This window comes from Esox lucius, chromosome 11, assembly GCF_011004845.1.
Source record: "Esox lucius isolate fEsoLuc1 chromosome 11, fEsoLuc1.pri, whole genome shotgun sequence".
NCBI lineage: Eukaryota > Metazoa > Chordata > Actinopteri > Esociformes > Esocidae > Esox > Esox lucius.
The window spans coordinates 386,997-459,085 of record NC_047579.1 but is presented as its reverse complement, the minus strand read 5'-3'; the positions used below and the strand labels follow the sequence as shown (position 1 = coordinate 459,085).

General features: G+C 41.7%; 1 protein-coding gene across 3 annotated transcripts; it reads right to left on the bottom strand.

Annotated features, from left to right (window-relative positions):
• Window positions 1–38,754: 38,754 nt before the first annotated feature.
• On the bottom strand, window positions 38,755–65,125 carry LOC105007996 (phospholipase A and acyltransferase 3). 3 transcript variants are annotated; one of them, XM_034295031.1, is made up of 5 exons: window positions 64,921–65,125; window positions 58,168–58,276; window positions 43,626–43,762; window positions 43,221–43,352; window positions 38,755–40,105 (listed from the first exon to the last, which is right to left on the bottom strand). In XM_034295031.1, exons 1-5 carry the CDS (start codon window positions 64,933–64,935, stop codon window positions 39,992–39,994), a joined length of 507 nt encoding a protein of 168 aa, XP_034150922.1. In that variant the 5' UTR covers window positions 64,936–65,125; the 3' UTR covers window positions 38,755–39,991. The 3 variants fall into 3 exon arrangements, with proteins under 3 accessions (XP_034150922.1, XP_028979172.2, XP_034150923.1); XM_029123339.2 differs by having other exon boundaries at window positions 38,755–40,096; XM_034295032.1 differs by having other exon boundaries at window positions 58,201–58,276.
• Between the last annotated feature and the right edge of the window lie 6,964 nt (window positions 65,126–72,089).

Sequence of the window (72,089 nt, the reverse complement as noted above, 5' to 3'; positions counted from 1 at the left end):
ATCAATCAATCAATCAAAATGTATTTATAAAGCGCTTTTTACAACAGCAGTTGTCACAAAGTGCTTTACAGAGACACCCGGCCTTAAACCCCAAGGAGCAAACAACAGCAGTGTTGAACTTCAGTGGCTAGGAAAAACTCCCTAAGAAGGTCGAATTTTAGGAAGAAACCTAGAGAGGACCCAGGCTCAGAGAGGTGACCAGTCCTCTTCTGGCTGTGCCGGGTGAGATATTAAGAGTCCAATTGGAATAATAAATACATTTCTCTTGGCTAAATCCAGAGTATATTCGATTTTAGACTAGGTCAGAAGTATGACCAGGTGGACAAGGACAGGAACAGCAACGGTCCCCCCAAACCAGGTAATCCGCAGGTGTGGACCAGGACCTCATCTCCTTCTAAAATTTAAAATTGGAGGAAACTGAGAAAAGTTAGTAGTACATCCCTCATGTCCCCCAGCACAATAATATAGCAGCGTAACACCTTGGAAACTGAGACGGGGGGGTCCGGTGACACTGTGGCCCTACCCGGGGGAGGCCCCGGACAGGGCCCAACAGGCAGGAAATCAATCCAACCACATTGCCAGGCATCAACCAAAGGGACACCCACCAACCGCAACCCCCCTGAATGAGGGCCGAGTATTGCTAGCAGCGTACAGCCAACTGCACAAGTGCGCAATAGAGAGTCAACAACAAGCCAGTGACTCTTCCCCCGAAGGGCATTGGAGGGAGGGCATCCCAGTGGCGACGAGAGCCCACCTGGCAAGACAGCAAGGGTGGACAGTATCAAGCCTATACTGGTCACCTTCACGCCCCCGGGCCAGGCTACACCTAATTATAAACCGTGCTGTAGAGATGAGTTTTTAGTAGACACTTGAAAGTTTGCACTGAGTTTGCATTTCTAACCTTAATTGGCAGATCATTCCACAGGAGTGGAGCTCTATGAGAAAAGGCCCTGCCGCCAACTGTTTGTTTAGAAATTCTAGGTACAATTAAAAGGCCTGCATCTTGCGATCTAAGGTTACGTGTAGGTATGTATGGCTGGATCATTTCAGCAAGGTAAGTAGGAGCAAGTCCATGTATTGATTTATAGGTTAAGAGTAAAACCTTAAAATAAGCAACTCTTGAGACATATTTTATATGTTCTTCAAAAGAGAGGTCAGGGTCAAGGGTAACGCCAAGGTTTTTTACAGTTTTTTGGGATACGACCATGCAGCCGTCGAGGTTCACAGTGAGATCGGCTAACAACGCTCTTTGTTTTTTGGGTCCTAAAAGGAGCATTTCTGTTTTATTTGAGTTTAAGAGCAAGAAATTCTCTGTCATCCACTTCCTAATATCTGAAACGCATGCTTCCAAAATAGCTAATTTAGGGGCTTCTCCATGCTTCATTGAAATATATAACTGTGTGTCATCAGCATAACAGTGAAAGTTAATATTGTGATTTCGGATTACATCGCCCAGAGGGAGCATGTATAGTGAGAAAAGTAATGGGCCCAGAACCGAGCCTTGAGGAACTCCAAAGCATACCTTTGACTTGTCAGAGGATATGCCATCCACACTAACGAACTGATATCTTTCAGATAAATAAGATTTAAACCAGGCTAGAACATGTCCACGTAGCCCAATATTGGTTTCCAGTCTCTCTAAGAGAAGGGAGTGATCAATAGTGTCAAAAGCTGCACTAAGATCAAGAAGCAACAGGACGGATGCGGAACCTTTGTCTGAGGCCATTAGAAGGTCATTTGTTTACCTTCACGAGTGCAGTTCTCAGTACTATGATGAGATCTAAAACCAGACTGGAATATTTCATAAATGTTTTTTGTCTTTAGGAAGGCATTCAGTTGTTGGGAAACACATTTTTCTAAGATTTTTGAGAGGAACGGGAGGTTCGATATTGGCCTATAATTGTTTAATATGTCGGGATCTAGATTAGATTTTTTTAGAAGAGGCTTAATTTCCGCAATTTTTAATGAGTTTGGTACGCATCCGGAGGAAAGGGAGCAATTTATTATGTTCAGCATTGGCTGACCTAGCACAGGAAATAACTCCTTAAGTAATTTTGTAGGAATCGGGTCTAACTGAGAGTTTGTGGGTTTAGAACTCATTACAAATTTTGTAAATGTGTCGAGCGATACAGTATCAAAAAACTCAAGTGTCCCCATTAACACCTGATCAGGGATGTTCCAGAAATTTTTTGGACAACTGAGATTTTTAGGACCATAACTATTTAAGGATTCAGTTATTTGTTTTCTAATGGTGACGATCTTTTCATCAAAGTAGTTCATGTATTCATTACAACTAAAGTGAAGACCCACTTCACTTGCTAAGCTTTGCTTTTTTGTTAACTTTGCAACTGTATCAAGAGAAATTTTGGATTGTTTTTGTTCGCCTCAATCAGGTTGGAGAAATAAGCTGATCGAGCAGACGTGAGTGATTTCGGTATTGTACTGTACTGTCTATCCAGGCTAGTCTAAATACTTCCAACTTGGTGGAGCGCCACTTTCGCTCCAATTTTCTGGAGGCTTGCTTAAGTGCTCTAGTATTGTCGGTGTACCAAGGAGCAAGTTTCTTATTGCGTATTTCTTTAGTTTTTAGTGGTGCAACTATGTCTAATGTATTTCGCAGTATTGAGTTTAGATCCTCGATTTGATCGTTTACAGATTTATTTACTCTGTCATTTATGAGTGAACTAGTAAGAATATCAAGGAATTTTTTTGTATCCGAGAATTTATAGTACGGCTTTTGAAACTCATTGTTTGGGGGGCAAGTGGATTTCTTGTTTTAACGGTAAATGTAATAAGACAGTGATCCGATAATCCAGGATTTTGGGGGTAAATTATTAGATCTACAATATCTATTTCTCGTGACAGGACTAAATCTAAGGTATGATTGTGGCAATGTGTTGGACCTGAGACATGTTGGATGAAACCCATTGAGTCGATTATGGCTTGAAAGGCTTTTTGAAGAGGATCATTGGGGTTTTCCATATGGATATTGAAATCGCCAAAAATTAGAATACTATCTGCCATGACTACAAGGTTAGACAAGAATTCTGGAAACTCATTGAGGAACAATGTGTATGGCCCGGGGGGCCTATAAATAGTAGCTATGTAAAATGATTTATCGGCCTGGTTAACTTTCATGAGTAAAACTTCGAAAGAATGAAACTCTGTGATATGTTTGAGAGTAAGTTTATATTTACTGTCATAAATATTAGCGACACCCCCTCCTTTTCTGGACGCACGAGGGATATGATCACTAGTATAGCCAGGAGGAGAGGCCTCATTTAAGGCAGTGAATTCATTAGGCTTTAGCCACGTTTCACATAAACCAATAGCATCTAGTTTATGATCAGAGATTAAATCATTTACCGCAACTGCCTTTGGAGCAAGAGATCTAATATTTAGGAGTCCCATTTTGAGATGCGAAATAATACAATTATTTTAATTTTTTACCGAGGTGGAGGAAGGCTTTATCTTAATAAGGTTGTTTTTGTTAGCACTACCTTGTTTAACTTCATTGCCTCAAACGGATGAAACAGGTCTTGATGGAACGGTCTATGCTTGCATGGTGGCTGGCCAGTATCCACTCCTTACAAAGTAATTGACTTCTGGATCCCAATGCTTATTGCAAAGATTGCATGTCAGCACAGAAACATTCAGATCATACCTGAGAGCAGATAAAATACATAAAAGAAACTCCAGTATTGTCTAGTATCAATAAATTGAATGCATTCCTACCATTTATGCAAACTAGTATGATCGACCTCCCAGCAGAGACTACAACATGGTCACAGGAGCATATCCTTGGAGGAAAGGAAGTTGGCAGGAAACACACTACAGGGACAAATCAGAATCAGGATGTCACTTTGATGACATCTTTTAGAAAATTTGGAAATTTGGCAATCAATTGAGATACCAACCCTGTTCACAGATGCTATATTTGCCTTCATGGAAGGTGACTGACTCGCCTGGAGCAAATATCCATTTAGAATGGTTTGCCTGTTGTGCAGTGCTTGCTGCTTATGCACCGAACGATCACATTTTGCACAGAACCAGTCTAAAGGCGTACATTCCCTACAACAGATGACTGCCTCTTACTCCAGCTGGACAATGATGGCTGTTGACTATTGTCACAGCCTTCTGCATCGAGGTTCTCAGAGTCCTGCAAGATATCCTGAAGCCTCTTGTTGTGGACATTTCTATGCACAATGTATTCTCTCTGAGTAAAGGACTGAGTCCCACTGTTAAGATAGGTACAGGAATGTGGGGGATCTGGTATTGCATAGGGGACATCTATTGTCTGTCCAGATGCAGATCAATGGGTTTTAGGACAAGATAGGAGAAGATACAACAGGGGGCAGTAAGGTCAGTTGGCCCCTTTGGGTAAACACTACAGAAAACATTATGGCAGGAAGGATAAGGTGGGGGAAGATAGCATTTGACGTGTGTGATAGAACAAAGGGAAAGGTGTTTGATTGACATGAAACAGATGGCAGCATCTTACCACACCCCTTTTTCCTATGTGATATATACGGTTGAATGAGCTACATTAGTTAGAGGCTCCTCAGACGATTATGTTTGCGTAAGCGGTTGACGCGTCTCTCATAATAGTCTCTGTGCATAATAATTAATAAAACGGTTATGATGTACAAAGAGAACTTTGTCTCTGTGTCCCTTACTCCGAGTGTCGATACATGGAATTACCATCACAATTTGGGGGCTCGTCCTCGGTTACTGATCCTGTGGTCTCCTACTTTTTGGGATTCCACAGTACAGGTACCCGGACTTAAATTTCAAACTCGGGAGGTAAGGACACCTTCATTTTGCGTTAGGGCGCGTGTATACTTGGGGTTAGGGCTCCTTTTTGCGTTAGGGCGCGAGTATACTTGGGGTTAGGGCTCCTTTTTGCGTTGGGGCACAAGTGTATGTGTTAGGGCACATTTAAATTCTGCAGACAAGGTTAGGGCCTTGAACATCTCACTTACGGGCCGACGGGTCTATCGACGATGTTAGGGCATGTTGATTGAGATGACAGCGTTAGGGCGCTGGTATTTGTGTTGGACACATTAGGTTTGGATGGTTATGGGATTTGTTAATAGAATAGAGTTTGTTTCACTGCGTTTGTTTTTTTTTTGCTGCTTTTGATGTTGGGTAAGCGTTGTGGTAAGTTTTCGGCGACGGTGTTTCTGTTTATGGTGTTTGGACATGTGGACAATTGTTCTTTGAGTGTTATTGGGTTTTTCGCAACTGGCTTTTTCGTTCGGTGATGGATGCACGGCCTGTCGGGCTGCTTGGAGGTGGATGGACGTGGTAACGTATGGGAGTTGCAGGTGGAAGGCGTAGGCTGCGGTGTGTAGACAGTGTGGAGTGATGGAAAGCTTTGGGAAAGTTTGTGTGGAGTTTATTGATCTGTGTTGTAGTTTTTTTTTTTGCTCAGGTTCGATGGCTCGATCCCCTCTGATCGCCCGTCACCCCCCCACTAGGCCTCCTTGGAGGTTTGCGTAGTCCCGACGTTTCCCTGCAACCGTAGCCAACCCCACTGGAGGCTATGCTCTATGGCCCTTTTCGTTGTTTGAGTCAAGAAAAGTTCCATAAGTGGGGAGTTGTACACACCAGGTGTACACACCCGTAATGGCGCTGTTCTATGGCGACACGCAGCAGCAGTTGTGCACGTCGTGTTTGTTTGTTTGTTTCTAACGATTGTGTGTGATTACTAATATAGTTCATTATTATTTAACTGCCTCGTTTGGAAAACAGAAAACAATGACTTACTTAAGACTGACCGGTTTTCTGCTTATTCTGACCCTCTTTGGTCACTTTATGCGGGTGCCCTGTTTGGAGTACCACCTCCGTTACAATCGGGGGTTCCTACTGTTACTCCAGGATACAGGAGGAGGAATCGTGGACCCAGCTGGAACCTTCCCGGCGGAGATCATCAGGCATGGTCCTTCCAATGGAGACCAGGGAATGAAGCCAACAAGGACGTGGAAAAGAGGCAGACGTGGCGGGGTCCGTCGGAGGCTCAAAAGACAGGGTCATCGGAGGATCCCTCTGCCCTCAATAATCCTCGCCAATGTACAATCCCTCCGGAGTAAGGTAGATGAACTCCAAGCAAATGCCAGATTTGTATCAGACTACAGGGATGCATGTCTTATTGCACTGACTGAGACGTGGCTTAAAGAGCAGGATCTACAACCCGACTTGGAAATCGATGGTTTTGGAGTACCGCTGCGACTTGATAGGGACCCGGCAGCAACAGGAAAATCACTTGGTGGTGGTCTGTGTTTGTATGTTAATAAGAGCTGGTGCAACACCGTTACGGTCAGAGAAACCGTATGCGCCCCTGACATTGAACTCATGTCTGTCTCTCTCCGTCCTTACTATTTGCAGAGAGAGTTTCCACAGATATTTGTCACACTCGTATACATCCACCCGAGGGCGAATGCTGATATTGCATCAAAGACAATTGTAAAAACTGTGCAACGGTTGCAAAGTATCGCCCCTGACGCGCCGAACTTTATAATGGGCGACTTTAATCATTGTAAGCTTGGTAAATCGTTGGGTACCTTTTCCCAATATGTCACCTGCCCTACAAGACATATGAAATGTTTAGATCTCTGTTATGGTACCGTTAAAGGAGCCTACAGATCATTTAGTAGAGCTCCCCTTGGTCTGTCTGACCATAACGTTGTTTATTTGGTTCCGGTCTACAAATCTGTCCTAAGGAGAACAAAACCCGAACGACGTTTGGTTCCGGTTTGGTCTGACGACGCTACACAGGAGCTAATAGACTGTTACTCATGCACAGATTGGGACTTATTTAAGGAAGAGTGTTCAGATTTGGATGAACTTGTTGAGACTGTTTCTGCTTACATAAGTTTCTGTGAAAATGAAACAATTCCTAAAAAGGCCATATCTATTTTTCCTAATAACAAACCATGGGTGTCAAAATCTGTTAAAAACATTATTAACCAGAGAAATATTAGCTTTATGCAGGGGGATGCCTTATTGTATAATGACCTGCAGAAGCAAGTTAAGAGGGAGCTTAAATTAGCTAAACTTAAATATAAGGACAAAGTCGAATCTCTTTTGAGCAGTGGCCAGTCTCGCCTCGCATGGAACGGTGTGAAATCTATGATGGGTTTACAAACTAATCATAGAAAAAACCTTTCCCTTGATGGCAAGACAGATTCTGAGCTCGCTGATGTATTAAAAATTTTTTATAACCGTTTTAATGTTTACAATTTTACTAAAGAATTATCTGTGTTTAGGGAACCATGCCCAGAACAAAACATGTCTATCACTATAGGTAAGGACAGGATTCACAAAATTCTTAGGGGGGTGAAGGAAAGGAAGAGCCCTGGACCAGACAATATTGGTGGCCGTCTTATTAAAAGCTGCGCTGAGCCATTATCGGATATACTTGCCTTTATATTCAATAAGTCACTGCAATTACATCGGGTCCCTCATCTCTGGAAAGAGTCAGTGATTGTGCCTGTGCTGAAAACCAAAGGACCCAAATCAATTGACGATTTTAGACCAGTGGCTCTTACATCGCTTATTATGAAATCTTTCGAAAAGATTATTAAACAGGAGATTGTAGCACTAACACAGTCTCAACTTGACCCTTTACAATTCGCCTATATGGCAGGTAGGGGAGTCGAGGATGCGACGGGCAGCCTGCTCAATACAGTTTTTAACCATTTGGAAGGGTCAAAGCAATTTGTGCGATTATTATTTATTGATTTCTCATCAGCCTTTAACTGTATTCAACCCCACCTTTTAGCTGATAGACTTTTAAAGAATCACAACATCAACCCAGGGCTAATAGCCTGGTTAGTAGATTTTTTAACCTCAAGATCTCAAAGGGTTAAAGTTAATGGTGCCTTTTCTGGCAATCTTCTATCTTCTACCGGCTCCCCCCAAGGATGTGTCCTCTCTCCTCTTCTTTTTGTTTTATACACTAATGAATGCCGCTCACAATATGATGGTAGACAGATCCTAAAATTTGCAGATGACTCAGTCATTGTGTCTCTTTTAAATGGAAGTGCGACTGACCATGGACCAATTGTGAACGATTTTAACGATTGGTGTAAGCGTTCCTTTTTAAATATTAATGTCTCTAAAACAAAATAATTAATTATTGATTTTAGGAAACAGAGCCCCCCTCTACCCCTCACTATCATTGATGGTAAACCGATTGAGATAGTTAAAGAATACAAGTACCTTGGCACAATAATTGACAGCAAGCTATGCTTTGAGTCACACACTGATGCTGTTTGCGCCAAAGCCCAGCAGCGTATGCATTTCTATCGTAGATTGAGGAATTTTAACACTGATCATACTTTGATGAGAATGTTTTACTCTTGTTTTATCGAGTCTGTCTTAACCTTTTGTTTTATCTGCTGGTTTGGTTCCTTGTCCACAAAAAATAAAAAAACGACTAGAGAGTATTGTGAGGACGTGTAGTAAAATTGCAGGCATTAACTTCTCACCCCTTTCTCACACTTATTCAAACCGAGTAGCGAAGAAGGCCCAAGCTATTGCAGCTGACCCTAGTCATCCTTTGTGCTGCCAGTTTAAGCTACTTCCCTCAGGCCGTAGGTACTCCATGCCCAGATGCAGGTCAAATAGATTTAGAAACTCTCTTATCCCGACTTCTATCTCGATTTTAAACAAATTGTCAGAACTGTTTTAAGATGTTTTTATTGTATTGTTTTCTAAATAGTGTGTTTTAGAGGCTTAGAGATTATGTGTGCTTCTATACTATGGTGTATGTGTGTTGTGTTTTTGTGTTTTTTTCTGCTGGCTGTACAAATAATTGCCCCTCGGGGACAATAAAGTATCCTTGACCTTGACCTTGACTTGATCTCCGGTGTTTGCGGCTGAGACCAAAGAAGACTACAGACCCGGGGTTGAGGAAGAAACTTTGCTAACCGCTACGTTTAAAGTTATGAAGCTACCACTGGACATTCGACTAGACATTGGATTTGGGAAGATGCCTGTGCGAATCAAGACAACGGCTCTACAGACGTATTGTTCCCTCAAGAATTGAGACAGTTTCGGTTTCTCTTTGGCCTCGCCATGAACGATCCAACGGGAACACGCAGGAACGCTGAACCGCCTGAGGGAGGGGTGCGGACGGTCAGACAGGGGACCAGAGGGAGCATCAACCGGTGAGATTGTTCCTTAATACAGTTTTCATATGCTTTAGTAAACAATGTGATTGGTTTTTGTAAGTCAGATTTGATGGTTTTGTGGAAGTTGATAGATGGATTTGAGTAAGTATGGTGACTAGAAGTTTTTTTTTTGAGTATTGCAGTCAGGGCGGCTGTAGTTAGAAACATGTCGTTGTTGTTCCGTGTCCTGACACCCATTCCCGTGCAGCAGTTGGACTGCGTGATGGAGTATAGCGTGCTCCTGTATATAATGGTTTTGGATGTTGAAGTGTGGTGTTTTGGTTAATAGCGACTGTAGTTAGGCCTGACAACCATTCCTATGCAGCTAACCTATTGCGTTGCGATTAGTGCTGGATTATAAGCGGTTGGACTGCTTGAACATCTGCAATTTAGGTTGGACTTAAATATGCAATTGAGATTGGATCTCATACTTTCAGTGCCTGTGAGGGAGTAGGGATTGCTCCTGTAAATTGCCGCAATTGTTGGTCAGCTTATGATTTGGTTTAGTGGTTATGCTACAAAAGTTGTGTATGCGCGCGCCACTTCTGTGTGTGGTTGTGGCCCGAGTCACGGTCATTTGTCATTATCTGTTTGTGGTCATCATCTAGTAAATGCATTTGTCCATTTTGGAAATCCCTGTGCACGGGGGTTCCGATTGGCTGCATTGTATGTTCCTTGGTGGGATATGTGTATTTGTTCAAGGTTGTTGTTACTTTGGAAGTTTTGAAATCGCAAGGTTTTGCTTTGTTTGGTGTCCACTGGGGTGTATGCGAAAGTACTGTCTTAAATTTAAGAAATGGGATAGATTGGTAATTGGTATAATGCTGCTTCTCTAATTTGGTCCACTATGGGAACGACAGTAGTCTCAAGATGGGGTCTCTGGAATCATGGACGATACTAGAAACTGAGGTGTGGTTTCATAATCATTGATTTTCTTAAATGTTTATTTCCTAAAATGTATCGTGCCTAACCATTAAATGAAGCTGGAACTTATCAAGGAAACCTGATCACCTTCCTCGGTAATAGCCAAGCTTATTTAATTGAATATTACATGTAGTTTGAGAAGCACTTGAATGTTATATAGCATGTTTTAATAGGCATTCGAAATAGCCTGTTTTGTTCTGTCATGCTTGACCATGTTTTAATAGGTATTCAAGAAATAACCTGTTTAGTTGTGCTTTGTCAAGTGTACGTATGTCATTTTGAGTCAAACGTATTTATTGCGTTGATGATAATGTTTAAAACCGTAAGGCCTCAAGGGGGGTCTGACTACGATGTAGGTAGGCCTTAAGGAAGGCTCACCATGTGGTAGCCGACTGTTGTGTGCTGAGCTGTTCGCTAGCACGAGTGGGTAGTCTGAAACCTAGTGATGAATTAGAATTTGGTACAGTGATTTTCTAATCTGGTAAAATAATCTCATGGTTGTCTTACAAAAAGTTATCGTATTGTGTTTTCGCTCTCCTTATATATTGTTTAAGTGGTAGAATGAAGAATCCACCTGGTGATAGACTTGAACGTTAAGGAGACACGCTGTGCTCCATGAGGGCCGCATATGAATCCAATATAGTCATGGCCTATGAAGAGGGTTACACAGCCAAAGCAAGTTTACTCCCCACAAAATTAGATGACCTATTTTTTAAATGCTAAATTGAGTTTGGTTAAATAATGGAGTTCTCTTAAGTGTTTTCTAACGATAACTGGGATAATACTTGTGTTTTTAAAACCAACGCATGATACTCGTTCATGGAATTTGAATTCTGGAATGGTACATTAGTGAACAAATAGGGTATTGATGTAAAGGTGTTTAAGGCTACATTGAATTTCCTTTGGATTACTTATTGTACCTTGATTATAGTGACGTCATAAATCTGTTCTCTGCCTGGATCGCCATTCTTAAGAGTTTCTTAATATCCACCATAATGTTGAGTTTTTGTATAGATAATGATAAGCACATTTTTACAAACTGCGAAAATATTAGATAGGTTGGACACTAAATCTTCAGTTAACGAACGATGTAGGTTAAATTGAGAGGATGGTCTGGGGACCATAAACGAACATTTGGCCTTGTTAATGGCTCACCATATATGTGTGGAGCTCAGAGCTTCAGGAAGGGTGGGCAGGTCCACTGGGATGGCTTCCGCCACCCTTAACATTATATCAAGGGTTAAATTCGAGTGTTCAGCCTGTTCTAACCCGTGGTAATTTTACCAACACAAGCATGTTCAGTTTTGGGATGATAAAACATTAAGTGAAAGCTGAATAAGTTTTCCTTTTGGTTGCTTTAAACAAGCTCTAAACTTGAAAGAAGATGCAGTGGATGTTATTGTCGATTTTACAAGTGAAAACTGATAAGGTATTGCCCCAGTGTGCTGTTAAGATGGGAAAAAAAGGGCAATTCATCCCCACCGGTCAAGTTTGTGAAGTGAGATGCCGAATCCGAGGCTGGCCAGGTGGAGGAACCATGCTATTTGAACCAACTTCAGAGAACCACTGTCCTGAGGGATTAGTACTGTTTCCGGCCTTGGTGGATGTTCCAAGTGGGTTCTCGAAAATCGCAAGGGTCCCTATCCAAAACCCAACGCAACACGACATCTACCTCCCAATGGGAACAAGTCTGGGCAGACTGCAAGAAATCGCGGAGGTGAGACCTTTCCATGCTGTTCCATGTAGTCAAAATTCTGCACGCCATTCTAGTAAACCCGAAGTATCCTCTGCTCAGATGGATCCTGCTCAGAAGAATGAAGGTAGACTTGAGAAATCGGATCGAGAAGCAAATGAAAAATGGCACCCACCCGTTGATTTGTCACATCTAGACGAGAATGAACAAGAAATAGTCAGAGACATGCTCTATGAAGAATCAGATGTTTTTGCAAAGGATGACGATGACATAGGCTGTATTCCAAGTCTGAGGTTAAAAATTCATTTGAAAGATGATACACCGGTTCAGAGGAGTTACAATGCTATACCCAAACCCTTATATAAAGAGGTAAAAGACTATGTGCAGAACCTCATGAACCGAGGCTGGGTGAAAAAGTCAAAGTCGCCATATTCATCCCCAGTGGTGTGTGTGCGAAAAAAAGACAATAGCTTGCGTCTCTGTGTAGATTTCAGAGAACTCAATCGAAAGACCATTGCTGATCGACATCCATTACCACGGATACAAGACCTTCTTGACAACCTCGGGGGATGCATTTGGTTCTCCATCGTTGACCAAGGTAGTGCATACCACCAAGGCTTTGTGGAGGAAAGCTCTCAACATGTCACAGCCTTTAGCACACCTTGGGGTTTATACGAGTGGATACGTCTCCCTTTTGGGTTAACCAATGCCCCAGCTGCATTCCAGAGGTGCATGGAAGGAGTTCTGGAAGGCCTGAGAGATGAGTGCTGTTCCCCATACCTAGATGACGTCCTCTGTTATTCCAAGTCATTCTCTGATCATGTGGCAGATCTGAGGCGAGTACTAGGTCGCATGAGAGAACATGGTATCAAACTGAGGCCTAAGAAATGTGAAATATATTGGACAAGTGAGGTATATTGGTCGTCTAGTTTCGGGCGATGGAGTTCAGATAGACCCAAAAGATATAGAGTCTGTTCAGAAGATGAAAGAATGGGAACCCAAAACTGTTGGAGAGGTCAGAGCTCTATTGGGTTTCCTCGGCTACTATCGGTCCTTCATACAGGATTTTGCCAGAATTGCAAGGCCCCTGTTTGAACTGGTTCAAGGTTTGGAGGAGCCCAGTGGAAGAGTTGCCATCTCCAGACCAGGAAAATATAAACCTCAGCGCAAAGGTAATGGGCACCTTCCGTCCAAAACACCAGTCCATTGGACTCCTGAACACAGCGCAGTAGTCTCCAGATTAGTTGAAATGTTGATTACCCCACCCATCCTCGCCTACCCGGATTTTGACTTACCTTTTGTTTTACATACGGATGCATCCAACGAAGGCCTCGGAGCAGTGCTCTACCAACAGCAGGAAGGTAAACTACGAGTCATAGGTTATGGGTCCAGGACACTCACACCTGCCGAGAAGAATTACCACCTACATTCGGGCAAACTGGAGTTCCTGGCTCTTAAGTGGGCCATATGTGACAAGTTTCGTGATTACTTGTATTATGCGCCCACGTTCACAGTATACACAGATAACAATCCCTTGACCTATGTCCTTAGTACCGCCAGACTCAACGCAGTTGGCCATCGGTGGATCGGGGAGTTGGCTGACTTCCATTTTGATATAAAATACCGACCTGGAAAGGCAAATGCAGATGCAGACACACTTTCCCGATACCCCATCCAGTTACATCAGTCCCTAGGCGAATACACAGAAACAATGGCTCCAGACATGGTCTTGGCTATTTGGCAGGGGAACAAAGCTGCAAGACATGAAGTTCCATTGGTGGCAGCCCTGCAGCTTAACTCACCTGATGACAGTGGGCCACCGAATGGTGTGTCAGTGGTCACACCGGAAGATATGCGAGCGGCTCAGCGAGAGGATGCGGCTATCCGCGAAGTAATCAACCTGAAAAGGGAAGGGTGGAATCCAAATGAGAAAGACAAAAGACGAATGGAACGAGAAACGAGAAGACTGGTTCATGAATGGAATAAACTTAAAATGGACAAAGGAATTTTATACCGGAACCATGGGCCACGGAAACAACTCATTCTCCCAAGTAAACTGAAAGCCATGGTGCTTAAGAACCTCCATGATGACATGGGACATGTTGGAGCTGACAAAGTCATCCAATTGGCTCGTGAACGATTCTATTGGCCATTCATGCAAAAAGATATTGAAGACTATGTCATCCGTAAGTGCGTCTGTATCAAACAGAAACGGCCCCATGTTCCAGAAAGAGCACCTATGGGCTCCATCACCAGCAGTGCTCCGTTTGAACTAGTTTCAGTCGACTATCTCCATCTTGAACCCAGTAAAGGAGGTTATGAATACATCCTTGTTTTAGTTGATCACTTTACGCGATTTGCACAAGCATATCCAACAAAAAATAAGTCTGGTAAAACGGCGGCTGAGAAGATTTTTCATGACTTCATACCTCGTTTTGGATTCCCTGAAAAGTTACACCATGATCAGGGCCGGGAATTTGAGAACAACTTATTTCAGCGACTCCAACAGCTGGCAGGAATATCCCATTCTCGAACTACCCCCTACCATCCGCAGGGAAATCCAGTTGAGAGAATGAATAGAACCTTGCTTCAGATGCTTCGCACGCTGAAGGAGGAAAGAAAGTCAGAGTGGAAAGACCATTTACCACACCTAGTTCATGCCTACAATTGTACACGACATGAAGCCACAGGCTATGCACCGTTCTTTCTCCTCTATGGAAGAGCCCCACGCTTGCCGATTGACCTCCTGTTTGACTTGAACCCAGAAAAGGAAAAGCAGACCAGACAAGCATTTGCAGAGAAATGGACAACCAAGATTCAAGAAGCATACAAAATTGCCTCTGAGAATAGCCAAAAGTCCTCAGCTAAGGGAAAAAAACGCTATGATAAAGGTGTTAAAGGTGCAACTCTCCAGCCTGGTGACCGAGTGCTAGTGAGGAACCTTTCAGAGAGAGGTGGCCCTGGCAAACTGCGTTCATACTGGGAAGAGAAGGTACATCGCGTCATAGCAAGAATGGGAGATGGACCGGTATACAAGGTTCAAGCGGAGGCCGGAGAGAAGGTGATCCGCGTACTACACCGAAATCTACTTTTACCTGTCAATGACTTACCTCTGGAACACGACAAAAGGACAACCTCTGTGAAACCACGACTTGAGAGACAAAGAAAAGACACTGACAAGACCGCAGACCATTGCTCTGACACAACTGATGATGAGGAAATCACATACAGCCTTCGGTACATACCTGTGTATGAGCCGAGAAATGTCAGACTGCCGCCAACTCCTCCTCAGCCCCAGAGTAATCTCAGTGCGGTAGCACCAGAGTTCAAATCAGCCAACCTGAGGATGGAAGCTGATCCAGTGGCTGCTCCACAACCGATACCAACCTCCCCGCTGTTTCATGCTGGTGTGATGGAGGACAGACAGGAACAAGTGGAGGTAGCAGAAGCTGACCAACAGGAACAAGGAGGACAGGAAGTTGACGCTCAGCCTAATGTTGAACCACTACCGCAGGACACGGAGGAACAGGCTGTGCGAAGGTCCCTCAGAGCAGCAAGACCTAGACAAATGCTTACCTATGAACATTTTGGACAGCCGTCTTATCAGTCATGGACACCTGGAGTCAAGGCAGTGTATTCCAATGTGCCCTATTACATTCCCCATCAGGACTTTACATACCCGTTATGCCCTGACACTCTCTTCTACTCTAGACCTTCTGTTTGACTTTGTTAGAATTGTAGATATATCGACTTAACTGCTAGACTGACGTACTTATCGGTAACATAGTCTTTACTTGTGACTGACAAACTTCAGACCCAACTAGAGCACTTTTACTAGACATCTGATGTTAACTTAGTACTAGATGTCCGGAGACATCTCTTAAAGTAGGGGAGATTGTGGAGGGTTAGAAAATGGCCCCTATTAAAAGGTAATCCTATTATCAGACACCCCCCTTATTTTTTGAACATAGTGTACTATTTTAACAATTGTCTTACCAGTTACAAAACTGTAGTTACTCCACCTGACCAATAGGTGCTGCTGTGGAGTTGCATTAGGGAGGCAACGGTCCTGAGCTCGCGCAGAAATAAATATGTGCTCAGACCGAATGCACTAAAAGTTGTGCTGCGTCTCTTCTGCTTCCACAGGTATGTAAAATACTCTCTAAAAGATGTTCGTTTTGGGTCAAAGTTGTGTGATTTGTATGAACTAGTTAGTTAGGATAATCTGCAAACAAATGTGTGAATGATGGACCTGCAACAGTTTTATTGAATGCGAAGGAAATGTGACTTTTTCCACCAAGCGAAAGCTAGCCATTCATGTTGCTAGTAGTTTGGAGTCATCTAGTTTGTATTTGAGTATTCGGTTTTCCTCATGAGTTAATGTATTGTATTCAGATATGTACTGTAATTTGTATAATATATTATAGGTTGTACCAGAAAGGTGTTAAAGTTTTAAGAAGCCACACTTTACAAGTTACTTTCCTCAGTACGGTTTTGGCGCGAAGTTGGTATTAGGCGCGCGAGTTTCAGATGTACCTTTTCATAGCTAATTTGAGTAGACACAGCTATGCCTGGAGGGAACAATTATTTTGTTACTGTATTAAGTATTGTCCAGTAAATACTAGAAATCAAAATGCTGTTAACAAAGGATGGACATGTAACATTTATACAATTACTCAGGACATGTAATCATATGACAAGGCATACACACAGTTATATTGAAAGGGATAATTACATCTGACTATTCTGCTTTCATCTGTATGGATTAGTTAGCCTAAGGTGAATATGTTATAGTGAATGACTGTTATGGTATGTGTATGGATGGTTGTCGGAATACGTCGGGAGTTTAAGAATTAATTGTATAACGAAATGTTTTAATGAACAATTGTAAATTGTTGATGATTTTGGCAGAAATAAATATGTGCTCAGACCGAATGCACTAAAAGTTGTGCTGCGTCTCTTCTGCTTCCACAGACTTAATTGCCTGTGTGGCACTTGCTACTGGCCCAGGTAAACCCCTAGGCCCGAGGCCGGTAACAATTGGGGGCTCGACCGGGATTAAGCTCCAGTTCCAGTCGTCTGAAGGTGTCAACCGCAGCAGTGTTATCTTGTATCCTGAACTTCAGGGAAGTCTGCCCTTGTGCGTCATCCAGAGAGTCAACGTTACAAGAACCCAGTTGAGATGGCTACCTTAGACGATCGGCGGTTGCTAATCTGGGACATACAAAAAAAACTGTTGGCACTGAATGTCAGTCAGCTCCAGTGTCTTGCAAGGACAGTTGAAGATGGATCGGAAACGGAGATGCCGGATTATTCCAACCTGAGGGAACCAGAACTGTATGACCTTGTCATCAACTTTGTCAAGAGTGACAAGCTTAAGAAGTTGGAAGATGAAGGCATGTCCCGCCTGCTTCTCCTCCATGATGCAATCGACGAACTGCTTCTCACTCCGGATGTCACCTCAGCTGTCGGTGGTAAGGATTCGTCGGACACGCGAGAGAGAGCAAACGAAAGGCAAGATAAAGATCAAGCTTCGGCCCAGTGTGAAGACACGGGCGTGAACACACTGATGTCCCCGTCGCTACGTGTCCACTCACTTGAGACACCAACCAAGAATATTGACATTCTCACCCCATCTAAGTCATTTGTTCCTACAGGAGAGTCAGCCTCTGGTTTACCCGATCAGGTAGTAAGACTATCCAAAGTGGCAGCCTTGCTACCACGCAGAGAGTTCAAATTGTATGGTGGCCAGATTTGTGATTCAGGTTCAGAGGTCTCGTACAGCAGTATATGTAAGCAAATTGAGGAAGGTTTGAAAGAAGGGTTTTCTGAGTCGGAGATTATTAGAACAGTGATTAAAGTGACAAAACCTGGTACTTTCAGAGATATGTTGTCCAACAAAGATGATCTTACTGTGGATGAGTTAAAACGTTTCCTGAAGTCACATATTAGAGATAAAAGTAGTCCAGAGCTCTTCCAGGAGCTGAGTAGTGCCAAGCAACAGGACAAAGAAAGTCCACAACAGTTTTTTGTATAGACTAATGGGGTTGAAACAACGTGTTCTGTTTGAATCCCAACGGGATGGGGCAGAATTTCACTATGACAAAAAGCTGGTTCAGGGTACATTTCTCCATAGTCTTTATCAAGGACTCAATGCTAAACATAGTTACATCAGAACAGATCTCAAGTCCTCTCTTGCCGATTTAAGCATTAAAGATGATTCCTTGTTAGAACAGATAACTAAATTGGCAAGTGAAGAGGCTGAAAGATTAAAAAGGATAGGTCCAATTCCTAAGCCCAGATCAGTGACTATTAGTTCAGCTCAACAAGAATATGGTGAGCAGACTGAACAGTTAAGACAGACTAAAGTTAATAGTGAGTTGCAGGCCAACCGCACAGCTATTATGGAATTGACTGCTCAAGTAGCCACATTGGCTAAACACCTGACACAGAGTATAAAATCTCCCCAAGCCGAAAGTTACAACAAGTCCTTACCTGCCAAATAAGGAAAGCCAGAAGATTGACTCGAAGGGCAGGTGCCGTGATTGTGTACAGACAGGGAAAGTAAGTTGCCCTCATTGCTTTAACTGTGGTCAGGAAGGTCACAGAGCCGTCGGTTGCCTGAAGAAAAAGGGCTCGGGAAACGGAGTGAGGTCACTGGAGAGGGACAGCCAGTGACCGAAGCCAGTGAAGTGTCTCATGTATTGGTTAATGGCATCAAAGCAAGGGATCTGGAAACCCCTGTCATTAAACCAAATCCAACCAAGAAACGCATTGCACAGCTCATTGGTGGACGATGTGTAGTCTCTTGTGCCATTAATGGGATCCCCATTAGCATGTTGTTTGATTCTGGGGCCCAAGTCACTATAGTGGACAGGGCATGGGTAGAGACTGCATTGCCAAATGTTCAAATCCAGCCCCTTGAGACCTTACTTTCAGACCACTCTCTTGAAGTCTCTGCAGCTAATGGCACCAATGTTCCATTCGACGGTTGGATTGATGTTGAATTAGAGATGCGTAGCACTGACTATGGACATCTAGCTATGCAAGTGCCCATGCTGGTGAGCCAAAACTCTGTGACATGTCCACTGTTAGGCTCCAATGTTATAGCTGAACTGATGAAAGAAAATGCTGACAAGTCTGGTGTTGATATTAATGCGTTACTTAATGTTTACATTTATGATTTCGAATCAAATTGTAGTAAGGGTGGAGACCTTGAGTCATCCAACATTGTTAATTGCTAGAACAAATTCGATGTCTTTGCATGAGATATGCATGGAAGTAGCGATTTTGGCTGACCGCCACTATTTTGAATGACGTAGACTTACATCTAAAATTGAGAAAATTCCCTTGAGTTTAGGAGGTAAATTGAGTCATGATGTTTGTTGGTCTCAAATTAGTTTGGCCGTTGCCTGTGTAAATGCAAATTTTGATATGCTAATTTGGGAGTTCCTTCACACGAGCGACCGTGTGTGTGGTACAGTTTTTATTTCCTTTTTTTCTTATTTTCGGTTGTTTTGGTTGGATATTCAGTTTGCGACGTTTACTGGATGTATGTTAGATTCCTCCCAACTATCGATTTTCTTTTTAATTTCGGTCCTGTAATGGTTCTGCTTTCAAGCTTGAAGTCATTTTCTGTCTTGAAAGCAGGGGGGGATTGTATGAAATGATTATCTAGAGTTCAAATGAAAAAGAGTTGAACTTAGAGTTCAAAGCAAATTAAATAGGTACTTAAAGAAGTTACGTGAATAATCTAGTTTGTCAAATTGGGTTTTTGAAATGTGTGTTTTATGCGAAATCTAACATGGTTATGGTTGAGTAGAATACATCTTACCATTTTGAAATGGTTTAGCTAAGCAATAACTAATTTGATGGGTGTGTTACTTTTCAGTTAGTTTAATATTTGATTAGAAGTAATCATATTAATCTCATGCATTATGGAATAAGTGGGTAAAAACGTGCAGGGAGCACATTTTGTTATTCCTTACATGTTTACAAAATGTTGCCATGTTTTAATTGATATTGAGAAAATAATTCTGCATCGAGTTATATTTCTGGTAAACAAGTTGAGAAGTCTTACATAGTCTAAATTGCATAAAGAGAGGTACAGACCCACTGTAGCACTCCACTCACTGACAGTTTGAGATGGATTTTAACTTGTTTGGACTCTTTAGAAGAGAAACAGACATTATCAAAATTGGGTATTCTGATTCTAATTTAAGTTCTGTCCTAGTAAGCAATCATTGGAAAGTTAATGGTTAACAGAGGTTTCTTTGAGGTGAATGAAGAGGAAAAAGGTTATTTTACTATTGTCAATGCCTGGGGTGTCTCAAGATAACAGTGTCCCTTATTGATAAGGTGACCATTCTTCAAGACCAGGGTCTGTTCTTAGGTCAGTAGACCACCCCCCACTCCAGGGAGAGCCCTGTGGTGGTAAAGGAGTAAAAAGGGGGGGTCATGATTTATGACAGGATTTCAGAGTGTCTTTGATGTGTTAGGATAATAAGAAGAGATTTGGAGAAGTTCACACTGAGTTTCATCTTGTAGAGAAATTAGGCTAAATAACAGTTATGTTAGCTGACCTTCAAGATGGTGTGAAATGTTTGATTTGAAATAAGGTATTTGGTCCTTTATGTGAAACAATGGGTGAATTTGATTGTAGTTCCGATACAACACAATCAGATGTAAATTATATAGGTGAACTGAGAATTGTTCATGAACTGCTCTTAGAGAGTGGTACTTCAATGCAAGCAAACTATATTAACTGATGAGTTTTTGGAACAGTAATGAGAAATGTGAAATTGTGTTCTTCTGTTCTTTGTGTTGGTTGTTAAACCAACTATAGAAAAGAGTGGAATTGTTATTTTGCTACACTAGCAGAACAGAAGCACCAGAGATGTTAATGTTTTAATGATACTGTTATTGATTTCAACTGTTCTAATCTATTTGGAGAGAAGAAGTAGAGAGATATTGGAAATATAGGGTTTGAGTGTTTGATAGTGTGTGGTTCTAATGTATCAGCGAGATGCAACAAGCTAACGTGATGGACATATGTGATGATGTACTGTGCGGTTGGAACTAATCTTCTCAAGGATAATTCACACATTCAGATACAGAACACTTGAAAGTGATTCGGCAAACAGAGGACTTGTTGGAGCCCTGAGAGAGACTGAGCTTGGCTTAAAAGGACAACTGTGAGGCGGCTGAGGTGAGATGGATCTCACAGACACACAGACAGACTGTCCTACAGCTGAGAGAGGAGTCGACTCTGGCTCGCTGCACGTCTAGGTGCCGCACGTCTACAGGATGCTGAGTTCCTGTGAGCTGGACTGACTCGAGTCCTGATGGTTCTGCAATGTGATTGAGAAGGCAACCTCCGACCGAGAGGATGGAGGCGTCGGAAAGATCTACTGCACAACATCATGCTACGCTGATTGGGTCCATACCAGGTACATCTCATCTGCTGTCCAGGTAGCTGAGAGAGGAACCTGGGGTCGACGACACGCTACACGAGGATTGCAGTGTTTGAAGGTTAGACACAGTGAATTGAAGTCACTGAGGGAAAGTGAATTTTCTGGTGCTAGTAACCAGTCACTTTCTACATGGCCTTTAGCTCTAGAACCTTTAGCTAAAACTGGTCATCTTGGGGTTCACAAAGGAGAACACACAGATTCTCCTGGCCTGGCTGATAAAACAGCTAGAATGGAGACAACCAGAGCTGTGTCTGCATTTGAGCTATGAAGGACAACACCTTGGAATATACATCTGACTTTTTCGTTCTGTTACACCGACCTGCCAAAGAAATGGAAGGACATCCAAATGGAACCATGGAGAGGACTTTTCAGTGAATTGAGCAGTTGGCATGAGAGGACTTTGTAACAGTGATGAATTGAAGGATGCATTCAGTGATAGGTGTTTATGAGGATTTTAACAAAAAGTTTTGCGGTACTATGTTATGATTCTGTATGATGACAATGTGTGATCTTGGTGTTTATACGAAAGGTAATGATCTAGAAGAATGTAAAGGAGGATCCAGACATTTCAGATTCGTTCAGTTCTCTAATCACTAAGGGAAATAATATTGACTGGGTCATGTTGTTAAAGAGTACTGTTTTGTTGCAGTCTACATCCTAATGAGTGAACTGTTTAAGGTTTGATACCAAGGTTTGACATGGTATCAAGAGGATGGATTGTTGTGGAAATTTCTATGCACAATGTATTCTCTCTGAGTAAAGGACTGAGTCCCACTGTTAAGATAGGTACAGGAATGTGGGGGATCTGGTATTGCATAGGGGACATCTATTGTCTGTCCAGATGCAGATCAATGGGTTTTAGGACAAGATAGGAGAAGATACAACAGGGGGCAGTAAGGTCAGTTGGCCCCTTTGGGTAAACACTACAGAAAACATTATGGCAGGAAGGATAAGGTGGGGGAAGATAGCATTTGACGTGTGTGATAGAACAAAGGGAAAGGTGTTTGATTGACATGAAACAGATGGCAGCATCTTACCACACCCCTTTTTCCTATGTGATATATACGGTTGAATGAGCTACATTAGTTAGAGGCTCCTCAGACGATTATGTTTGCGTAAGCGGTTGACGCGTCTTTCATAATAGTCTCTGTGCATAATAATTAATAAAACGGTTATGATGTACAAAGAGAACTTTGTCTCTGTGTCCCTTACTCCGAGTGTCGATACATGGAATTACCATCACACTCTGCATAGTCAAAACTTCAAAGAGAGAAAGATGTATACAATAGCAAAATAAAACATAACTACAAATCAATACATTTCAATATTTTTTAAAAGCTCTCCTTTTCAGTTGGATGGACAGTAGATCAGAAAAATTGTTTAGGAGACTGTGCAGCAAGTTATGCAGTGTTCTTTTCAAGTTTTTTACTTACCAGCATCTTGATAGGTGGTAGAGATTGAGGAAGAAGTTGACATCAAGGAACAGGAACTTGGAGTAGGAAAACCCTTTTTTGGTGGTTAAATAACATATCATGAGGCTTGCAACGAGACACCTACATTTCAAATAAGGGATCAGTCAATATAATTCATTTATAACATTAGATTTACATGATGGAAACTAACCAGCAGGTGAAACCTTTTGACGTGGCCCACTCTTCCTCCGTTTAGTGGTGGTCACACACTGCCCATCCTGGTCCCTCTTCCAGCAGTTGACTCTGGGGCTTTCATGGCGTCTCTTTTGTGACATCACTTGGCCTCTCCTGTGACTCACGCTTCTCGTGGGGTTAGAACATGCAATTTGATGAAAGATAGAGTAGGAAAATAATGGTAATTATGTGGCTGGAGTGAAATGAATCACATATGGCTACATAATACAAAATACACATGTTGACCTGTATTTCTTCAAGGAATGCATCTCCAAGCAGAAATTCCACCTCTTGTGTGGTCTTTAGACTTTCACCAGACATTCTAGTTAGAGAAAAATAAAGCGTGTGTTATTGATACAAATCCAAAATAGAGTAGCTGGGATGCAAATAAAACAGACATATGCCCAGCTACACTAAAGTGTAGTTGATCTGCGATCTATATATGAATATATACACGTATTTATATCGAGCTCTGTCATAGTAAAACGGAAAGCTTGTTTTCCCTAAGGCAATTTAACTCACAGTAACAAAGCTAAGGGATGGTGAACTTTTAAAAAACGTGTGTGAAGTTGACAAATCTTAATTGTAATTATAATGGCCATTAAAATGTATGGATATACACTCACCTAAAGGAATATTAGGAACACCATACTAATACTTTGTTTGACCCCCTTTTGCCATCAGAACTGCCTTAATTCTACGTGGCATTGATTCAACAAGGAGCTGAAAGCATTCTTTAGAAATGTTGGCCCATATTGATAGGACAGCATCTTGCAGTTGATGGAGATTTGTGGGATGCACATCCAGGGCACGAAGCTCCCGTTCCACCACATCCCAAAGATGCTCTACTGGGTTGAGATCTGGTGACTGTGGGGGCCATTTCAGTACAATGAACTCATTGTCATGTTCAAGAAACCAATTTGAAATGATTTGAGCTTTGTGACATGGTGCATTATCCTGCTGGAAGTAGCCATCAGAGGAAGGGTACATGGTGGTCATAAATGGATGGACATGGTCAGAAACAATGCTCAGGTAGGCCGTGGCATTTAAACGATGCCCAATTGGCACTAAGGGGCCTAAAATACGCCAAGAAAACATCCCCCACACCATTACACCACCACCACCAGCCTGCACAGTGGTAACAAGGCATGATGGATCCATGTTCTCATTCTGTTTACGCCAAATTCTGACTCTACCATCTGAATGTCTCAACAGAAATTGAGACTCATTAGACCAGGCAACATTCTTCCAGTCTTCAACTGTCCAATTTTGGTGAGCTCATGCAAATTGTAGCCTCTTTTTTCTATTTGTAGTGGAGATGAGTGGTACCCGGTGGGGTCTTCTGCTTTTGTAGCCCATCCGCCTCAAGGTTGTGCGTGTTGTGGCTTCACAAATGCTGTGCTGCATACCTCGGTTGTAACGAGTGGTTATTTCAGTCAAAGTTGCTCTTCTATCAGCTTGAATCAGTCGGCCCATTCTCCTCTGACCTCTAGCATCAACAAGGCATTTTCGCCCACAGGACTGCCGCATACTGGATGTTTTTCCCTTTTCACACCATTCTTTGTAAACCCTAGAAATGGTTGTGCGTTAAAATCCTAGTAACTGAGCAGATTGTGAAATACTCAGACCAGCCCGTCTGGCACCAACAACCATGCCACGCTCAAAATTGCTTAAATCACCTTTCTTTCCCATTCTGACATTCAGTTTGGAGTTCAGGAGATTGTCTTGACCAGGACCACACCCCTAAATGCATTGAAGCAACTGCCATGTGATTGGTTGATTAGATAATTGCATTAATGAGAAATTGAACAGGTGTTCCTAACAATCCTTTAGGTGAGTGTAAATATATGCTATCCCAATGCATATTAAATGTTGAAAGACGTTTTGCTTAGTCACACGACCAAACACTCAGTAATGTCTTACTGTAAGAGCGAGCAGAGGCTCGCTGTTTTCTTGGCAACATTCAATCAATCAATTCAGTCAAAAGTATTAATAAAGCCCTTTTTACATCAGCAGTTGTCACAAAGTGCTTTAAAAAAAACACCTGGCCTTAAACACCAAGGAGCAAACTAGTAGTGTTGAATTTCAGTGGCTAGGAAAAACTCCCTAAGAAGGCCAAAATCTTGGAAGAAACCTAGAGAGGACCCAGGCTCAGAGGGGTGGCCAGTCCTCTTATGGCTGTGCCGGTTGAACATTAATTAACAGTACAAATTCTAATAATTAATAAATGCATGTGGGCTGAGTCCAGAGTCTATTTAAATTTAGTCCAGGTCAGAAGCATGACCAGATGGACAAGGACAGGGACAACACAGAACAGTGGGGAGGTGTCAGCACAGTGGCAGCTGAAATTGTCAGGTATCGTCTTGATCTGAAACACAACCAGGAGAACTTTGGACAGGGACAGCAACGGGTCTTTCAAGCCTGGTACTCCTCAGGTATGGGCCAAGACCTCATGTCCTCTTAAGTTTAAAACAGCATTTAGAAAATGCATTCCTTAGATCTAAAGGGATTTATAGTGTTGAAGGAGAACTGACCTGTTGTGGAAATTCTTGAACTGATGTATACTTGTCCTATACATGAATGAATGGGTAACTAGTTATAGGTACTGAGTCCCCATGTTTGGATAAGAAAAGGAATGTAGGAGAGGGGGATCTGGTGTTTAGGGTCATTATTGACTGGTATCAGCAGATTATAGGGTTACTTGTAAACCTGCCTATCTGTATAACCCATTAGAGTCTATCTATTGTTTGTCCAGATGATGTAAGACTTCTTAGGGGGGTGAAGAGGTTACCCATGTGGGGGAGGATAGCCTGCCCCATGTGTGAAGCCTAGGTAGTAATAGAACAAAAAAGGGAATGTGTTCTGTTGAGCTAGGTCAGCTGTGCAGCAACTTACCACAACCCTTTTAACTGTAATAAATACAGACTTTTCATGTATCTACTTCAGAGACTCCTCAGATGATTATCCTGTAAGCTTTTGATGTGATCTATTTGCAACTATTAATTGTCCCAAGATAATTTTGTCTCTGTACTTACTCCTTTAAAAGTTCTGATCGATGGAATTGCCATCACAGACGCTACTCCCCCAGCACACCAACCACAACCACCCTGAAAGAGGGCTGAGTATTGCGAGCAGAGTACAGCCCAATTGCACAAGTGCGCAACAGAGAGACAACAAGCCAGTGACTCCGCCCCTGAATGGCATCCCGGTGGCGATGAGAGCCCACCTGGCAAGACAGCAAGGGTGGACAGTGTCAAGCCTTTCTGGTAACCTTCACATCCCTGGGCCAGACTAGACTTAATCATAGACCATGCTGTAGAGATGAGTCTTTATTAGACATTTCAAAGTTTGCACTGAGTTTGCATTTCTAACCTTAATTGGCAAATTATTCCACAGTAGTGGAGCTCTATGAGAGAAGGCCCTGCCTCCGGCTGTTTGTTTAGAAATTCTAGGTACAATTAAAAGGCCTGCATCTTGCGATCGTAGGTTACGTGTAGGTATGTATGGCTGGTTCATTTCAGCAAGGTAAGTAGCAAGTCCATGTATTGATTTATAGGTTAACAATAAAACCTTAAAATCAGCCCTAATCCTAACAGGTGTACTCCTTTCCAGAGTCCGCTTGAACTCTGTTGGGAATTCCACTCAACTTCAAAATAAATGCCAAAGGATGGATCAATTCTGCTCCACTCTTTTTATTTGCACTCTTTCAATAGATACTCCCCTCCATGAACTGCCACCTTAACGTGGTGGAGGGGTTTGAGTACCCGAGTGACCCTAGGAGCTATGTTGTCTGGGGCTAAATGCCCCTGGTAGGGTCTCCCAAGGCAAACAGGTCCTAGGTGAGGGGTCAGACTAAGAGCGGTTCAAAACCCCTTAATGATGAGAAAAATGTTGAGGTCCGTGACGTCGCCCGGTATGGCGAAGCTGGCTGGGCTCAGCCCGAAGGAGCCACGTGGGGCTGCATTCCCGTGGGCTCACCACCTACAGGAGGGACCATAAGGGGCCGGTGCGGAGAGGATTGGGCGGCAGTCGAAGGCCGGGGCCTAAACAACCCGATCCCTGGACACGAAAACTAGCTCTAGGGGCCTGGAACATCACCTCGCTGGCGGGGAAGGAGCCTGAGATCGTGCGTGAGGTTGAGAGGTTCCGCACGGCTTGGGCTCTGGAACCACACTCCTTGAGAGAGGATGGACTCTTCACCACTCTGGAGTTGCCCATGGTGAGAGGCGGCGGGCTGGTGTGGGTTTGCTTATAGCTCCCCAGCTCTGCCGCCATGTGTTGGAGTTTACCCTGGTGAACGAGAGGGTCGTTTCCTTGCGCCTACGGGTCGGGGATAGGTCTCTCACTGTTGTTTGTGCCTACGGGCCGAACGGCAGTGCAGAGTACCCGACCTTCTTGGAGTCTCTGGGAGGGGTGCTGGAAAGTGCTCCGACTGGGGACTCTATTGTTCTACTGGGGGACTTCAACGCCCACGTGGGCAACGACAGTGACACCTGGAGGGGCGTGATTGGGAGGAACGGTCCCCCTGATCTGAACCCGAGCGGTGTTCAGTTATTGGACTTTTGTGCTAGTCACAGTTTGTCCATAACGAACAACATGTTCAAGCATAAGGGTGTCCGTCAGTGCATGTGGCACCAGGACACCGTAGGCCGCAGGTCGATGATCGACTTTGTTGTCATTTCATTTGACCTGCGGCCGTATGTCTTGGACACTCGAGTGAAGAGAGGGGCGGAGCTGTCAACTGATCACCACCTGGTGGTGAGTTGGATCCGATGGCGGGGGAGGTAGCTGGACAGACTCGGCAGGCCCAAGCGTACTGTAAGGGTCTGCTGGGAATGTCTGGCCGAGTCTCCTGTCAGACTCCGGCAGAGCTTCGACTGGATCCCGAGGGAGGCTGGAGATATTGAGTCCGAGTGGACCATGTTCTCCACCGCCATTGTCGAAGCGGCCGCTCGGAGCTGTGGCCGTAAGGTCTCCGGTGCCTGTCGAGGCAGCAATCCCCGAACCCGGTGGTGGACACCGGAAGTAAGGGATGCCGTCAAGCTGAAGAAGGAGTCCTATCAGGCCTGGTTGGCTTGTGGGACTCCTGAGGCAGCTGACGGGTACCGACAGGCCAATCGGACTGCAGCCCGGGTGGTTGTGGAGGCAAAAACTCGGGCCTGGGATGAGTTCGGTGAGGCCATGGAGAAGGACTATAGGCTGGCCTCGAAGAGATTCTGGCAAACCGTCCGGCGCCTCCGGAGAGGGAAACAGTGCCCTACCAATGCTGTTTACAGTAGAGGTGGGCAGCGGTTGACCTCAACTGGGGATGTCGTCGGGCGGTGGAAGGAGTACTTCGAGGATCTCCTCAATCCCGCTGTCACGTCTTCCATTGAGGAAGCAGAGGATGAGGGCTCAGATGTGGACTTGTCCATCACCCGGGTTGAAGTCACAGAGATAGTCAAGAAACTCCTCGGTGGCAAGGCACCGGGGGTGGATGAGATCCGCCCTGAGTACCTCAAGTCTCTGGATGTTGTGGGGCTGTCTTGGTTGACACGCCTGTGCAACATCGTGTGGTCGGTCGGGGACAGTGCCTCTGGGATGGCAGACCGGGGTGGTGGTCCCTCTTTTTAAGAAGGGAGACCGGAGGGTGTGTTCCAACTATAGGGGGATCACACTTCTCAGCCTCCCCGGGAAATGCCAGGGTTCTGGAGAGGAGAATACGGCCGATAGTAGAACCTCGGATTCAGGAGGAACAGTGTGGTTTTCGTCCGGGCCGGGGAACACTGGACCAGTTCTATACCCTCTATGGGGTGTTGGAGGGTTCATGGGAGTTTGCCCAACCAATCCACATGTGTTTTGTGGATTTGGAGAAGGCATTCGACTGTGTCCCTCGCGGCATCCTGTGAAGAGTGCTTCGGGAATATGGGGTCCTAGGTCCTTTGCTAAGGGCTGTCAGGTCCCTGTACAACCGAAGCAGGAGCTTGGTCCGCATTGCCGGCAGAAAGTCAGACTTGTTCCCAGTGCATGTTGGACTCCGGCAGGGCTGCCCTTTGTCGCCGGTTCTGTTCGTAATTTCTATGGACAGAAATTCTAGGCGCAGCCAGGGGCCAGAGTCAGGTGCCGGAGTCAGGGGCCTAGGGTGTCAGGTTTGGGGACCACACGATTTCGTCTCTGCTCTTTGCAGATGATGTTGTCGTGTTGGCCCCTTCAAACCAGGACCTTCAGCATGCACTGGGACGGTTTGCAGCCGAGTGTGAAGCAGTGGGGATGAGAATCAGTACCTCCAAATCCGAGGCCATGGTCCTCAATCGGAAAAGGATGGCTTGCCCATTTCAGGTGCAAGATGTTCTGTATAGACTAGACTAATGTTTGCTCAGCCTAAGTTGGAGACTTCATTTGCCATGCTTGTCTGTCTTTTTCTCACCCAGCAATGAATCAGAGATCTTGTTCAGGGTCTTCATGATGGAAGGTGTCTCTTTCAATCAATTAGTTTAGAAAAACCTCTGAAATTCCAAGGATTTCAGGGCTCAGGCCAATGCATGTATAAACCGATCAGATCACAGTCGCTTGACCAGGGGTTCATCATTTTTAATATAATATTTGGGACAATCATAGAGGCACTGATACTGCTGCTGACTTCGATGACCTGTAAGAGAACCGTTGCAGTTTTCTTTTTTGTGCTCCTTGATCACAATCCCTAAATGCGTTACAATGGAAGCCTTTATGGCATTCACAAAAAACAGAGTCCACCATCAGAAACACCTGAATCCAGGCTATAGGAAGTCAGGTCAGATGGCGGGGTAGGAGGCCGTGTAACAGGCGATCAACTTTAATAACAATAACTTACCATTCCTGCTTTGTCGTGCATCATCTCTTTATAGACTTTTTCAGCTGGAGGCTCTTTAGGATCGTTGTCTGCTATACACACTATGCACACTTATGCAACCTGGTTATTGTGAGTTTTTTTATTTTCCCCCCTCACAGATTTCTGTTTGTTTTTCAATAGAATTGTTCACGTTATAGGTCACATTAAAGGTGGGAAAAGTTCTGACATGATATATCTTTCTTTCATTCTTTTACATCACAAGAACCTGCCATTTTAACAGGGGTGTGTAGACTTTTTATATCCACTGTACAGCTCTGGAAAAAATGTAAGAGACTACTGGACCTTTTTCTTTCTTTTCAAAAAAAGTTTTAAAGGAAGGTTTTGAGTGAGGAAATTAAGAGACCACTGCAAATTGTACGCTTCTGTTCCTCACTCAAAACTTTCCTTTTCGACTTTTTTGGAAAGTAATGAAAAAGGTGCAGTGGTCTCTTAATTTTTTCCAGAGCTGTATATGTCTTTCGAACCGTATGAAAACAGCTCAATAGACTCAATGCATATAGCACATAAATACCTAGATTAACCAAAATTGTCAACAATTAAACCAAGATAAAACAGAGATTATTGTGTTTGGCAACAAAAATAAGAGTAGTATTAGTGGTCTAAAAAGTAGTACATGCTCTAAAAACCAAGTGCATAATCTTGGTGTTCTGATAGACACAGACCTCACGGTCACCAGTCATATCAAAGTGATCACCAAAACAGCATTCTATCATCTTAAAAATATAGCCAGAATCATGGGCTTGGTGTCCCAGGAGACTGTAAAACAGCTGCAGCTCATTCAGAATACTGCTGCTAGAATGTTAACCAAGTCCAAAGGAACGGAGCACATCACCCAGTTCTTATATCGTTGCACTGGCTTCCATTTGGTTACAGAATAGATTTTAAAGTAGTGCTTTAAGTCTATAAATGACTGAATGGTTTAGGTCCTGAATACATTTTTGATGTGTTTTAAGATTATAAACCGAGCAAGGCTCTAACATCCATGAACTGAGGTCAGCTAGTAGAGCCCAGAGTCCAAACTAAACATACCGAAACTGCGTTTAGCAGTTATGCTGCATACAACTGGAATAAACTACCAGAAGATCTTAGACGTGCCCCAAACGTATCCATTTTTAAATCCAGGTTAAAAACACTGTTCACATGCCTATGACTGAGCGCTTAAACTTTACCACACTATTAGCCTTACTGCTTTTATAGTTAAATAGCTTCCTCACAGAATCTACTACAGATTCAGTATATTTCATTTTCTTATTTTTTTATTCTATGTAAAGCACATTTAATTGCCTATTGTATGTATGGTTATGTTTTAGTATTTGTTTTTATTCAATTGTATTTTTCATTTTCTTTGTAAAGCACATTGCTTGAATTGCTTCTATGTATGAATTGTGTTATATGAATAAACTTGCTTGCTTGTTGGTTGGTTTGGCTACATCTTTACAAATGGTGTGTTGCATTTGGAGCTTGAAGTCACCAGTAGCTCATTTTATGCTGGTTAGCCTACAAGGATCACAAACATCACACATACTGCCAAACAATGGTAAAATTAGACCTACGTGTACCAGTTGACAACAAATACAGACAGAAGTTAAAGTAAGAATTTAGTTGGAAAGGACCTATTCAGTGAGCGTATGTAATGTGTAGTCTATGTGTAAGTTGATGCAGTCAAAACTCGGTGTCCGCTACTCTAAATTTGTCGGTGAGTTTTCCCAGAAACATAATAAACAATAAATACATTTATTCAGGAAACCCATATAATCTACTTATGATATTTCATAATAAGCTTGCAGATGAAACCACAGTGGTAGGTAGACAACAGTGTATGACATAATATGACAAAATCATGTTTAGAATTACTTTTTAAATAGAATATAAACAAACTCCAGGTTCCCTCCCCATGACAATTCTGCACTGACTATTGGTGTGTCTCTTCTTGCCTCAGGGCCTATCTGACCAGTCTTATTCAGCTCCACCCCATACCATGTTGCTAGGTAATGAATTATGGCAGCACCAGGCTGTCTCCGTACCTGTCCCTGGGCTGTGCCTAACATTAGAAATTGGCAGTTCCGTATAGTGGTCAAATAATGGAGAACTTGTATCAAATCGAGGGAGAAGTTCGCTCAAGTTTATTGGAAAATTGCAGCACAGATGTCATTTGGTGAACATGTTTCTAGAAGTTAACCCCCCATGCCAGATGGTCACTGTAAACATTCCTGGGGTTATCAGAGCGCAACCTACAGAGAGATAATCTAAACAGAGATGTTTCTGTTGTTCTCATTATCTAAGGACATTCACTTCTAATGAAATGTACATATTGTAATTGTTAATGCTCAGATTCCACACTCCCCCCTACCAAACATTTAAAGAAAAACATTATATGTTTCATAAAACATCACAAATACAATTCAATTCCTAATGAAAAGAAAAGGCCCGTACACTTATGTTACAAATGACTAAGACGAAGCAACAAAAGGAGTATCTGACCAATCTGGTCTTATTGTTCCTCAAATGAAAATAAATGTAAACAAGACAATTGACACACCACACTCCGACACATAACTCAATGTATGACAGACATCAATCCCGTCCCCACCTCAGATTATAAAGGTCAAGAAACATTTTAACATCAACAGGTTATTATCAGTGTTAACAGTGTTCAGCAGAAAATCGGACTCAACATGACATCATGATTAAAAAATTTCCCCCAAAGTCCATTGAACAACCAAAAACCCCCTTGTCCGTATCATGATCCATGCCAAAATATCATACAAAAGACTTGAAAGATTCTACCTTGAAAATAGGGAAAACATGTACCTTTGACAGGAACCACCTATAATAGGGAACAGAACTGTCCAAACATACCATGATAGCCGTCATAATGTAGATAATTAAGCATCATCACAAATACGCCAATATTGGGATGTTCATCATACAGTTTCCCAACTGTCTTGCGAGAAACAAACCTTCATACATATGAAATCACCATATCAGTTCATGGGGAAAATCTTAGATTGTAAGTAAGAAGTTAGTTTCCAATCAAGTGTTTAGTGTTTGTCTTCAGTTTTCTTTGTCTTGTACATAGACTGTAAAAAAAATGGACGACGCCCCTTCGCTCTTTTCCATTGGTGAAAACTGAAGCCGCCAGTGTCCCGATATGGCGCTGACATCTTGGACTTGCGTCTGCGCAGATAGCGATCTTGGGACCAGTTCTGCGCAGTAGTTATGCGCCGTAAAGCCGCGAAATCAACGGCCCCACCCCTGTGCCCCACCCTCACTCTCCCTCGCAGAATGCGCATACCGTAATCAATCGCAAGCACACACTGCACTGTTTTGGAAGTGGAGTCCTGCTCCTGTGAACTCTGTCTGCTCCGTTCCACTCCAACCTCATTAAATTAAGGGAAATACAAGAAGCCTACTAACCACACATTTAAACAGAGTTCAATCAAGTCCAAGTACAGTACAACCTTTGCTTGTTAAACCTAGACGATATGTAATAGCCTAACTTACATCATGTTTAACCTTAATTTAGAATAGGCCTAATACAAAAATAATTGGTAACTTCTAGCTAACGTTCACCTGCTAGCTATTAACATGGCTATTAACGAGGCTTGTTGTCTTTTAGCTAACGTTAGATAAATTACATTTATTTACTAATTAAATAGCTTATAAATGTAACTTACCGAAAAAAATGCAAAGATCGATTGGAAATGCCAGATCGGTTAGCACAATCTACTGCAGAACAACCCATTATGTCCGTGTGAAATTATATCAATTATAGAAATTTTGAGATTAAATTTAAAGCTCCAATCTCCTTAGTCCTCCGAAGATCGCGAAAAAAGCCTGTTGGTGCTTCAGTGGCTCCTCGGCTCAGATAGCTGTCAATCACGACGTCACACCACCATTTTTAGAGCATTAAATAACTTTCTAAAAACCAACTTATTTTAAAACAAACTCTTGAATTTACATTAGCGTGATACAAACTACAGTAAATGACAGAAACCAGCTTCGGAAAAAAGATATTTGAAGGGTAATTTAATTGTTTAGTTGGTCTCGCGTCCCATTGAATAACATGGGGAGGCGGGGTTTATGACCTATACTGGGACCACTCACCAGGGGGCGATCGAGACGTTTTGGCTTCACTTTTCAGGGCTTGTGCGGCACGCTTGGTCTTGTATCAATTATGTAAAGTTCCAATATCAGTTATTGCAGTCAGTGTGATGTGGACCCAGCAAATTGCCTGGTTGTCCTAACAAGTCAGTGTAAGTGTGTAGTGGAATAGTGAGTTTCAAACACTTTACTAATTCAAGATTAACACCACAACAGTGGTGTGGTACTCTGACCTGTAGTATGTGGAGCCCTTTCGGTGGATTCTCCTCTCATCTTGCTGTCAATGATAAATCTAGAAATGGAGTGAGAAACCAAGTGATCTGACCCTGACATCGTTCTGCCATGTGAGTGGTCAGGAAGATTTGAAACAGATTCAACCAGTGTAGTTGTAGAAATCCTACTTGAGCAAGTTGCTGGTACTCACACAATCAGTTGTCTGTGTCCAGTCTGTGACGTGATGTATAATCAGAAAAGGGTTTGTGGTGTCCTATTCTGTTGAAAGTATAACTGCAAAACAACGATTAGCGTGGTTCAACAGTCCATCTGACTTTCATCCACTGGGTATGGTTCCATCAACTCCCAAGTGGGGCATCATTTTAATCTGAATTAATTCAGGTTAGAAAAGGCTGAATGAAGGTTCATTTCAATTCACTTGCTTTGGGGACGCGCAAGCGTTCCAGCTCAGCCAGCGTTCTTTTGCCGTTTTTGAGGCTAGGGTGATTTTTATGCATTCTATTGTCCTGCCTAATACTACACTAAAAAGGAACACATCGCTAACTAGCTTAGCAGATAGCCGGCCGGCACACCACAGTAAACTACTTACCTTTGTAGTTGTGCAGATAACTCGATATGTAGAGTTTGAATCGCTTGTTCCGCTTACTTGTTGGAGCAGGCGACCAGGCATCAACAATTCGATGGACATCACTAATGCTTATTTTAGGCAGGTCTTGGAGACATCTACTAAATCTGAAATTTTGGGTGACGCGGGTGATCACCTTAAGTAAACCAGAAACTGATATGCCAACTTCTGGCTAAAGCGGAAGTTCGTCACTACGCTTGTGCACAGAGCCTATAGATCCTGAAAATTTGTGGATCTCAGAATCCAATGCAGGCCAATGCAAGGAAACTCAATGTAGGCCTTAAACCCATATGTTACATCAATACCCTATTTGTTCATTAGTCAATTTACCATTTTAGAATTTCAACTCCATTAACGAGTATCAGGCGTCTGTTTTAAAACAAGTATTATCCCAGTTATCATTGGTAACTATAAAAAAGATAATCTATATTATTTAACCAAATTCAATTCAGCTTTAAAATACATCACATTTTTATTGTGGGGAGTAAACTCGCTTTGGCTGTTTTACCCTCTTTTACAGCCTATGACTATATTGGATTCAAATTCAGTCCTCATGGGACACAGCGTGTGTCCTTAATGTTTAAGACTATCACCATGTGGATTCTTCATTCTGCCGCTTATACAATATATAAGGAGAGCAAAAACACAATACATTAACCGTTTGTAAGACAACCATGAGACTATTTTACCAAATTAGAAAATCATTGTACCAAATTCATATTCATGATAAGTTTCAGACGTACCCACTTGTGCTAGCGAACAGCTCAGCACACAGCAGTCGGGTACCATGTGGTGGGCCTTGGTTAAGGCATTGTCCTGAGACCCCCCTTGAGGCCTTACGGTTTTAAACATTATCATCAACGCAATAAATGTGTTTGACTCAAAATTACATAAGTACACATGACAAACCACAACAAACATGTTCAAGCATGACAGAAAACAAAACAGGCTATTTCGAATGCCTATTAAAACATGCTATATACCATCAAAGTGCTTTTCAAACTATATGTATTGTTCAATTCAATAAGCTTGGCTATTACCGTAGAAGGTGATCAGGTTTCCTTGATAAGTTCCAGCTTCATTTAATGGTTAGGTACGATACATTTTAGGAAATAAAAATGTAAGAACTCTGAATCAATGATTATGAAAGCTCAGTTCAGTTCCTAGTATCGTCTATGATTCCAGGATCCCATAAGAGAGACTCCATCTTGAGACTACTGTCGGTCAGCCAGGTGGTCAAACAGAATGAATCTGCCTTTCGACTGTTGTCCTTTCTCGGCCATCTTAACTTTCCTTTGTTTTCTGTTATGGAACTTTTTGACTAAGGTGCATTTGAGAAATGTCTGTCTTTCCATTGGCTGGTATGTAGATCTTTACTTTGATTGTGACACACGTCTGTATAATATCAGAGGATTAACAGGTATTTGGGCCATGTCCTCCTGCCTAGACAAAGAAGGGTGTCAGTCTTTTGTTCCTCAGGAATGTGGTCCTTGGGAGGAAGTAAGATCAATTGGATCTTTAGGTAAACACAACAGTAAACATTATGGCAGGAAGGATAAGGTGGGGGAGGACAGCATTTGACTTGTGTGATAGAACAAAGGGAATGTGTTTTATTGACAGGACAGATGGCAGCATCTTACCACACCCCTTTTTCTATGTAATAAATACGGATTGTGCATGTTTTGAGTCAGAGACTCCTCGGATGATTATGTCTGTAAGCGTTTAACGCGTCTCTATTATTTGCAACTGATTCATAAACTGTTTAATTGTGCCAAGAGAATTGCGTCTCTGTACTTCCTTCTAAAAGAGTTCTGATCGATAGAATTACCATCACATTTCTCTCTTCGTATGTACCACACTCTCCATCTGTCCATATACAACTTTCTCGGAATCCATCTTGTTTAACGTTCTTTCTCTTTCTGTCCATTTCGACTCCAGGCATCGTTGTTAATTATCCTTTTTGTTCTTGATGGTGTCCTATTTGCGCCATGCTATTAAAATACAAAAATTGGGACACTGTACAATTGTGAATAAAAACAGAATGCAATGATGTGTAAGTTTCAAATTCCAATGTTTTATTCAGAATACAACATAGATGCCATATCAAATGTTTAAAATGAGAAAATGTATCACTCTATAGGAAAAAATAAGTTGATTTTATGGCATCAACACATCTCAAAAAAGTTTGCCATGTTTACCACTGTGTGGCATCCCCTCTTCATTTTATAACAGACTGCAAATGTCTGGGGACTGAGGAGACAAGTGTCTCAAGTTTATGAATAGGAATGTTGTCCCATTCTTGTCTAATACAGGCTTCTAGTTGCTCAACTGTCTTAGGTCTTTTTTGTCGCACCTTCCTCTTCATGATGCGCCAAATGTTTTCTATGGGTGAAAGATCTGGACTGCAGGCTGGCCATTTCAGTACCCGGATCCTTCTTCTATGCAGCCATGACATTGTAATTGATGCAGTATGTGGTCTGGCATTGTCATGTTGGAAAATGCAAGGTCTTCCCTGAAAGAGACGACGTCTGGATGGGAGCATATGTTGTTCTAGAACATGGATATAACTGTCAGCATTGATGGTGCCTTTCCAGATGTGTAGGCTGCCCATGCCACACGCACTCATGCAACCCCATACCATCAGAGATGCAGGCTTCTGAACTGAGCGCTGATAACAACTTGGGTTGTCCTTGTCCTCTTTAGTCCGGATGACATGGCGTCCCAGTTTTCCAAAATTAACTTCAAATTTTGAAGGTGAATGGCACAGTGGATTGTGTTCACCGACAATGTTTTCTGGAAGTATTCCTGAGCCCATGTTGTGATTTCCATTACAGTATCATTCCTGTATGTGATGCAGTGCCGTCTGAGGGCCCGAAGATCACGGGCATCCAGGATGGTTTTCCGGCCTTGACCCTTATGCACCGAGATTGTTCCAGATTCGCTGAATCTTTGGATGATATTATGCACTGTAGATGATGATAACTTCAAACTCCGTGCAATTTTTCTCTGAGAAACTCCTTTCTGATATTGCTCCACTATTTTTCGCCGCAGCATTGGTGATCCTCTGCCCATCTTGACTTCTGAGAGACACTGCCACTCTGAGAGTCTCTTTTTATACCCAATCATGTTGCCAATTGACATAATAAGTGGCAAATTGGTCCTCCAGCTGTTCCTTATCTGTACATTTAACTTTTCCGGCCTCTTATTGCTACCTGTCCCAACTTTTTTGGAATTTGTAGCTCTCATGAAATCCAAAATGAGCCAATATTTGGCATGATATTACAAAATGTCTCACTTTCAACATTCGATATATTATCTATATTCTATTGTGAATTAAATATACGTTTATGAGATTTGTAATTTATTACATTCCTTTTTTACTCACAATTTGTACAGTGTCCCAACTTTTTCGGGTTTGTATGAACGCGTCATGCCAGTGGCTGCACTCCTCTTCCCGTCGTATTTGTACAACTGGACGGCATTATATTTTACTTGTACAAGTCACTGTATAATCACCTAAAGCAATTAACATTGTCAACGAAATACAGTTCAGCGCTTCTCCAATTTATCCACCCCTGGAGATTTTTTACACGTTGCACAATGTAATTCATGGCCCAGTCAGGGAGTAACTAGATCTTCTCTCCAATTTATCCGCCCCTAGAGATATTGTGCACGATTGCAATTTCTGGCCTAGTCAGGGCGTAACTAGGTCCCCTATCACTACCTGTGCTCTTGTATTACTCGATTTGTTCGTTAAATTATGTGGATTTCAGACTCACCAACCTTTTAGCTGTTTATAAAAAAACAGGAACAAAGACCAACTCCCTTGCGGGTGTGATCTCACGATCTCCAGCAAAAAACTGTAATTTTTGGTAAAATCTAAATCTCTATCCATATGGCTCACAGCACCAAAGTTTTAGAAATCCGCGGTTACGTATAGTGGTAAAATAATGTACAATCCGTATCAAATCGAGGGAGAAGTTCGCTCAACTTTATTGGAAAATTGCAGCACAGATGTCATTCGGTGAACGTTCCATTATCTTCTCACTGTAATGTTAGTTGCCAGCTAGCTTATACATTAAGGCCGTTTCTACATAGCACAGATCATGTTTCTAGAAGTTAACCCCCCATGCCAGATAGCCAATGTTTTCCCAGAACTTTCCCAACTCTGCCTTCCACAGATGTCCCAGCCAGACATTACCCCCCCACTTGCCTGACTGGTAAATAATCAAGATACATCTGTCACATCCTGGCTATCGTTTGCTGCTATTGTTTTGTTTATTTTCATTAAAACCATGGATCTCTACCGCTCTTTCACCTCTGCGCCTGAGTCCTACCTCCACAACCGTGACACCATCCTCTCACAGAATATGCTTAACTGAAACAGAACAGTTATGTAGCTGGTTGGTTCATGCCTACATAAGCATATTTTAATACTTAGAATTAATCAATTACACAAGTAAAATATGAAATGCGTGTGTGATTACTTCTGGTATGAATAATAGCCATAATATGCCTTTACTGTTTATAATAACAGTTAATGGCATATTCATGTTAATACTGCAAATACTGTAATGCTAATACTCTCATTACTGTTAATAATAACAGTAATGAGAGTATTCCACAGTGTCCAAAAGACTCAAGATGCCACTCAGGAAAGACATGTAGACTGCTGCATAGATATTTCACTATTTAAGATGGACATTATCAATCACGATTGAGAAATCATGAGAAAAATGAAGGGAATGATACCACAAAAATGTGCACATAAAGCAGAGGTGAAGAAATACTGAATGTGACACAAACATTTCAGGAGCTTCAATGCCTTTAGTGAAATTAATATAATGTATTATTATTATTTAAAATGGACACTGGACACAAGCACGTTGAAGCTTTCAGTGTAACATCTTTAAATTTAGAAAATGAAACATTGATTGGATAATACGGATACATTTTGTTCAAGTATTATTTTTGATAGTCATTAGAAAGCAGCATTAAAGTGTATTGATGTATATAATGTTAAACAATCTAGCTTTTTCTAGCAGCCTGTATGTATATGGAGGCATACAGGTTCTATACTTTACTACTTTTGCACATTACACATGTCCTTGTTTTCTGTAAGCTATTAATGCAATTCTGTTAGTTGCTTGGGTTATACATTAGTACATTTGATTTTGTACATGATTGATTTAAAGTAGGCTTATCAGTATTATTAGCCCTTTAAGTTGTCCCAGGTGATCATAGGATATTAGTATTCATCATTTTTGTTCGTTTCGCTTCCACCTCTGATGAAAGCCGCCACAGCGCCAGCAAGGATAAGACCCAAGCCCGCTAAGGCGCTGCTTGCCACAGCCTGCCGAACCTGGAAAAAACAATGATAAACATGAATCAGAATGAAGTAGTGAACTGGGTAAGAGGAGAATTCTGAATTTAGTAATAGTATCAGCAAAGATGCTTCAAGCAAATATAATACAACCTAATTTCCAAAAAAGTTGGAACACTGCGTAAAATACATATGAAAATTGAATGCAATGATGTGCAAATAGTTCATCCCTATATTTAATTGAAAATAGTACAAAGACAACATATCAAATGTTGAACCAGAAAATGTTTCTTTTTTCTGGAAAAAATATGCCCATTTAGAATTTGATGCCTCTACTACGCTTGGGGCAGGGGCAAGGTAATTTAACATTTAACTACAGTGTTAATGTATTCACCAAAATGTCTATTTACTATGTAGTTTGACTTTAAGAAAATAGCGATTTCTGAACTAGCATTGGTCAATTATACTGTGTTATTTTTTTTGCATGTTGGGACTTTTCATCTGGAAAGGAATCTCAGATAGATGATATTGTAACCAGAGTGAATCTTTAAAATGACTAACACTACAATGAAATTGGTAACACCTCAGTCAGGCATGTTAGTCCAGCTTTATGTTTTCCAATCTGCTCCGATAGACTGCCTTGAATTAGTACTTCTCACTATCTTTTTTGTGGTCTCTCTCTCTCCCTTGCTCTGGCTGCCTTTCTGACCAGTGCTATTGTTATGACTGCATATCTCCTGCATAAACTAAACTCATACAGTACACATCCCTAAATTCAGATGCTGGTCAACAGTATTTTGGCGTGGCAAATCAATGATTTACCTGTTTGTTTGTGGCCTCTTCTCTCCCTCCTTACCTCTTAGTTCACGTCTATCACTTTCCTGCCATGATCATACATAGAATCAACCAAATTCTTAAAATATTGAACACACTTCAAAACATCTAAACTGAAGAACAAAAAAAGCCAGCTGTGGTCTGGAGGTTGTAACCAAGCTTAGCTTGTTATCTGTATAAAAGACACCTGTCCACAGAAGCAATCAGTCAATCAGATTACAAACTCTCCACCATGGCCAAGACCAAACAGCTGTCCAAGGATGTCAGAGACAAGGCTGGAATGGGCTACAAGACCATCGCCAAGCAGCTTGGTGAGAAGGTGACAACAGTTGTGCAATTATTTGCAAATGGAAGAAACTCAAAAGAACTGTCAATCTCCCTCGATTTGGGGTTCCAGGCAAGATCTCACCTCGTGGAGTTGCAATGATTAAGAGAACAGTGAGGAATCAACCCAGAACTACACGGGAGGATCTTGTCAATAATCTCATGACAGCTGCGACCAGTCACCAAAAAACAATTGGCTATTCAACCCTCCCGGAACCAGGCGCTGTCTGTACTAATGAGTGTCTAACCGAAATAAAGGTAGGAACTTGTAAGAGCTCTGTCTCCCTCTTGGTCATTAATTCCTTGAGGTGTTTTTTCTGGGTTTACAAGTAGGTAAGTATATTTTCGATAGTATATGGTAGGGTCAAAAGAAGTGGGTTGACCAGAGATTCGTTCCCGAGAAGGAATATGAAACTTGTGTCCCGCCATAAAAAGATCTGACCTCTGATACAGTCTTAGTGGAGAACGCCCGGACTGACAGAAGGTCAGCATTAGTTAGATAACCCTTTAAAAAATATTTTCTTGAAGGTAAGTATATTTTTCATAGAGTATGGTAGGGTCAAAAGAAGTGGGTTGACCAGGGATTCTTTCCCGGGAAGGGATACTGAAACTTGTGTCCTTGCCATTAAATGATCCAACCTCTGGCTTTGCACCTGGGCAGACATTGCCCTGAGGGCTAGGAGGTTGGCTTAGAGTCCGATAGGAGGATAACAGGCTGACAAAGGTTTGTGAGTTACAGCTGGGAAATACCCACACCTTGAAGAGCAGCCAGACAGAAGTTTAAACGGACCAAAAGGGGACCTAAAGGCTATTTAAAGGCAGCACAAGTACGATAGGGGCGACTTTCAGTAAGTTGATCAGGTAAGTTGATCAGTGATCCCAGAGGTAAACGCCGCAAAATAACACACTACGCCGTGAAGGACTGATATCCTGCAGCACCCGCAAGGTCCCCCTGCTCAAGAATGCACATGTACAGGCCCATCTGAAGTTTGCCAATGAACATCTGAATGACTCAGAGGAGAACTCTGTGAATGTGTTGTGGTCAGATGAGACCAAAATCAAGCTCTTTGGCAACAACCTAACTCGCTGTGTTTGGAGGAGGAGGAATGTTGCCTATGACCACAATGTACCGTCAAATCTTGGATGAGAACCTCCGTCTCTCAGCCAGGGCATTGAAAATGGGTTGTGGATGGGTTATTCCAGCATGAAAATGACCCAAAACACACGGCCAAGGCAACAAAGGAGTGGATCAAGAAGAAGCAAGTTAAGGTCCTGGAGTGGCATAGCTGGTCTCCAGACCTTAATCCCATAGAAAATCTGTGGAGGGAGCTGAAGGCTTGTGTTGCCAAACGTCAGCCTTGAAACCTTAATGATTTGGAGAAGATCTGCAAAGAGGAGTGGGACAAAATCCCTCCTGAGATGTGTGCAAACCTGGCGGCCAACTACAAGAAACGCCTGACCTCTGTGATTGCCAACAAGGGTTTTGCCACCAAGTACTAATTCATGTTTTGCAGACTCTCACTGTTCAAATAAATCATTAAAATTATAGACTGGTCATTTCTTTGTCAGTGGGCAAACATAAAAAATCAGCAGGGGATCAAATAATGTTTTCCCTCACTATACTTCTGAAAGACTCATTCACTCTGGGATGCTCTTTTTATACCCAATCATGTTACTGACCTGTTGCAAATTTACCAAATTGGTTGTGAAATATTCCACCAGGATATCTTTTTGTATTACACAACTTTTCCAGGCTTTTGTTGTGTTGCTGGCATCAAATTCAAAGTGGGCATATTTTTCAAGGAACAATAAATGTTGTCTTAGTACTATTTTCTATTGAAATTAGGGTTTAAATGATTTGCTAATCTTTGCATTCTGTTTTTATTTCCATTTTACCCAGTGTCCCAACTTTTTGGGAAATGGGGTTGTACATCAGTTACTCTTGAAACATCACAGTATACAACTGATTTCAAAACAAACTTAGGGTAGTCCCTACCTGTCGGGACTCAGCCTTCCCGTATCGCACCTCAGTGACAAAGTGCTCACAGTTCTGACTGAACAAGCAGTAGGGTAGCACTGTGTTTACATAACCCTGGGCATCCCTCAGTATTTCATGGATGGGTCGGACCTGGAATAATACACCATTTAAAAAACACTTTAATGTGAAAAACTGGTCATTAAGCAGGCTCTTATCCAAAAGGAGTGCACTATAAAGGGATTTATGTATCACACTCATGCAAGTCCAGTAATCCTTTGTAGTTCAGTTGAATATGGTGCTTAGAATGTCAGTGTTTTTGGTTTGATTCCCAAAGAGGGTCAAGTGAAAAATATAGAACAATTAGAAAAATTATACATAAATTGATAAGTATCTGCTAGAGTACTTACATGTAAATTAACTGACCTGGTACTTGTCATCCAGCTGGTTGTTGACACGCCATTGATCATCCCCCACCACAACCCAGATCTTCTCCATCTTTACCTTTGCCTTGCTGCTGTACACAGACCCTTTGCTGTTGAACCCAGCTCCAGGCAGCTCAGCTGGGTATAGAAGACCAGGGTTAATTAAAAGTAATTAGATTACTGTCTAAAAATAGATCATAAATGTTTTATTGTTTAATGTTTTAATTCATAACTAGGCTATTTTCAAACCACTTTGATTTCAACACAGGTAATTTATTAGGCAATGTCACATCTTTTCAATTCATAACCTACTCAGTTACAATCAGCCATTAACTTCTACACATATTTTGACGTTCTCTTTTAAATTTGTCCATCCATTTCTGTGCTCCTTGTTTTGCCATGGTGGCAATATTTTAGCCAGATAGCTACTGTAAAGGTTGCAATGTTTCAGCCAGATAGCTACAATTCAAATTTAACCAACATAATATAAAAACATTTTTTAAAGCTGCACTACATAGGATTTTTACAATTACAGCATTTTACAATTACTCACCGGTCAGAAAACGGTTTTGCACCAATGCCCGACAGACAATGACATTAAAAAACAAAAGAAAATTAAAAATAGAATCACCTGTTCCAAAAAAAGCGCCATCTCAGAGTTCGATCATCTTTGCCTTTGTGGAATCTGAGCATTAACAATTACAATATGTATGTACGTTTCATTGGAAGTGAATGTGCCTAGACAATGAGAACAACAGAAACCTCTCTGTTTAGATTATCTCTCTGTAGGTTGCGCTCTACTAACCACAGGAATGTTCACATTGACCATTTGGCATGGGGGTTACTGTCTTGGAAACCTGATCTTTGCTAGGTAGACACACCCTTCAATGTATATATCAGCTTGTAACCAACATTACAGTGAGAAGAGATTGGGGTTGGGTAAGGAAGACCAGGTCCGTAACCTCATGAACAAGACTGTAATGCTCCAATAAATAAGATAATTTCTCTCTTCCTTGACAAACGGGTATGCGATAATTATTACAACCACTCTACGAAACGGCTGATTTCTAAAACGATGGATATGTTTTAACAATTCTGCTGAACTTCGGCTGTAGAGCTTAGGGGCTCGATTTGCAATCGCAAGGAAGAAGTTGTTTTTTTTTTTTTCCAGACAAAGGTCTGGAACTATTGGTAATTATAAAATGTGTTTTTAATAAACATGTATAACAAATTAACATTAATTTTATGAAAAAATAAGTGCAAAAAGCGCCAAAAGAATTAATTTAAGTGTCTGGATTTTTCTTAACAAAATACCACAAAAGTAACATGCATGGTGCAAAATACAGAGCAGTCAGTATGTTGTTTTCAATCAATCAATCAAAATGTATTTATAAAGCACTTTTTACAACAGCAGTTTTCACAAAGTGCTTTACAGAGACACCCGGCCTTAAACCCCAAGGAACAAACAACAGTAGTGTTGAATTTCAGTGGCTAGGAAAAACTCCCTAAGAAGGTCGAATTTTAGGAAGAAACCTAGAGAGGACCCAGGCTCAGAGGGGTGACCAGTCCTCTTCTGGCTGGTGAGATATTAAGAGTCCAATTGGAATAATAAATACATTTCTCTGGGCTAAATCCAGAGTCTATTTGATTTTAGACTAGGTCAGAAGTATGACCAGGTGGACAAGGACAGGGACAGCAACGGGCCCCCCAAACCAGGTAATCCGCAGGTATGGACCAGGACCTCATCTCCTTCTAAAATTTGTTTTGGTCTATACAGTTTTGGTCTATACAGCAAATTTTGCCCTTCATGACAACTGTGAGGGGGGTGAATTTATTTATAACTCATCCGTTTAGTTAATATTTAATTTCTGCATAATTAAGGGCGTGGTGCACTCTGTTAACTGACAGGTGGATTGCTGCTGCTGTTGGTCTCTCACTCGCTCTCACTAGCTGTTGGTCTGCTGTTAGCTGTTAGCCAGCCATCACGTTTCTTCCTCAGCTAATTCCAGCTGCTGAACTGGACATATTGGCCATGTTCTTGCTTTTTTTTCTGGATTATTTCATACAATTTAATACACACATTATACCTTCGCCCACGTCTTTGTATTCCGTCGTTGTCGAGTATCAAGAGAACAACCAGGGCTGTTTTTCTGTTGTTTTTCTCTGTGAACATGCACTCATGGATGTCTGACAATTTTGTTGCTTTTGTGTGGAGATTCCAGATTTAAAAACGTTTAAAATGTCTATAGATATAGAGGCTACACTCGTTCTGCGGTACCGTTGCTCTCACTGAACAGACTAACGTTAGATATGCTTATGTACCGTCAGATGCAAATTCCTGGAGGTGTCAGTGCTTTCCGTCCATGCAATAAACTAATGCACACCTGAATGAGCACGGATTTCTAGCGCATTTACTTGAACTTCTGTTTGTGCATGAAACACAAGCTCACAGCAATACTGTAAGTTATTACACTTTAACTAGCAGAATAATACAGCATCACGATACACAAGCTGTTTCTCAATGTCAAGGATCCTTCCTTGGTAGGACTAGTCCTTCCAAGGAAGGATCCTTCAGAGGCTAGGCCAGGCTCCTCCTTAGCATTCGAAGAACACCTACAATGGAACAGGCTACCAAGTGCACGTCATTGCGTCATTACGTCAGTGAAAAGGCCCGCCTTCGTCTAGTAGTGATTTATAAAAGAAATGCCGGTGACGGCAACCAAGCTAACAACTGTTAGCTAATATGACAGGTCCAGTTCGGTTCAGTTAGCTAGCTAGCTAGCCTACCGTTAGCTCGTGAGGTATCTAGCTAATTATCAATAGCAATTTGTACTGGCATTTAAACATTAAACTTTATTTTTATGTACTACCGTTTTAACAAAGGTACGGTAACGTTAAACCCCGTCATATTGCCCCGTTTTTTTTTTACGAGCTGGCAAAGCCGTGCACATAGGATTGTGGGTAATATAGGAGCGCGAAGGATACACATATGCATCCTTTGCCGTCTATGGGAAATACTCTGAACGAAGGACTCAGTCCTTGGTGGGATTCGGAGGATCTTCGACATTGGAACGGTCCTTCGACGGACGTCGATGACGTAGCATCCTCCAAATTCTGGCTTCGAAGGATCCTTCCTTGACATTGAGAAACAGCTACAGTCTCACTTTTAGCTATGTCTTAATAGTATTTCGAAGGGCAAAAACATGAACTTTAAGTTTTGGCTTTACTTCAAGTCAGCTGTTGTTAGTCACTTAGTGGGAGACCAGTAGCATATAGCATTAGCATAGCCTGAGCAAACTCGTTCACGTCGAGCTAGGTTTCAGGTTTCAGCATCCAGGCTCCTCGCTGAGCTCATCCCGCCTATTTGCCCATTTCTGTTTATCCGGGAGTGACGTGCGTTGACGCGTTGCCAAAATGGCAACGGTTGGCTCCGCCCACTTTAGGCTTCAAAACTGCTCTTCACAAACCTACGGGTGACGTCACGGACACTACGTCCATATTTTTTTACAGTCTATGGTTGAAATATGAAATGGAGGCGGGTCCGGATTGAATTCCCTCTGGGTCCGGATCCGGACCGGAGTCCGGACTTTGAGAAGTGCTGCCCTATGACAACCCAACTAGTCCGTCTCAATTTGTTGGGGCGTTGACCGGTGTGTTTCAGTGCTGAACTGTATTTTGTGTCGCTATAGTTTGATGACACTGCATTTTCTTTTTGAGAATTAATGTGTGATATAGTATATTTCAGCGAAACAAATAATGCCGTCCAGTTATACAAATACAACAAGAGGAATGCAGCCTCTGACGCACATGGTGCGAAAAGAAAAATAACGTTTTTGGGCTAAACAAGATGGATTGCGAGGAGAGTGTGGTACATACGAAGAGAGAAGACAAAGGAAAGTTAAGATGGCCGAGAAAGGACAACAGTCGAAAGGCGGGGAAAGGAGACAATCATAATGGACGAAGATTAATTCTGTTTGGCCACCTGGCTGACCGACAGTAGTCTCAAGATGGAGTCTCTCTTATGGGATCCTGGAATCATAGACGATACTAGGAACTGACCTGAGCTTTCATAATCATTGATTCAGAGTTCTTAAATATTTATTTCCTAAAATGTATCGTACCTAACCATTAAATGAAGCTGGAACTTATCAAGGAAACCTGATCACCTTCCTCAGTAATAGCCAAGCTTATTTTATTGAATATTACATATAGTTTGAGAAACCCTTGGATGTTATATAGCATGTTTTAATAGGCTTTCGAAATAGCCTGTTTTGTTCTGTCATGCTTAAACCTGTTTTAATGGGTATTCAAGAAATAACCTGTTTTGTTGTGCTTTGTCATGTGTACTTATGTAATTTTGAGTCAAACTTATTTATTGCTTTGATGATATAGTCATAGCCTTAAAAAAAGGGTAATAAAGCTAAAGCGAGTTTACTCCCCACAACAAAAATTTGATGTATTTTAAATGCTGAATTGAGTATGGTTACATGATATAGTTTCTCTTATTTGTATTTACCAACGATAACTGGGATAATACTTGTTTTTAAAACCAACGTCTGATACTTGTTAATGGAGTTTAAATTCTAAAAAGGTAAATTGACTAATGAACAAATAGGGTTTTGATGTAACAGTCAGGCCTACATTGAGGCCTACATTGAGTTTCCTTTGGATTACTTATTGTACCTTGATTTTAGTGAAGTCATACATCTGTTTTCTGACATCACCATTCTTACGAGTTCTTAATTTCCACCCTAATGTTGAATTGTTGTGTAGATAATGATAAGCACAAACTGCAAAAATATTAGATGGGTTGGACACTAAATCAAAATCTTCAGTTAACAAAGGATGTCGGCTAAATTGATAGGATAGTCTGAGGACCATAAACAAACATTTGTCCTTTTTAATGGCTCACCATAAATGGGTGGAGCTCAGAGCTTCAGGAAGGGGGCAGACCCCTAGGATGACCCCAAACAACCTCTCCCATTAAAGCAGGGTAGCCTGTTACTAAGCGGTAAAATTGAGTGTTCAGACTGGTCTCAACTGTGGTTATTTCCTCAACATAAGCATATTCACTTTTGGGATAAACAAACATTAAGTGAAAGCTAATTATATTTTCCTCTCAGTAGCTTTATTGTTGAAATGATTATTTTGAAAGCAGGGTGAGGGTGGAGAACAAAAGTCATCCCCCATTGTTGATGATAGAACAAAGAAAAAGCATAAATGTTGTGATTCAGGGTTTGGCTGACCGCCACTATTTGGAATAAAAATTAATCTAAGTTTGTGAATTCCCTAAAATTTAGAAGGTTATCAAGACAATTTGTGTTTGCCGTGAGGTAGTTTGGCCGTTTCCTGTAAAAAAAGCTACATTTGTATGATGTAGCTATGCTAATACAATTGCCCTGGTGGTTGCAACTATTTAGTTAGGCATGTGCCAGGAAACTACAGCATATTATAAATGCATGAAAGCCAATTTCACAGACCTGTGTGATGGAACTGTGGTAAAAGCTTTTGAGCTATATTACAAAATCTGTTAATGGGTTATATGGTTTATAATTCCTTTTGCACAAGCGACCGTGTTGCACATTGATGTCTTTGTGTTAGTGAATGTTCATGTTTTTTTTCATTGTTCACTTTGTTTTGATGAATATACAGGATGCATCGAATGGAATGGATTATCGAATGGATTATAGATCCATCCCTACTACCAATTCTCTATTTTTCATGTCTGTCCTGAAAAGATGGCCAATGCGGGTTCAGGATGGTGCCTCCTGTGGCCGTATTTTTGTCATTGTTCTGCATTCACTCATGGTGTCACTTTTTATTGACTTAATGACGTGAAGGCAGTGGGGGTGTATGATATGATAATTTATTATGATTGGAAAGAGTTGAGCTTAGGGCTCAAGGCAAATCAAATTGGTATTTATAAGGAGTTATGTAAAAAAATAGAGTTTTTCCTGTTTGCATAATTATAACTGAGCATTGACATCTGTTATGTTTTACATTTTACATCCACAGGATGTTTTTAATTGGTTTATTTGGAGATTGTTTTGTTTGATGTAAGGTCTAACATTTTAAAGGTTTAATAGAATAGATCTAACCATTTCTGATTTGGCTAAGCAAAGTCAAGTCTGACAATCTGGTAGCTGCTATCGTGCATTAATATAACACAAGGAGTCAAAAAACAACCAAGCCAGTTCTGGATGGAAAAGGAACTTTGACATAGACTTTTATGGAAACTTGTCTGAATAGGGTGTATGCTTCACTCTAATGATGAAACTTCTGAGATCCACAAGTTTTCAGGACTGATCTATTGTCTTCATTGTTGGGAGTTGGCGGAACCATACCCAGTGGATGAAAGTCCGATGGACTTTTGGACCACACTAATCGTTGTTTTGTAGTTATACTTTCAACAGATCAGGACATTACAACCCCTTTTCTGATGATACATCACGTCACTTACTGGACACAGACAACTGAGTGTGTGAGTACCAGCAACATGTTCAAAAAGGATTTCTACAACTACACTGGTTGAATCTGTTCCAAATCTTCATGACCACTCACAAGGCAGAACGATGCCAGGGTCAGATCACTTGGCTTCACACTCCATTTCTAGATGAATCATCTACAGCGACTACAGGTCATCGACAACAGGTCAGAGTACCACGGGCCAGTTGACTGGAAAGGTAACATGGTTCCAACACAGAGGAAGACACTGTTGTGGTGTTAATCTTGAATTAGTGAAGTGTTGGTAACTCACTGTTTCATTATACACTTACACTGACTTGTTAGGACGACCAGGATATTTGCTGGGTCCATATCACACTGACTGCAATAACCGATTGTGGAACTTTCATCACTGATACAAGACAAAGAACTGAAAACAAGAACTCTGAAGGACACTTGATTGGAAACTAATTTCTTTACTTACAATCTAAGATTTTCCTAAATGAACTGATATGATGATTTCATATGTATGAAGGCTTGTTTCTCGCAAGACAGGTGGGAAACTCTATATGATGACAATCCCAATATTGGTCTTTGGCGTTTTTTGTGATGATGCTTAATTATCTGCATTATGATGGCTATCATGTTATGTGTGGACAGTGAATTGTTCCCTATTATAGGTGGTCCCTGTCAAAGGTAGAGGTTTTCCCTATTTTACAGGTAGAATCTGTCACAGGTACAACAGGATATTGTTAGAAATCGGCCGTTTCGTATAGTGGTTGTAATAATTAGCATACCCGTTTGTCAAGGGAGAGAGAAAGTATATTATTTATTGCAGCATTAGAAAGTCTTGTTCATGAGGTTACGGACCTGGTCTTCCTTACACAACCTCAATCTCATCTCAGTCAATCTCTTCTCACTGTAATGTTGGTTACCAGCTAGCCTATACATTAAGGGCGTTTCTAACTTTTTAGAAGTCAACCCCCATGCCATATGGCCATCGTAAACATTCCTGTCATTAGAGCGCTACCTACTGAGAGATAATCTAAACAGAGAGGTTTCTGTTGTTCTCATTATCTAGGCACATTCACTTCCAATGAAACGTACATTCATATTGTAATTGTTAATGCTCAGATTCTACAATATGCATAAGTCTTTTGTATGATATTGTCGCATGGATCATGATACGGACAAGGCGGTTTTGATTGTTCAATGGACTTTGGGAGACATGTTTTAATCATGTCAAGTTGAGTCTAATTTTCTGCTGAACACCGTTAACACTGATAATAACCTGTTGATGTCAAAATGTTTCTTGACCTTTATGATCTGAGGTGGGGACGGGATTGATGACTGTCATACATTGAGTTATGTGTTGGAGTGTGGTGTGTCAATTGTCTTGTTTACATTCATTTTCATTTGAGGAACAATACGACCTGATTGGTCAGATACTCCTTTTGTTGTTTTGTCTTAGTCATTTCTAACATAAGGGCCTTTTCTTTTCATTTGGAATTGATTTGTACTTGTGATGTTTTATCAAACGTAATGTTTTTGTTTAAATGTTTGGTAGGGGGGAATGTGGAATCTGAGCATTAACAATTACAATTAGTATGTACGTTTCATACATATTATGATGAGGAACTCGGAATAGAGGAACTCGGAGTAGAACCGCTGCTCCTTTGCATCGAAAAGAGCCAGTTGAGGTGGTTCGGGCATCTGGTAAGGATGCCCCCAGGACGTCTCCCTAAGGAGGTGTTCCAGGCATGTCCAGCTGGGAGGAGACCTCGGGGTAGGCCCAGGACTAGGTGGAGAGATTATATTTCGACACTGGCCTGGGAAGGCCTCGGGATCCCCCAGTCAAATGTGGCAGTTTAGGGTTCCCTGTTGGAGTTGCTGTCCCCGTGACCCGATACCGGATAAGCGGATGAAGATGAGATGAGATCTACGTTTCATTGGAAGTGAATGTGCCTAGATAATGAGAACAACAGAAACCTCTCTGTTTAGATTATCTCTCTGTAGGTTGCGCTCTACTAACCACAGGAATGTTCACATTGACCATTTGGCATGGGGGTTACTGTCTTGGAAACCTGATCTTTGCTAGGTAGACACACCCTTCAATGTATATATCAGCTTGTAACCAACAATATTATTTACAGTGAGAAGAGATTGAGTGAGATGAGATTGAGGTTGTGTAAAGAAGACCATGTCCGTAACCTCATGAACAAGACTGTAATGCTCCAATAAATAAGATAATTTCTCTCTTCCTTGACAAACGGGTATGCGATAATTATTACAAACCCTATACGAAATGGCTGATTTCTTACACCTTGCTTAGGGTTCCTGGTAGGTAGCTATAGAGAGTAGGTCTAAGTCTTTCGCCTCTTTGCGGTTTTCATAGTGTATGCTGTAGTAGACGAGAAATTGACAGTTTGTCGTCCTAGTCTCTAGCTGCCATTATAGTATCTTACCAGTAAGCAAACTCTGCTCCCTATGGTGTACTGATGTTATATCATCCAGGAAAAATGGCAAACACAAAATAAGCCAAGGAAGAACAGGATTAGCTGGAAAAGGATTGCTGGAGCCGAATTGGCTGGGAAGTAGCAACATGCTCCAAAAATTATAAATTGACATTCCACTGCAACTGAAATCCTACCTAGTGCAGCTTTAACAAAGTTTGGTTGGTGCTGGTGTTAGGGTATCACTCTGATTGGCTGTAGGTTTTGGGGTATCACTGATGGCTGTTGGTAAAACAAACCATTTTCATAGAAAAAGGTTGAATCATAACACTGAAACCAAGAAACAAGAAACCAGGCTAGCCTAGTTCAGCCGGCCCACAGTAAAAAGCGATGATTGTTGTTGCTCTCCCTGGATTCGAATCCAGGTCTCCGACTTAAAATGTTGTCTTTAACCACTACACCACATTTGCTGGTTGTTGGTATAGCATTTCATTATTAGATCATTTTGTCACAAATTAAGATCACACCGAGTTTGAATATGTCGCTTGACATCATTAAGCACTATGTTAAACTGACTAACCTTTCTTATTAAATTTACCTCCACCGCAAATAGCATCTTTGAACTTTATGGCTTTTGCCACTGGACATTTTAACAGCTTATTAGCCATTCGTAAACGACATTGATACAATAACTATCAATATAGGTGATGATAACTGACTTTTTTGTCAGGTGAAAAGACGAGAGAATCTGTGAAGTAGCCAGTGAAGATTTGTCTAACCTGAACAAATCCTAATACATAATTCGAAAAACCCACCAGAAATAGTCGCAATATAGGAGTAAACTGTTTTATTTTGGGCTTCCTATAATGTAGCTACTGAAGGTTGTAGCCTGCAAAGCTTTTGTCTATCCTGAACAAATCCTCTTTTGCCACTGACTGTTTTAACAGCTAATAAGCCATTTGTGAATGACATCATAGGTGAATGACATCATATCACCATAGGTGACGATAACTGACTTTCGTCAAGTGAAAAGACGAGAGAATCGTGTCATTCACAAATTGTGCCAGTCTGTTTGTCTATTCTGAACAAATCCTAATATCCAGCAAAAATCCCTTATTCAGATTGGAAACATGATTCTGGAATCTAAATATTGTGCAAGAAGACCCAGATAGCAGATGATTCCAGGCCACATGCGGAAATTAACCAGCACTGCTGGCCCAGACTCCGCTATGGCCGGTGTCATGTGGCACAAACATGGGTCGAGCATGGGATTCGATTCCTTTTTTATCACGGCATGCCAATTCCGGCCCACATAATACCAGCCGTAGCTGAGCCTAGGCCGGCAGTGCTACTGTAGGACATTTAACCTTTTGTTCTTGCGCCATTCCAAACTTGCTATAGGTCTTGTGGTTGCGATATTTATCATGAAAGGTGAACCTTTTATTTGATATGGTTGGCTGGTGCACAATCAAGCCACTGAACTTCTTTGAAGTGATCATGTCTTCTCTCACAAGACTGTTAATACAATGAATTTTGAATACAGCCTCTTAGCATTACCTGGGTTGTGTGATGCATTTCATACTTCATTATCGAACTGCGCTCACTGAGATATCCTTGGATATTATGTGTTTGTTCATTACTGGCTATTTATCTTCAATCAACCTCCAGAACTAAATACTTTAGTTTTTTCTCTTGAAGGTGATTTATCATATAGTCATATTTGAAGAAAGCAATGAGGTTGGGGTCACAGTTGTGGATCAAAGATGGGGTGTGCTTGTGGCCGCTACAAAAGCTTGAGAGCATCCTGGAGAAGCATGGATTCCATACAATGTTAGGATAGTATTCATAGCAAGTATGTTACATTTTATTTTAGTGTTCACAAACATTAATAGTTAATTACTGTGATTGTGATTGATCAATCTTTCAAAAATTTAATTTGTTTCTCATTCACAATTCCCTGTGCTTATTGTGAAACGTTATAAAGCTTCCCCTTCATATACATTTTATAGAATTCACCCAATGATTTTCAGACAATTATGCCTGGACTAGAATCAGGCATTAGAATTTAGTTTTGAAAGTATTTAGGTATTATTAGCTAAGACAAAACCAGTATGCAGGTCTTACAACTGATAACTGAATTAATTTTTTTAGGGACATTTGGTGCTTTCATTGCAACTAACTGTCCATTTTCTGTGTGCTATTTCTTCAAAGATTGACTATTTAGGTCTGAAGGGAGGTTGTGATGTGAGAGAGAGAATGTGTGGAGGATCTTGGGACACATCATCTCACATGATTTGTCAATGAGGATGAATTGGAGAGGCATCAATGGAAATGTGCCTTTCTACAACCAGCAACTTAGAGAAATAGTAAACAGTAAGTGTATTTTTTGAAGCAAGTGTTTCTCTACAATATGACAGAAATGAAAAAGATAATCTAAACAGTGCTTTGATGGGGCTTTGAGACCCATTTTCTTGGCTTCTTCAGTAACATTTTGTATTGGTCAGATCAGCGTGACCTTCTAATGTTTCTCAAGTATCATGGTTGTTCAGGCTGTGGATCATACTTGTCCTGATGCCTAATTCAAATTTATTGTGTTTCTGTGCGTTTGAGACACTTCCAGTAACGCATCCCTTCCGATGGAGTAACTGTGATAACATAAAAACATGTGGAAACAGGTCTTAAGTAGACAACTACCATATTACTAGCGTAGCGTTGCACAGCCACCTGATCCCACAAGCATTTAAACACTACACAGATATCAGTCAGTTAAATTCTATTAAATATAAATAATATTGTTGTTTTAATCTATTCCATAAAATATATTTTCTGGGGTGTGACCAGTTCATGTGCTGGTGCCACTCACTGAGACTTAATGTCACCAGTGGAAAGTGTTAATCTGTATCCCTGTCTGAGAATCTTTGTAGTATTGTTTGTAGGTGCTGTCAGAAGAAACCGGCTAACATCCAGTGTTACAGACCTCGTGTAACGAGGACGCGTGTGGAGGACGCGCGCCACCCCTCCCGACGTGGTGTTCGGCGCGCGTCATCGCCGGCCTTCTAGCCACGCCGCTCCTCCTCCCACGGCACTGTCATGTCTTGTTATTGCACACACCTGGTGTCCATTCCCTCATTAGGTTGCCTATATTAGTTCCCTTGTTTCTGGGCGTCTTTGTGTGGTATTGTTCTATGTTTGGTGTTTGTAATTGCAAAGCTGTTGCACGCTTGTTGTTACGCGTGCCATTTTCTGTTATTAAGAAAGAAAGAAAAAAAGAAGAGTAACTGCGTTTGGCTCCCTTATTCACGCACCTCGACACACCTGTGACATCCGGGCTAAGTTCTCCACACCAACCGTTTCCACGTCTAGATACAGTACACCCCCGATGGGGGAATATATAGAGGTTTTTCATTGGAAAGTTTCAGAACACTCACACTTTACAAAGGCAGTCAGTATGTTAATCACACACCCAAACAATCAATATCTTCTAAGTCGACATCCGCGGAACCGCGGACAGTGCTCATTTGCATAAATAAATTTGCATATATAGAAAAATACATTCGCCATAATCGTCCGATTCCAATGGTATATTATTTGTAGCCACTTTCGTGAAGCGTTCCGTGTATAACTTGGGTTGTCCGTGTATAATATGGGTTGTATAGTTGTATAGTTTGGGTTGCTATGGGAACTTTTCACCAGGCAACGACATTGACCATGCATCTTAGAAAGGCTAATGTGTAGACAAGAATAGAGATTACAAGGGTGTACATGACTATATATGATGTTTTGAAACATAATACATCGTTTGTATTATAAATATGATATAAAAATAAATATTTAATCCACATAGTATGGGGGTGTTCTTTAGTTTTTTTCTGAGTTTATAAAATGTATAAGTCCAAACGTAACTAGCGATCTAGTGCTGCCACCTTCTGGCCGTTTTGTGTCATTACACCATAAAAAAGGTAGATAGGGTTATAATCTTTTATTTTATAGTGTTTTATTTCTAGGTAGAAGAACCAAATTTTTGGGGGGTGCCTATATTTTTTACCTTCTATTATTTAAATATTTCATTAGTTTCAACCCAATTACAGTGTAATTTGATAGTAAAGGCATGAAAGTATGAGGAAATACCATTGACACAAAACCTCATAATGCTTTCAAAAAAAAATCTTGATGCTGAATGGCAGAAATGTTTTCCCAAAAAAATTTTTTTGCCTTTCAAACAGATGAGTTTTATAAATAGTGACCCAGATGTCTGTTTTCATGTGTTTTTATTGTAGCCAGAGGGGTTGTTATTACCAGGATACATCATAATAGGTTGTATCTGTTACAGAAATGAATCTAGGACCCAAAATGTCCAAGTAGTGAAAACAGTATAATCATTATTAAATAATGCGTAAGTCTTATTTTGGAATAATCAAGTTACAATGAATATATAAGCAATGTATAATCAAATGCATAAAAATTAAGAGCTTATTTTTATTGAAATTTCTGTAACTTGCACAACCAATATTTTATAGAGAACTGATTTCAGAAGGTTGTGAAACAATGGTGGCGTATGGGGAGAAGATCTTTCCAGGGATTAATTTAAAGGAATGGCCAGGTAATGTTATGCAAGATGCTACTGAATAAAAGTGGGTGTCCGAGGATGGTAAGACAGCTGTTCTCTGCAGACTAACTCAGCTGGATGATTTTCATGAAAGTCTATTTTAGGATTCACAAATGTTGTGGAAAACCATAACTTGTTCGTCTGCAGAACAACAAGCTACCAAGCATCAGACACACACTTTTATACAGCATGGTTATACAATGATATTACGCCTCCCCATTATGCTAATCTCTGGGCGGACGCTTCCACAATCTTCACAGCCGTCTGGAATCCGCTCCCCAAGCCACTGTAAGGAAATACTGGTGGCATGATGGTGACGTGATTTCTCAAATTCTCCCAAGAGAGTCAAAGAGAAGGCATAGGTCCTTCTGTCCTCCATATGAGATTAAAACAACAACCACTCATTCTACTGATCATGGGATAGCAGTGGAGCAAGAGTACAGATAAGAAGATGCACCCGCTGTCCTTGACGCACACACAAAAATCCAAACTGTGTACCTAATTGTTCATCAACCTCCCTTTCTTGGCAATCAAATGTAGAAGAATCAAAGGCAAAAAAAATAAAAAATAAGAGGCCTTAGGCTTAAGTAACCTGCTTGAATATTTAATAAAATAACACCCAATTGATATAAAAGTGATTACATGAAATATATACTTGTTCAGTCTACTCTTCATCAGGTTAATGTGATAATAACAACATGATTTTATGAAAAACATCTATACAAACTCCTGTGTTGTTTAAGTTTTTGACTGGCTAAAGGCACATCTTGCCCCAGAACTATGCTAAATCAAAATATCCAACTGCTAGCCAGCTAGCATATGACTTAGATGGATATTTGCACCACATTGTACATGTATTAATTAGTAAATACACTCAATTGATTACACTTAGTTGATGCATACGACAGTGGCCCTTTTCGAACTGCATAGCATCAAGTGAATTATTTTATTTTAAGGAGTTGTTAGCTTGGCAGCTGTACAACAGCTTACTGTACTATATCTTATATAAAGATGTAATTATACTCAAGAGCATTACTCACAGGGTGGGGCCAGGTGAATGACAAGATCATTACCAATGTATAATGCCCAGTGCATGTAGCCCGGTCTGAATATCTCTATCATATCCCCTGGCTTCGGCTTTTTATCATCCTGTGAACAGAATAAAAACATGAAGTATAATTTAGCAACATGTAGGAGTGTTAATGCTAGAAACCCTCTGGATAACATATGCAATTATGAATTCTGCCTTTTAAAACAAAAGGGAAAGTTCTCAGATCAAAACCAAATCATGATAGCATGTTTATCATTGTACGTTTCTCAGTCAATCAAAAACCTTTTATTATAAATATATACATATATACTAAATAGAACATGTAAACTATATAATGACATTGGGCTTACTTGGAAGGGTAAATGTCGCAGCCCAAGTTGACAGGCACTCCATTGAGCAGCATAACAAACAGGTGGAGGAAAACAGGTACATTCTCAGTCGGATCATAACATGTATTAAACTGTGTGGAAAATGTGAAACCGCACTGCGGGGGCACAACGAGTCGGTGGACTCCTTGAATCCTGGAATATTCAGATGCATTTTCATGTGTGAGGGCGATTCGAGACTTCAGAGGCACTATAAAGCTCAGCCCATCTTCAAAGGGACATGTAGCACTGTACAAAACGAACTGTTAGACTCTATGTATGAAGTGTACAGGGATGAGCATCCTGAAGGTGTTTTTTGCAGATTTAACTGCTTTTGCCACCATTTTCTCCAAAACGTGTTGCGGCACGTGCTGAGGCAACGCAGAGATGCATTCCAATGCCACCCGCTGTACGATGGAACTTTAAAAGTAGAACTGTCAATGCATTTTGGGAAAACCACACTGTGCTGCTCCTGTGTATGGAGGACACACACAACTAGGATGGGATGAGGCCACGATAAGTGAGGCATACGGCCTGTCAAAAACACTCTGGGACAGAGCCTTTCTGCAGCTGTTGCAAAAAAAATCCTTCCTTATGCCAGAAGTTGATGTTTTATACAACACTCTGCAAAACCTGAGCATCGATGCATCTGGGATTAGCAGTGCGCTCACCCGTTTCAAGGAGAATGTCCAGAATATGCGGAAGCAAACTGATGAATGGGCTGCCAGGCCGACAAGTAACCAACACAGCGCCGGTGATGGAGGCATGCGACACAGTCATCTCCCAGGTGGAGCCGAGGTTTTCACAAAGTGACCACCTGATCGCTGCCAAGCTGGTTGACAGCTCGCTCTTCCCACAATTTGTCCTGTCATTCCCTACATCTAAGCTTCTAGGAAAGGCCTCTAGGAAACGAGGAAAAGTTGAAGTCTGAGCTGACCACTCTGTACCGCCACACTGAGCTTCACACTGGTAAGACGTCCCTGTCTCTGTTAAGATCCATCCATGAGAACAACCTAGAGGAGGCTTTTGCTGAGACCGTCACTCTGCTGAAAATTATCATAACATCTATGACGACATCTGAGTCAGAGAGGAACTTTTCCACCTTGAAGAGGGTAAAAACCTTCAATCACAATACTATGGGACAGCCGCGACTCAACGCATTGGCCATGTTGTCCATCGAAAGCCAGCTGATTCAGCAACTACATTACTTCATTCCTAAAGCGTATTTTATCATCCTGCCATTGTGGTGCTGGTCCATGCATTGGTCATATTTTTGTGCTGGATTGATTGATATAGATGGTGACGAGTGTGCCCATGCTTATCTATTAATGTTGTTTTCATAGAATGGATCTGTATCCCTAAAAAGTTGTCTTTCCGCTTTGTTGTGGCCTTCAGTGGTGTTGAGCTCATTGCTGTTAGCATATGGCCCTGTAGGCACATTGGTTCTGAGCTTGGATGCATTCCTAATATAGGTTTGTAAATGTGACAATGGTAAGTTTCTCATGTGTGTGAGAGAGAGAAGGAGAGCAATTACAAAAGCAGGTCTCTCTCTCTCTCTCTCTCCAGTATGTGTAATACAACACCTGATAGAAGGAAGCCGCTCTGTTGTTAACAGTGTTTTGTGGAGCCACGCTGTTTTATTATTATACATTTATTATACAGTTAAATAAACATCAGTAGCAAGAGGGAGTTTTGTAGCTTTACTGGTATGTATCCTATATTTTGAAATGGTTTGTGCCCCACCTATTTTTTACATTTGTATTTGTATTTTTTTACATTTTACATTTGCATTTGTAATTCTCAAAGTATTTTAGTTCGGACAATAACTAATATACATCAACATTTTGTGGAATCTTAGTATTAACAATTACAATATGAATGTACGTTTCATTGGAAGTGAATGTGCCTAGACAATGAGAACAACAGAAACCTCCCTGTTTAGATTATCTCTCTGTAGGTTGTGCTCTGATAAGGAGCGACGGACTCCATCCTAGCTGGAGTGGTGCTCTTCTTTTGTCTAGGAACATTGACAGGAGTCTCACTCCTATAGCTTTAACATGAGATAGGGTGCAGGTCAGGCTGCAGGCTGTTAGCCAGCCTGCTAGCATAGTGGAGTCTGTCAATAGCATAGCCAGAGTAGTTAGTACAGCTTTACCTATTGCCACTGTGACTCGTTCCAGGCTGAGAAAAGTTAAACAAGGTAGTGCTAACAAAAACAACCTTATTAAGATAAAGCCTTCCTCCACCTCGGTCAAAAATAAAAATAATTGTATCACTTCGCATCTCAAAATGGGACTCCTAAATATTAGATCTCTTGCTCCAAAGGCAGTTGCGGTAAATGAATTAATCTCTGATCATAAACTAGATGCTATTGGTTTATGTGAAACGTGGCTAAAGCCTAAAGAATTCACTGCCTTAAATGAGGCCTCTCCTCCTGGCTATACTAGTGATCATATCCCTCGTGCATCCCGAAAAGGAGGGGGTGTCGCAAATATTTATGACAGTAAATATAAACTTACTCTCAAACATATCACAGAGTTTCATTCTTTCGAAGTTTTACTCATGAAAGTTAACCAGGCCGATAAATCATTTTACATAGCTACTATTTATAGGCCCCCCGGGCCATACACATTGTTCCTCAATGAGTTTCCAGAATTCTTGTCTAACCTTGTAGTCATGGCAGATAGTATTCTAATTCTGGGCGATTTCAATATCCATATGGAAAACCCCCATGATCCTCTTCAAAAAGCCTTTCAAGCCATAATAGACTCAATGGGTTTCATCCAACATGTCTCAGGTCCAACACATTGCCACAATCATACCTTAGATTTAGTCCTGTCACGAGAAATAGATATTGTAGATCTAATAATTTACCCCCAAAATCCTGGATTATCGGATCACTGTCTTATTACATTTACCGTTAAAACAAGAAATTCACTTGCCCCCCAAACAATGAGTTTCAAAAGCCGTACTATAAATTCTCGGATTACAAATAAATTCCTTGATATTCTTACTAGTTCGCTCTTAAATGACAGAGTAAATAAATCTGTAAACGATCAAATCGAGGATCTAAACTCAATACTGCGAAATACATTAGACATAGTTGCACCACTAAAAACTAAAGAAATACGCAACAAGAAACTTGCTCCTTGGTACACCGACAATACTAGAGCACTTAAGCAAGCCTCCAGAAAATTGGAGCGAAAGTGGCGCTCCACCAAGTTGGAAGTATTTAGACTAGCCTGGATAGACAGTACAGTACAATACCGAAAATCACTCACGTCTGCTCGATCAGCTTATTTCTCCAACCTGATTGAGGCGAACAAAAACAATCCAAAATTTCTCTTTGATACAGTTGCAAAGTTAACAAAAAAGCAAAGCTTAGCATGTGAAGTGGGTCTTCACTTTAGTTGTAATGAATACATGAACTACTTTGATGAAAAGATCGTCACCATTAGAAAACAAATAACTGAATCCCTAAATAGTTATGGTCCTAAAAATCTCGGTTGTCCGGAAAATTTCCGGAGCCTCCCTGATCAGGTGTCAATGGGGACACTTGAGTTTTTTGATACCGTATCGCTCGACACATTTACAAAATTTGTAATGAGTTCTAAACCCACAAACTCTCAGCTAGACCCGATTCCTACAAAATTACTTAAGGAGTTATTTCCTGTGCTAGGTCAGCCAATGCTGAACATAATAAATTGCTCCCTTTCCTCCGGATGCGTACCAAACTCACTAAAAATTGCGGAAATTAAGCCTCTTCTAAAAAAATCTAATCTAGATCCCGACATATTAAACAATTATAGGCCAATATCGAACCTCCCGTTCCTCTCAAAAATCTTAGAAAAATGTGTTTCCCAACAACTGAATGCCTTCCTAAAGACAAAAAACATTTATGAAATATTCCAGTCTGGTTTTAGATCCCATCATAGTACTGAGACTGCACTCGTGAAGGTAACAAATGACCTTCTAATGGCCTCAGACAAAGGTTCCGCATCCGTCCTGTTGCTTCTTGATCTTAGTGCTGCTTTTGACACTATTGATCACTCCCTTCTCTTAGAGAGACTGGAAACCAATATTGGGCTACGTGGAGATGTTCTAGCCTGGTTTAAATCTTATTTATCTGAAAGATATCAGTTCGTTAGTGTGGATGGCATATCCTCTGACAAGTCAAAGGTATGCTTTGGAGTTCCTCAAGGCTCGGTTCTGGGCCCATTACTTTTCTCACTATACATGCTCCCTCTGGGCGATGTAATCCGAAATCACAATATTAACTTTCACTGTTATGCTGATGACACACAGTTATATATTTCAATGAAGCATGGAGAAGCCCCTAAATTAGCTATTTTGGAAGCATGCGTTTCAGATATTAGGAAGTGGATGACAGAGAATTTCTTGCTCTTAAACTCAAATAAAACAGAAATGCTCCTTTTAGGACCCAAAAAACAAATAGCGTTGTTAGCAGATCTCACTGTGAACCTCGACGGCTGCATGGTCGTATCCCAAAAAACTGTAAAAAACCTTGGCGTTACCCTTGACCCTGACCTCTCCTTTGAAGAACATATAAAATATGTCTCAAGAGTTGCTTATTTTCATCTTCGAAACATCGCAAAAATTAGAAACTTCCTATCAAAAACTGATGCAGAAAAATTTATCCATGCTTTCGTTACTTCTAGATTAGATTACTGCAATGCTCTTATCTCTGGTTATCCAGACAAATTAATAAATAAACTTCAATTAGTGCTGCACACAGCTGCTAGAATCCTAACTAGAACAAAAAAATTTGAACACATTACTCCTGTCCTGGCATGCTTACAATGGCTGCCTGTTAGGGTTAGGGCTGATTTTAAGGTTTTACTCTTAACCTATAAATCAATACATGGACTTGCTCCTACTTACCTTGCTGAAATGATCCAGCCATATATACCTACACGTAACCTTAGATCGCAAGACGCAGGCCTTTTAATTGTACCTAGAATTTCTAAACAAACAATTGGCGGCAGGGCCTTTTCTCATAGAGCTCCACTCCTGTGGAATGATCTGCCAATTAAGGTTAGAAATGCAAACTCAGTGCAAACTTTCAAGTGTCTACTAAAAACTCATCTCTACAGCACGGTTTATAATTAGGTGTAGCCTGGCCCGGGGGCGTGAAGGTGACCAGTAGGCTTGATACTGTCCACCCTTGCTGTCTTGCCAGGTGGGCTCTCGTCGCCACTGGGATGCCCTCCCTCCAATGCCCTTCGGGGGAAGAGTCACTGGCTTGTTGTTGATTCTCTATTGCGCACTTGTGCAGTTGGGCTGTACGCTACTAGCAATACTCGGCCCTCATTCAGGGGGGTTGCGGTTGGTGGGTGTCCCTTTGGTTGATGCCTGGCAATGTGGTTGGATTGATTTCCTGCCTGTTGGGCCCTGTCCGGGGCCTCCCCCGGGTAGGGCCACAGTGTCACCGGACCCCCCCGTCTCAGTTTCCAAGGTGTTACGCTGCTATATTATTGTGCTGGGGGACATGAGGGATGTACTACTAACTTTTCTCAGTTTCCTCCAATTTTAAATTTTAGAAGGAGATGAGGTCCTGGTCCACACCTGCGGATTACCTGGTTTGGGGGGACCGTTGCTGTTCCTGTCCTTGTCCACCTGGTCATACTTCTGACCTAGTCTAAAATCAAATATACTCTGGATTTAGCCAAGAGAAATTTATTTATTATTCCAATTGGACTCTTAATATCTCACCCGGCACAGCCAGAAGAGGACTGGTCACCCCTCTGAGCCTGGGTCCTCTCTAGGTTTCTTCCTAAAATTCGACCTTCTTAGGGAGTTTTTCCTAGCCACTGAAATTCAACACTACTGTTGTTTGCTCCTTGGGGTTTAAGGCCGGGTGTCTCTGTAAAGCACTTTGTGACAACTGCTGTTGTAAAAAGCGCTTTATAAATAAATTTTGATTGATTGATTGATTGATAACCCCAGGAATGTTCACATTGACATTTGGCATGGGGGTTACTGTCTTGGAAACTTGATCTTTGCTAGGTAGACACACCCTTCAATGTATATATCAGCTTGTAACCAATATTACAGTGAGAAGAGATTGAGTAAGATGAGATTGAGTTTGTGTAAGGAAGACCAGGTCCATAACCTCATGAACAAGACTTTCTAAAGCTGCAATCAATAATTGAATTACTCTCCCTTGACAAACGGGTTTGCGATAATTATTACAACCACTAAATGAAATGGCTGATTTCTAACAATTCTTAGGAAGTACAGTAAAGTTCTCAGATCAAAATTATAAATGTATTACTATTGTCAGTCATGCAGTTATTATCAATATATAAATGTTTAATAATACAACAGGTAAACTACATAAAGACACCTTTACTTACCAATGTTAGAGCCATAGTTGCTTTTTTCCCTTCTTCTTCAGACTACACAAATATTCAAACTGTTTAAGCTTCCAGTCATACAGTATAACCTACTGGCCAAACCAACAATGTTTCACCATCTATTTGCCTTCAGGGTTGTAACATAAATGGGAGTGAATGTGGTATAATTACAAATGTTATTGTCAAGGGTGTAGCAGAGGTACGAAGTCCGGGAGGCAAGAATGGTCGAATGGTCAGGCAGGGTTCAGTTAAGTAGGAAGGAAGGGAGGTGCAGGACGAGTCTCGGAACAAGGGTCTGGAAACGACTGAAAAAACACGGTGAGCAGAAGATAACAAAAAAACAGGATATTAGGGGAATTCGGATAGCTTGCTTAATTAAGTAGAGAACACTGTAATAATTACGTGGCTGTACAATAATACGGCAGGGACTGAAAGCAGAACTCTCCTATTTATAGTGTGTGCGCACACACGTGCACACAAAAACTCTTCTACCAGATTCAACCATTTTCCCATTGTAGGCCAATGGAAGAAATTATTGTGTGGGTGTGTGTGTGTTTGCGTGTGTGTGTGTGGTGGAATACAGTCAACATTTCAAATATCACTACTTTTCTTCAAAATGGAATGCTTACATTACAGAATGCATGGTTTTATACTCTAATGGCAGTGAGATAAAAATTATTTATTGTCCACAAAGGTGTCAAGAGGGTGCAAAATTCATAAACAGAGTATGAAAGACATGAAAGAGTTAAAGACATTGGATTTCTAAAATGTAACAAAAAATAAGAGTTCTGCCAAAAAATCATGCCCCTAGCTGCAACACAGACAAAATGATCCCCAAATAAAAAAAAATATTTGAGAAAAATTTACAAAAATACCTGAGGGGCGCACAAGGGTTGACACAGTAAGAAGACAATGACAGGAAGGTTTGAGGTCAAACTCTACATTGGTACCGAAGGATGCAAGGGGCTTAAGATGGAACATCCAAGTGGCCTTTCTTTTTAACAAGAAATTGTCAAGATTCCCTCTTTTCTTATGTTCTGATATAACCGAGGGAAAAAATGACATTTCCTGAAAGTGGGTAGCAATGGGATAAATCAGGTTTTATAACCTAATCGTGCTACGATGCTCGCAGATTCTAACTTTTAATAAAATAAAGGTTTGTACATAGCTCAATGTAATCAATTGCACCCTCAGGTGGAATGTGTATAATGACTCAAGACTGAAAGTGACTAACAAACTAACAATTCTTAGGAATTAAAGGAAGAAGAACAAGACATTTAATAACAGTAATCCTACTGCTGGTGTCACTAACAAAGGGGGGGGGGGTGGTATACTAAAAGAAAAAGGTCCATAATGGGGCCTTTTCTGTGTCAATTCCTGTTACACAGCTCCCCACAGGGCGTAAATAGCACAATGTCATCAATTCCACCCTCATGTGGAATGTGTATAATGATTCAAGACTGAAAGTGACTAACAAACTAACAATTATCAGGAATGAAAAGAAAAACAAGAAATGTAATAAGAAATGTGATTAAGAAAGGCGGGGAGGAGTGGTATACTAAAAGAAAAAGGTCCATAATGGGGCCTTTTCTGTGTCAATTCCTGTTACACAGCTCCCCACAGGGCGTAAATAGCACAATGTTATCAATTCCACCCTCATGTGGAATGTGTATAATGATTCAAGACTGAAAGTGACTAACAAACTAACAATTATCAGGAATGAAAAGAAAAACAAGAAATGTAATAAGAAATGTGATTAAGAAAGGCGGGGAGGAGTGGTATACTAAAAGAAAAAGGTCAATAATTGTCACGATTCCCCTTGACTGCCAGCAACTCCCGGTTACCGACGTCATAGTTCCTCTCCGCAGGTGACAACCTATTGGATAAAAAGGCACAGGGATGCACCTTACCATCCATAGTGGAGCGTTGGGACAGCACCACCCCGATACCAGTCTCTGATGCGTCAATCTCGACGATGAATTGTCTGGTGGGATCGGGTTGGGCCAGAATGGGCGCGGAGGTGAAACGCCACTTTAAGTCCTGGAAAGCAGTGTCTGCCGCAGGCGTCCAGATTAAAGGACGGAGTGTTGAGGTAAGCGCTGTTAGGGGAGAAGCTACTTGTCCGAAGTTACAGATGAACCGCCTATAAAAATTAGCGAAACCCAGAAAGGACTGGAGTTGCTTACGGTTCTCCGGGGTTGGCCAATTTAGGACAGCGGTGACTTTGGTGGTGTCCATCTTGATCTTGCCCTCCTCAACGATGAAGCCCAAAAAGGAGGTTGAAAGGGTGTGAAAAAGACACTTCTCCGCTTTGACATACAGCCGGTTCTCCAGTAGGCGTTGTAACACCTGTCTGACATGACGGACATGGGTGGCTAGGAGAAAAAATAAGAATGTCTTCCAGATATACAAACACAAACAGTCCAAGAAAATCTCGCAAGACATCGTTAATAAACTGTTGAAAAACAGCAGGGGCGTTGGTGAGGCCAAACAGCATAACGAGGTACTCGAAATGACCCAAAGGGGTGTTAAAACCTGTTAGCCACTCGTCACCCTCCTTCATCCGTATAAGGTGGTAGGCGTTCCTTAGATCCAGCTTGGTAAAGACAGTAGACCCTTGTAGAGAATCAAAGGCTGAGTTCATTAATGGTAGGGGATATTTGTTTTTTACGGTGATGTCATTGAGACCAAAGCAAGTGAAAAGAAGGATAGGATAAGTGGAACCCCGGGAACGAGAAGTGAAACGTGGGAGAAGAGAATACACAAAGTAGATTTGGGGAGTAATGGATTACAAGTAATTGATTACTTTTGATTATTGGTATGTTGTTTTTTCATATCAATGCAAAATATCAAGTTTTTTGCATAGATACTACTGTATATGTCACGGTCGTGGGATGGAAAGGACACAGGCGCAGAGTAGAGGTAGGGAAGGTAATCCATGTTTAATCAAAAAAAAGAAAGGACTCCAACAAACAAAAAGGCAGCAACCAGTGACGTGGGTCTTCCTTACACAGGATACACAAAACCAAAATGAACCACGCCTTGGGGGCCTACAAACTAAACTTAAATAGGGTCCCCAATTGGAGGCAATAACTAACACCTGCCTCCAATTGGGGAAACCAAAAAAAGGAGTAGAGGTGGCTAAAGGCCACCTCCTGTCCTGTCCTGGCTATGCCCCGAGCCCAGCGCAGAGATGGCTAGGGGCACAGCCAGGACGTGACAGTATATATAATAATTTGTAACCACATGTTTGCAAGGCTCTGAAAGACACGATTGATTGGTGATTGGGCTGGAAAGTCTTGTACTTCCTTTCAGCCAAAGAGGGAGGAAGAGGTTTGGCTTCCAGCCTCTGGAGCGATGGTTGACTGAGGAGATGGTTTTAGATAATTCAGTTGATTTCAGCTCTTTGGTCAGAACTGAGTTCTCCTCACCTGTTGTTTCCAGGTCCAGATTTGGGGCTTAATGAAGAAGGATATATAGAGGTTTTTCATAGAATCATGTTGTTATTTCACATTAACCTGATTAAGAGTAGACAGATTAATTATATATGTCATGTGATCACTTGTATATCAATTGAGTGTTGGTGCGGACCAGGTCCTCGGCAGCGGCTCAGATAGCATAGAGAGTAGAAGAGAAAAGGGCCAGAGCTGCCTCAATAAGCAGGTGCCAAAGCTGTCTCAATAGCAGACCTCAGTTGAAGAGCCGTCATTTCTGTAATGAGAGTTGAGTAGTGATCCTGGAGGTCTGAGGGAGTAACCGCTCTCTCTTCGCCATGACAGTAAGAGTTAGCCATTGTGGGCGAAGCGCTGTGTGACATTGAAATGAAGAAGGTAAGAGACAAACTAGGTAAGAGAGAACCACTAGATAATACATACAGAAACTACAGCAAATTCAGTGTTCAATTTGAAATTAGTGCAGAAAATCTTGGGTGGACAGCCGACAGAACCTCTGATGGAAGTGAGGACCAGCCTGACCCTCAACAACCATGACAATCACGTGAATGGCTGTATACCACACACTCATTTTGGGGTCATGATTATTCCTTAGAAAACTAACATCAACAACATTGTCAGACTGCGGCAAAACAATTAAAACTCCCCAGTTTGAATCCTGCCTTGGTCTGAAATAAAATCTATTAAACACTATAACTTAGTGTGAAATGTGTTATTTACATTAGTGATGAAATTAATGAAATTAATGCTGTTTACTCTATATCACCTGAGTGTAATGGATACCGAGCAGACAAGGAGGTGATAGTTCCAACTGCGGAGTTCACAGAGGAGATGTATTGTGTCCCATGGGAAATAGGAAGAACTCGTAGTCAAAACACAGGCAGGGTCAAAACCAGTAAAGCAGTCCAAGGATGACAGTACAAAGGGCAAAACGAATCGAAAGAAAAGGGACAGGCACTAGGTCAAACACGGGCAATAACAATCTGAAGAATATGGGATAACTAGTGAAAACACTACAAAGGCTAGTAGTAAATATAGCAAACCAGACTAGTGTTATAACAGGTGGGTTATGTTTGATGATTAACACATGTGTCCTAGGGTTCCGGAATGTTAAATTCCCAGGCAATAAATAAGTGTTGGTCAGAGGTAAGATGTTTAGTGTGCCAGGGTCCAGCAATTCTATAAACACCCTGGGATTTTATCTACCAACAGATGCCATACATTTTACAATGTGCGTGTAGCATGGTGTTTTTCCACAAGCACAGAATTACATGTGGGAAGCAATCTTGTAAGGTTGGGGTTTAAAATATTGGTAAAAATAAAAAAGGATTTTGGTAAGTTGCATAATATGGCAGAATGTTACAAAGTTACCCGGAAGGTAGCGTATGAATTTGCATGAACAACGGTGAATCGTTGACAGGTCAAGATATGTTATTTCAGGTAATCAAAACATTCGTAAAGGCGTCTTTTGAAATTGTACAACGGGGGTCAACGCGAGACTGTCCTCACATTGGTAGAAATGTTTAACAGGCCACATTGGTTAAAAAACTGTAGAATACTGGTGTGTGTTAGTATTGGTGGATGCTGTGACTTCCGGGTAAGTTGTGCTACATTTTCGTAATGACCAACTCGTGAAATCAGATTTTCGATTGCTGTATTATGGTCTTTTGTTTGTTAAATGTTGAACAGATTAATGGCGATATGGTGACAATAGCCAGCGTTTATATACAAGCGTTTATATATAAACAAGTTTATCATTAATATATAAAATTATATGACGTGATGTCACGGCTGAGTCGCGATAACTAATGATAATGGCGTTTCTACCTGACAGGAAGTATCAATATATTTGGTGGTCAAACGTCAACAATCATAGCATAGCATAGCATAGAATCATCTTCCGCTTATCCGGGGCCGGGTCGCGGGGGCAGCAGTCTAAGCAGGGATGCCCAGACTTCCCTCTCCCCAGACACATCCTCCAGCTCTTCCGGGGGGACACCGAGGCGTTCCCAGGCCAGCCGGGAGACATAGTCCCCCCAGCGTGTCCTAGGTCTTCCCCGGAGTCTCTTCCCGGTGGGACGGGACCGGAACACCTTCCCAGGAAGGCGTTCCGGAGGCATCTGAAACAGATGCCCAAGCCACCTCAGCTGACCCCTCTCGATGTGGAGGAGCAGCGGCTCTACTCTGAGCTCCTCCCGGGTGACCGAGCTTCTCACCCTATCTCTAAGGGATCGCCCAGACACCCTGCGGAGAAAGCTCATTTTGGCCGCCTGTATCCGGGATCTTGTCCTTTCGGTCATGACCCAAAGCTCATGACCATAGGTGAGAGTAGGAACGTAGATTGACCGGTAAATCGAGAGCTTCGCCTTGCGGCTCAGCTCTTTCTTCACCACGACAGACCGATACATCAACCGCATTACTGCAGAAGCTGCACCGATCCGTCTGTCAATCTCCCGTTCCATCCTTCCCTCACTCGTGAACAAGACCCCTAGATACTTAAACTCCTCCACTTGAGGCAGGCACTCTCCACCAACCTGAAGTGGGCAAGCCACCCTTTTCCGACTGAGGACCATGGCCTCGGATTTGGAGGTACTGATTTTCATCCCCACCGCTTCACACTCGGCTGCAAACCGTCCAAGTGCATGCTGAAGGTCCTGGCTTGAAGGGGCCAACACGACAACATCATCCGCAAAGAGCAGAGACGAAATCGTGTGGTCCCCAAACCTGACACCCTCCGGCCCCTGGCTGCGCCTAGAAATTCTGTCCATAAAAATTACGAACAGAACCGGTGACAAAGGGCAGCCCTGCCGGAGTCCAACATGCACAGGGAACAAGTCTGACTTACTGCCGGCAATGCGGACCAAGCTCCTGCTTCGGTCGTACAGGGACCTGACAGCCCTTAGCAAAGGACCCAGGACCCCATATTCCCGAAGCACTCTCCACAGGATGCCGCGAGGGACACAGTCGAATGCCTTCTCCAAATCCACAAAACACATGTGGACTGGTTGGGCAAACTCCCATGAACCCTCCATCACCCTGTAGAGAGTATAGAGCTGGTCCAGTGTTCCACGGCCTGGACGAAAACCACACTGTTCCTCCTGAATCCGAGGTTCTACTATCGGCCGTATTCTCCTCTCCAGAACCCTGGCATAGACTTTCCCGGGGAGGCTGAGAAGTGTGATCCCCCTATAGTTGGAACACACCCTCCGGTCCCCCTTCTTATAAAGAGGGACCACCACCCCGGTCTGCCATCCCAGAGGCACTGTCCCCGACTGCCACGCGATGTTGCACAGGCGTGTCAGCCAAGACAGCCCCACAACATCCAGAGACTTGAGGTACTCAGGGCGGATCTCATCCACCCCCGGTGCCTTGCCACCGAGGAGTTTCTTAACCACCTCGGTGACTTCAGCCCGGGTGATGGACGAGTCCACCTCTGAGCCCTCATCCTCTGCTTCCTCAATGGAAGACGTGACGGCGGGATTGAGGAGATAAACCTTCACTATTTAGTTCTGATGATTGTTGACGTGACGTCAATCCCGCCGTCACGTCAACAATCATCAGAACTAAATAGTGAAGGTTTATCCAGAATTGTAATCATTGTAGCCTGTATAGTTCTAACATAATTTTATCTAATGGGAAGAACGATGACATGTAACAAACGACAAAGTTAGGAGGCGTGACCTGCTTAAACCTCGCTGCATCCACAGAAGTCAGTTG

What these genes read in the sequence shown, in the direction of transcription:
- LOC105007996 (XM_034295031.1), bottom strand. An exon ending in CATTCACCTGGCCCCACCCT is followed by an intron (nt 43,763 to 58,167) that starts GTGAGTAATGCT and finishes TTCTATACCCAG; the next exon opens with CTGAGCTGCCTGGAGCTGGG. An exon ending in GGAAGGCTGAGTCCCGACAG is followed by an intron (nt 40,106 to 43,220) that starts GTAGGGACTACC and finishes TGTTTTTTCCAG; the next exon opens with GTTCGGCAGGCTGTGGCAAG.